At 46.1% G+C, this 67,939-nt stretch overlaps 10 protein-coding genes across 11 annotated transcripts; 5 read left to right on the top strand and 5 right to left on the bottom strand.

Annotated features, from left to right (window-relative positions):
• Nucleotides 1–10,048: 10,048 nt before the first annotated feature.
• On the top strand, nt 10,049–11,707 carry LOC117863188 (homeobox-leucine zipper protein HOX17). The gene is made up of 4 exons (XM_034746803.2): nt 10,049–10,507; nt 10,663–10,859; nt 11,009–11,088; nt 11,208–11,707. Exons 1-4 carry the CDS (start codon nt 10,405–10,407, stop codon nt 11,539–11,541), a joined length of 714 nt encoding a protein of 237 aa, XP_034602694.1. The 5' UTR covers nt 10,049–10,404; the 3' UTR covers nt 11,542–11,707.
• Nucleotides 11,708–14,009: 2,302 nt separating this feature from the next.
• LOC117864993 (adenylyltransferase and sulfurtransferase MOCS3) lies at nt 14,010–18,011 on the bottom strand. The gene is made up of 11 exons (XM_034749055.2): nt 17,544–18,011; nt 17,347–17,439; nt 17,155–17,210; nt 16,708–16,772; nt 16,537–16,611; nt 16,338–16,416; nt 16,075–16,113; nt 15,544–15,643; nt 15,193–15,311; nt 14,878–15,000; nt 14,010–14,524 (listed from the first exon to the last, which is right to left on the bottom strand). Exons 1-11 carry the CDS (start codon nt 17,968–17,970, stop codon nt 14,135–14,137), a joined length of 1,566 nt encoding a protein of 521 aa, XP_034604946.1. The 5' UTR covers nt 17,971–18,011; the 3' UTR covers nt 14,010–14,134.
• A 3,460-nt stretch (nt 18,012–21,471) lies between these two features.
• Nucleotides 21,472–23,394, top strand: LOC117863233 (uncharacterized). The gene has a single exon (XM_034746854.2). The coding sequence runs from the start codon at nt 21,882–21,884 to the stop codon at nt 23,172–23,174; it is 1,293 nt and encodes a 430-aa protein (XP_034602745.1). The 5' UTR covers nt 21,472–21,881; the 3' UTR covers nt 23,175–23,394.
• A 1,917-nt stretch (nt 23,395–25,311) lies between these two features.
• Nucleotides 25,312–28,087, top strand: LOC117865100 (putative kinase-like protein TMKL1). Its single transcript, XM_034749183.2, has 2 exons — nt 25,312–26,174; nt 27,235–28,087. The coding sequence occupies exons 1-2, from the start codon at nt 25,652–25,654 to the stop codon at nt 27,813–27,815; spliced, it is 1,104 nt and encodes a 367-aa protein (XP_034605074.1). The 5' UTR covers nt 25,312–25,651; the 3' UTR covers nt 27,816–28,087.
• Nucleotides 28,088–29,324: 1,237 nt separating this feature from the next.
• Nucleotides 29,325–43,734, bottom strand: LOC117865099 (uncharacterized protein At3g06530). Of its 2 annotated transcripts, none has more exons than XM_034749181.2 (39): nt 43,462–43,734; nt 42,850–43,063; nt 42,671–42,766; nt 42,460–42,577; nt 42,198–42,371; nt 41,875–42,045; nt 41,695–41,750; nt 41,502–41,591; nt 41,269–41,417; nt 41,011–41,093; nt 40,770–40,898; nt 40,490–40,564; nt 40,210–40,378; nt 39,635–39,774; nt 39,450–39,557; nt 38,978–39,158; nt 38,619–38,716; nt 38,392–38,541; nt 38,145–38,298; nt 36,582–36,739; nt 36,383–36,464; nt 36,130–36,307; nt 35,965–36,040; nt 35,634–35,801; nt 35,457–35,528; nt 35,279–35,383; nt 34,583–34,672; nt 34,076–34,281; nt 33,801–34,002; nt 33,528–33,707; nt 33,111–33,206; nt 32,954–33,021; nt 32,545–32,878; nt 32,224–32,433; nt 31,421–32,104; nt 30,917–31,320; nt 30,468–30,711; nt 30,020–30,190; nt 29,325–29,866 (listed from the first exon to the last, which is right to left on the bottom strand). In XM_034749181.2, the coding sequence occupies exons 1-39, from the start codon at nt 43,616–43,618 to the stop codon at nt 29,636–29,638; spliced, it is 6,471 nt and encodes a 2,156-aa protein (XP_034605072.1). In that variant the 5' UTR covers nt 43,619–43,734; the 3' UTR covers nt 29,325–29,635. The 2 variants fall into 2 exon arrangements, with proteins under 2 accessions (XP_034605072.1, XP_034605073.1); XM_034749182.2 differs by having other exon boundaries at nt 36,130–36,304.
• Nucleotides 43,735–51,373: 7,639 nt separating this feature from the next.
• LOC117863129 (disease resistance protein RPP13-like) lies at nt 51,374–54,683 on the top strand. Its single transcript, XM_072295011.1, has one exon. It carries the CDS (start codon nt 51,499–51,501, stop codon nt 52,120–52,122), a length of 624 nt encoding a protein of 207 aa, XP_072151112.1. The 5' UTR covers nt 51,374–51,498; the 3' UTR covers nt 52,123–54,683.
• LOC140223491 (disease resistance protein RPM1-like) lies at nt 52,264–54,225 on the top strand. The gene is made up of 4 exons (XM_072295330.1): nt 52,264–53,008; nt 53,447–53,673; nt 53,842–53,935; nt 54,074–54,225. The coding sequence occupies exons 1-4, from the start codon at nt 52,264–52,266 to the stop codon at nt 54,223–54,225; spliced, it is 1,218 nt and encodes a 405-aa protein (XP_072151431.1).
• Nucleotides 54,684–55,420: 737 nt separating the features above from the next.
• On the bottom strand, nt 55,421–58,072 carry LOC117863131 (deSI-like protein At4g17486). The gene is made up of 4 exons (XM_034746728.2): nt 57,656–58,072; nt 56,610–56,897; nt 56,442–56,522; nt 55,421–55,857 (listed from the first exon to the last, which is right to left on the bottom strand). Exons 1-4 carry the CDS (start codon nt 57,783–57,785, stop codon nt 55,727–55,729), a joined length of 630 nt encoding a protein of 209 aa, XP_034602619.1. The 5' UTR covers nt 57,786–58,072; the 3' UTR covers nt 55,421–55,726.
• Nucleotides 58,073–58,452: 380 nt separating this feature from the next.
• Nucleotides 58,453–61,641, bottom strand: LOC117863130 (tuliposide A-converting enzyme 1, chloroplastic). Its single transcript, XM_034746726.2, has one exon. It carries the CDS (start codon nt 61,466–61,468, stop codon nt 60,482–60,484), a length of 987 nt encoding a protein of 328 aa, XP_034602617.1. The 5' UTR covers nt 61,469–61,641; the 3' UTR covers nt 58,453–60,481.
• A 145-nt stretch (nt 61,642–61,786) lies between these two features.
• Nucleotides 61,787–64,592, bottom strand: LOC117863132 (ent-kaurenoic acid oxidase 1). The gene is made up of 7 exons (XM_034746729.2): nt 63,575–64,592; nt 63,362–63,511; nt 63,005–63,253; nt 62,800–62,883; nt 62,483–62,668; nt 62,255–62,373; nt 61,787–62,141 (listed from the first exon to the last, which is right to left on the bottom strand). The coding sequence occupies exons 1-7, from the start codon at nt 64,187–64,189 to the stop codon at nt 62,051–62,053; spliced, it is 1,494 nt and encodes a 497-aa protein (XP_034602620.1). The 5' UTR covers nt 64,190–64,592; the 3' UTR covers nt 61,787–62,050.
• Between the last annotated feature and the right edge of the window lie 3,347 nt (nt 64,593–67,939).

Below are 67,939 nucleotides of genomic sequence, written 5' to 3'. Positions count from 1 at the left end.
AGATAAATCCGTAAGAACACGAATATAATATTGTAGCATTTCACCCAGAAGTATTCAGGGTATCGTTATTTATATTTTCCCAAAGGATGGCAATGGTGTAATAGAGTTTACCAGATACAAATTCAGGTTAATATACTTAAGTTATAGATCACATTTCATACAGGGGTAAGTCATGATAAATGTAGTGAGGGTAATGTGACACACACAAGCCAATCTCAAGAATAAACGAATAAGCCTAAGATTAGTGGGAGCAAGGTATACAAGGGTCCTAGTGGTATCATTTAGATTAGCAAGGGTTATACAAGCACATGGTTAGGACTTAGTTCTAAGCACCGAGGCACACGGTGAGAATACCCATCCCAGGTACTGTTAGGGATGGATATTTTTCAGAACTCCGACACCGTACCCGAACGTGGGGACTATAAAGGACAGACGGGACTATCACCACCTGCCGCCTACCCCTACAACACCATGAGGCACAGTCGTATTTGATGGATCCCGTCATGCCTGAGCACTACGCTCGTGCATGAGGAAACTACTCTAATCCCCTGCGGTCTCCCACCCTTCGGATGGACAAATAAAGGACTAGGGTAAGCCCGAAAGCACACCAAACTTTGCGAGACGAATCTTTTGAGCCTAATTAGTCAATATTTGGACAATAATTCACAAAATACAAACGAAACGTTATAATGTTGCTACAGTAATTTGGGCACCCAAAGGCAACTAAACAAGACCCTAATTAACTGCCATTGGCGACAAGTCTCACCAAGCTATTTGGGCTGTGTCGCTTCAGGCGACATAAATTTCATAGGTAGCCTGAAGGCCCACTACACAAACCAGGCCCGATTCTGCATCTCGGCCCAGCCACCCAGCCATAAGGCTGCCTGCACACACACTGCTACCGCAACACGCTTACGCAATGCACGTGAAGAGCTCCTCTGCCCCTACCAGCCATGTCGGGGAGGGACAGTGACCTGTGACAGGGAAATGCTGCACATCCCATCGTTCAACGCTGCCATGATAAGCTCTTTCGAAAACGCGGCCATGATCGCTCCCTCAGGCCTCAGGAGACGGAGAGCTAAAATAGCCCCGCAACTGCAAGGCAGGGCTCCAACAGCATCATGCCAATGAAACTTCGGCGCGCGCCTCCACTTTCCGCGGCTCATCAGACTTCACGAGAGCCCCCCAGACAGACAGCACCTGCGCAGGGCAATCCGCCGCGGCGTGCGATCATCGCCGGAGACCCTGCTGGGCGCTGGCCTGGGTCATCCGATCAGCGCGCGCGCGGCACGATTTCCCCCGGCGTTGTCGCGGCGATGATGATCCCGCGCCACCGCCATGATGGGCAAGCTAGCGCGCATGATGGGGGCATGGGGCGCGGAGATGAGCTGCAGGCTCCAGCGGACCAGTGGCTGGTATAGGCACACATGTCAGGCCGTTAGGGCTCTCGCCTTCCTCTCCGCCCGTTTGGGATTATTGCCGTTGCCTGCCTGGTCACTCACTTATGGCGAGACAGGTGCTCGCTCGCCAAGCTACCTGCCTGCAGCTAGTCCGTATCAATCATCGTGTTCCTTGCAAATCAAGCTACTCCGCGTACTCAAACATTCGGATCCAGTGGTTTTCATCCAAAGTGATATTTATTAAGGGACAGAGGGAGTAGACGACCCTTCAAACTGAGATAGACCCTTCACTATCTACTCGACCAGTTCTGCCCTCTCAGTGCGTTCTTGACTGCAAAAGTTGCAGCATTCACTCGTTGCGTAGTCATGGAGCTGGCCATCTACCTGGCTCCGCCTGAATGGCTTGCGCGCCCACATGATTCAGACGGTGACGGGGGCATGGCCACGGCAATGCATGCGCGCATGATCCCCGGCCGCAGGCGTTTATTTCAGCATGGCTGCTTGCCAATAAGGGCTCTGCACGGTGTGTATGATAGATGATCCCTGCAGGCCGCGCGGGGTGGTCAGGTTTCTAGTGCAGCGAGCGACACATCATACGGCACAATCCAGCCTTTAAATTTTACTGTGCGTCCTGCGCCGGCCGTCGTCTTTGCTTCTACGGCACTGAATCTAGCGTGCGGCCGGCGGGGGCGGTAAACACCTCTCCTGCGGACAACAGCGCGCGCATTTACCTTTGTCCCTGTCACGCGGTGAAAGTGCGCGTGTCTGGTGGTAACTTTCCGCCATCGAGATAGATCGATCGAGCTTCCTTTCAGTGCTCGTTTCTGTCCAGGGCTTTGCTTGCCGGGAGCGCCTGCCAGTACTAGTAGCAACTGGCAAGCTAAGTCAACCCTCCTCTTCCCCGTCAGAACAAGATCGAAAATAGATATCCCTTTTCCCCTTTACGTTCAGAAGTTTCCTTCAGAGCCGTAGGTCTCAATCCGGGGGGGCTCAAAGGTACCGGATGCCTGAACGTGCCGACGTGACCGGGAGCCCAATGGATCGACGAGGCTAGGGTTTCGTTTCGATGGCATCCAGAAACTTCAACCCCCCCGCTGTCCCTTTCCGCATGCCGAAAGAATCCATCGCCGAAAATGCGGCCTCATCCGGAACACGTCCGGAACGACAGGCACAGAAATACCGACACAACACACAGTTGCCTCATCGAGCTAGGGACTCTGGATATAGACGAAGATATCTTGGAGATCGGGGCGGCGACAATGATTGGCGGCGGTGGGATGCCTGCCGAAGGCGACAGGACGACACGCGTGAGGGCGGCTTGTTTGCCCTGCCGCGGTGGTAGGCCCGCGGAGTCAGCACCCGCGGGGTGGTAGGCCCGCCGTCACCTGGGCTTCACCTCCTTTCTCGCTTTGGGGCTTTGGGCGCAGCAGCAGCAGGCGAGCGAGAGCCCCGCAGCGGACCGGCCTGGGTGTGTGGTGCTGCGGTGGGGGAGAGCCCGCCCACGTGCCGGCCCGCGCCCGTGTCGGACCGGGCCACGTGACGAGATCCCGCGGGATCGCCCGGCCCCCGTGATCTCCTATCGAGGGGGATCCACCACCACCCCCGTCGTCGCGGTCGCGGGTCGCCGTCGCGCCCTCGTGTCCGGCCGGCTCCTCCTTTTTCCTCCCCCCGCGCGTCGCTGTGCGCGCGCGCGCAGGAGAGTGGAGCTCGCATGATTGAGGCAGCGATCGATGCTATTTGCTATGCTGTGTGCAGGGCGCGAGAGAGAATCTCCGCCACAGGTAGTAGACGGATTGTCGGCTCAGATCGTACTTCGCAAACTGCGAAATCGCGACGCTTTAATCAGTTGGTTTACCTTTCTGGAAAGATGGTAACCTTGATTTTTCATCCGGGGTGAGCGGATGGAATGTCTGATTATGGCGTTGATTATGTGGGATCCAGACAAAAGGGTACCGGTAGATATTTGGAAAAAAACCATAATCATTCTAAGGTTAGACTGGGCGGGAGGCTGATCGATTGAGTAGGAGAGATCACTACTTAAGGAACTAATGGCCGCCCATTCATACTTAAGGACTATTTATGAGAACATGACAACGATTTTTGAAATCGTGTGGTCCCACAATTAGCAGAGTCGATCGACATTCAATCATGTGATATAGGAGTATTCACCTAGTATGGGAATATTTTAAGTTTTTTTCTTGATATTTATGACGACATATATTTCTTGACTCTTGAGGGATACACGTTGAATTACTCACCTCATGATTGGTATCGGCAACGAGATTTGCTCGGATGAACTCCAACATCATTTCAGTAACCTTTGTTTGAACTCAACCAAGGTTTAGATAGTGTTCGGGATTTTATGGCTCCCAATCGCAGAGGGATGCCTAAGGTGGTTACCAGCCCAAAGGCAAGTTGCAGGATGGAATGGTGAGACAGTGGGACGATGTTGTACGATGCAAGAGGTGGCTACGCGCAGGGGCGGTAGGCTTTTGTAGTGGTTAGCGAGGGAGAGTTAGCGAGCATGATCCAGCAGCTCGTTAGAGACAAATAAAGGTATAGGGTAGTATTAGAGCATCTTCTACAAAGTAAGAAGGATATAATCTATAATCTTAATACAATAGTGTTAAAAGAAGTCACCACGTTCTCCGAGAGGGTATAGAAATACCCACGTTAATATACACCGTTAGATTTTACGAAGATATAACGTTTCAGACTGTACGATGAAATGTTTATATTAAAAAAAGAATATCAAAGATTTATATTAAAAAAAGAGTATGTATGTTGTTTCTTAATTCGTATCCCCTCTCCACGTAAAAGAATACCCGGCCAAATTTCCTCCCAAAATAACTGTCCAATCTTTTGCGGGTAGTAGGTAAAATATTTGAATAAAAAAAGAAAATCCCTACCCATTGATACATACACGGCTGGCCTACCATCCCGCTATGGGATCTACATAAGTATGCAATAGCACGGTTGGTTCGCTAGAACATTGCAAAGCGTACAACATCTTCAAGGTACAAATACTGATGCTTGCCTCCAACATAGTGCAAGCAGAAAACAATTGCAACGGCGGTCAAGCTCGCAAGCTAAAAACAACTTTGCAAATAACATATATTTCCCTTACCATATATGCATAGAAAAAAAGCATGCCATGCGGAGCTGGTGCTTGCAAACCTGTTGCCGAGTATCATATCATCCATCGACCTCACATTACCATATATGCATAGTGTTAAAAGAAGCTACCATGTTCGTCGAGAGAGTCTAGAAATTTTCATATTAATTGGAAAAGAAAAGAAATATACACGGTTAAATTTTATGATGATCTAACAGTCTATATTAATCTAAAAATTCCATACAAAATCCAATTACTAAATAGCTGGAATTGGAATTTAAAAGAAATACCAACATGGCAGTAGGACTGTGGACCCCTATTGCCATGTTCGTTGGTTTTTTTAGTCTATTGGGATAACTATAAGGTTCACTATCACGTATCAAATATGTCAATTGGAGTAAATTCTAACATTTCTACAGGTGAAAGGAAATCTAAACTAAAAATATAAACTATTATAATAGATACGGTGACAAGGGAAGAAAATCAACGTTTGAACTAGAAAAAATCCCGTTTCGGTCCCCATAATTTTTCTTCAACGAGGCCGAGATAAAATAAGAGATTGAATTTTATCTAAAGATGCCACTAAGACATAATCAGCATGGTATTGCTCTAGTAAAGATTTGATCATCTTGGATAGGAAAATTGTTGTCAAAATCAACGCCCTCGCCATGGGGATTGAGCCCCTCACCACGAGCACAACAGGAGCACTAGTGGATGGTTTCGTCCATGAGGTCGACGGTAATGACGGATAATTTCGTGCAAGAGCTCGACGATGGTAGTAAGATAATCCAATTTTGCTCGACCTATATATTTATTAAGAGAGTGGATGAAAATCGATTCCATATTTATTCACTCTCATTGGCTGGCCAGTTGCTTGCTTTGCTTACAACATATAGGAGCAGCACAGGCGATATATAGGGAAAACGATTTCGAAATCCGACCAGCTTCGACTAAACAATTGAAATCAAGGAGCGAGAAAAGGGATGTTAAGGAAAAAAAGAATATACAATGTTAGAATTTATTATGATCTAATGGTCCAGACTAATTCGATCAAAGAGTCCGTATCAATACGATTAATAATTATGTAATGTTGGAATCTAAAACAAGAATTTTTTTAAAAAAATATCTATGGGATAGAAATAAAACATGCGGAATCTTTCATAAACAACATGTTGATAAGATATAGTATGGGATGCAAAAAAAGTGTTTGGAAATTGGTCTTTTCTCAATTAAATTATGTAAATTTTGTGATGTGATTAAACTCATGCATCGGAGATTGGTCTTTTCTCAATTAAATTATGTAACTTTTGTGATGTGATAAAAACCCATCCAATTTGAATTCGCATAGTTATTGTAACAAGACCAAACTTAGCATTTCGATGGACTTCAATTGCCATCCCAAGGCCACGAGACAGAACAGTAGTGAGATAGAAGACCAGAGATATATAAGTCATGTGCCAGAAAAGGAATAGTATGTAAATTGGACACCAAAAGTATGTAAATTGCACACCCAACAACGGAAGTGCAAATGCAGGCAAGAGCAGCTTGCATCATATACGCATGCCAACTTTGTGCAACTCCAACAGACACAAACCACTGCTTTGTGCGAGGCTCCAAAGCCATAGCGTAGGTGATAGATTAGAAAGAGAAAAAATATATGAAGGATCATGACAAAAAATCATCATTAAGGAGGGCCATGCCGGCACCAGAGATAGTGAAGCAGCCACCATAACCATTGGGATGTGGTCAGGAGGAGAACACTTGGGACAAATATGACTAGCTTCACTAAGTGGTTGCACGATGATGATGCCACCGTACTAGCCTCACATATTTCCATCCACTACTCCAGATCGGCCTATCACCACCAGCCCTAAATCCAATATCACCATCAGTTTGTCCTTCCGTTGGATTTGGATCGACGGTGATAGTGTCTCCATCACCGTCGGACCATGAAATAGTCGTGAAGCCTATTAAAAAAATAAAAAAGGCACGGCCAGAGTCCTACCATGCTGCCGGAGCTCGCCACCCACTCAAGTAGCTTGGAGCGGGGAGAGAGAAAGAGAGGAGGGTAGCGTACCATGGGAGGAGACAAAGCTCCCCGTCGTCGCCGCTGCATCCTGCGCCCACCATCGCAGCCTGGTGCTTGCGTCCATCATCGTCGCTGAATCTCACGCCCACGTCCACCACCACCGCCACCGCCACCTGTGCCCAGCGTCCCTTCCCACACCTTGTGTGTCGCCGCTGCTCCTTGCTACCAGTGAGGGGCGAGCAGAGGGAGGGAGGGGAGGGCAACAAATGGAGCGGGGGGAGGAGGGAGGGGAGGGTAGCAGATGGAGCGAGGGGGGAGGGGAGGGCAGGCCAAGATAGAAGGGAGGAGGGGGATGCTGGTGAGAGAAGGGGACAGATGTTGATAAGATACAGAAAGGATACAGTTAATATATGGGTATACCAAGAACCGGCAGTGAAAATCGATTCCAATTTTCACCACGGGCTCGTGGATGGAACCGGCGGTGATGTACATTTTTACCACAGGTTTAAACCTCCACTACGCCTAGCTATTCATGAACCGGCGGTGAAAATATATCGCCACCGGATCAAACCGCCATTGATGACCTATTTGTGATAACCCTTTTCTATATTAGTGATCAATGACCATCATCATTGGAGCCGGCTCCATTGACATGTGTCCACATTGAGAAATGATTACCTTGACCAGCACAACAATCACCCTTTGACGGGTTAAATTTTTTCATGTGCCACAAGAGAGCAAGAGAGGACAAACTATGTATGCAATAGTGTACTGTTGTCTACTGCTGACCTTTACTGCCACTGGCGAGTAGGGCTAAGCTAACAGCCGTAACTAGACTAATGAGGAAAAAATATACAACCAACCCGTCTATCCCCTAGCCCAATACTTACCCGTTCGTCGTAGTTGTTGCCTGCGATTGGGCGATAGGGTGTGGATTTGATAGAATAGTGGTTGTATCTAGCAGCATAGTGGACGATCTGGTGGAGTAACTTGAGGGTCACAAACACCAACCACAAGGTAGCAATTCTAAAATAATCGTATTATATAGTGAAGAAAATCGATGTTTGGCATGCGCACCATAGCATACTGCTTGTAATGTCCGACGACAGGGAACAACAGCCACAATCAAGGATGTGTCACAACGTAGCGGACAACGTTGCTTCAAAGCAGAAGCAAGAGAGAGAGGTGATGAGATCATGAGCACAAAGACTAAGGATATAGCTTGGTAGCCACAACAACCTATTTACTGACCCAAGGGCAGAGTTTAAAATGGAAAAAAGGTGTGACAACCATAAGATAAAATGGATCATGCATGTATGGGGCTGTAGCAACTAGTGATTGGACAACAAAGAAAGGAAAGGAGATTTGGATACAATAACAACTAAAAGGTCAAATTCAAATTAAATTCTAATTATTACTTGTGTAGTATACATTGAATATTCTACTAAAATATAAGAATTTATAAGGCTTTTTTGTAATTATAGCAAAAACTTACAAACAAAAAATGTGAAAATGTATAAATCTTTATGTTGTTTCAGTAAATACTAAATATGTTTATATCTAAGGTATTACCTTTTCTTTTTAATTCATGTTAAAAAAATACGCCATGAAAAATTACAATAAAATATATGATAATATATTGGTCCATCACCACGACATGACTAAATACAATTATTTATGTCTATTTATTTATCCAAATATTGATATAAAAAAGCTAGCTACCCGCGTTATTTACGCAGGCCATCTTGCTAGTTTATATGACAATAGAGTTGTGCATGGACGGAGGAGGCTGATGAGCACGGCTGGCAGGCTTCTTGGAGACAATAGCTAGGAGAAGACAAAGATTGGTATGGTAAAACCTTCCTTTCATGACTATAGGCAGCCATGCCCTAGCCTCTTGGGTAGTACCACTATAAGAAATCCAACCAGCTAATTTGCGCTTATTGCTCTTAGCTTCTTGTTCTATTGACCATTGTTGCTTCCCAACCTGCTCGTAACACATTGATTGTGGCGTGGTGCTGCCCCCTTCTTGATGCCTCTCATCACGTTGTGCATACTATACTAGATTACTAGTGCCTCCCTTGGTAGTACCTACCATCGGACCGGCACTCCCCTCCCTACTCTTAAACCTTAATCCACCTGGATGTAGTTTGGCGTGATGAGATTATTTTTCCAATAAATAGGGTCTCCAACACACACCTGCACGAGCCGTGGAGGTGAGGAATAACATATAAAGCGCTTTGGTGAAACAAACGAAACGGAGATGATCCAAAAAAAAAAGCAGGAGTATTTTGCACGCAACTCGTATGAACCGCTAGCTAGCTCCAGGTATCAAGTGTACGTATAGAGTAGACGACGGAGGACAGGCGCGTTGCCATGTCAAAAGGCTTTGATCGATGGGCGGCAGGCATGCAATGATGGGATGATGATGGGTGCGGAGATGGGAGATGAGCGCCCCCGCGCGAGGGTGGGGCCGCGCCGAGCGCGCGGTGGGGATAGGTGCGTGCCGGCGCAAAGCGGGACACGATGATTTGGGCCTGGAGGGGGAAAGGCCATGCGCCCGGGGGCTCGCATGAATGGCCACTTGAACTCGATCGATCACTCGCCTCGTCCCCGTCTTCCCCATCCATCCTGTGGTCGTCTCTCTCTGGTCTCTGCTGTGGTGGTGCCATGCCTGATGCCCTACCGTACCAATGCGAGGAGCACGCACTCTGCAATCATGGCGTCCATCCTCGAAACCGGCCGGGCCGGGGCAGCCTTAGCGTTTTTGGTTGGTACCAACTCGAAAAGCCAATCATTTCTTCATGCACTGCTCCTACGTGCCGCGATCATTGCTTGGCGTAGCCAGTTCTGGTCCCTGGCTAGCCCAAAGCTAGCAAGTACTATACTGCTAGCTAGCTAGATAAGATGTGCACATCATCGATCGATCGATCCCAGTCTAGCTAGTATAGCTAGGGCGACCTCGCCATTTATGTCCACTCTTGCGGTCAAAACATGGAAAAGTGACAGTCCAAAAAAGCTCCTGAATTAGTACCAATTCCTGAATAGAAACAGTTTGGTTTCCTGAATTAGTAGCAAAATTTTGCACAAAAAACCTCCAAATTAACTCGAGGGAGCCAAATAATGAAGAATTGAATAAAAAAGGCAATAACGACGACACAGACGGGGGAATTATTTGTAATTATATATATACAACACACTAAAATCTAATGAGCATTTGAAAGTATACATGTAACTATGTAAGTGGTCCAAGATCTGAGACTTTTACAGAAGGTACTATTTTACACGGCAGGCACAATAATCTACTTTGCACCACCACACGCAGGCAGCATATAGCATGCATGCTCACGAGCCATATATCAAAGGGACCATGCACTAGCGGCAGCAAGTTTTATATAAACTCTCCATATTCCGGTGGTCAGATTACAGAAGCGCTGGCTCGTCAACAAAGGGGAAAGAGATATAATGCCCGCCTTTCCGTCGAAAAGAAATCCTAGTCTGGGTGGAGAATAGCTGAAGTTAGCTAGGCCAGCAATATATTTTGAGCGGGGAGCCCTTTAGCTAGAGAGGAGGAGGTGGTGGGGAAGTTATGATTGCACCAATTAAGGAGCCCGCCCCACAAGTTAATGATTGCTGTCCCAGAAACTATGTGAAGTGAGATCCAACATTCCTCCCGCCCGGTCTGCCCTGTGCTCCGCCTCTTTAAAACCCTCGCTCTCCCCCACTTCTTTATCACTTCCAGCTCTTCCCAATCTCCACCGTGCCCCCAGTTCCAGCTCCACACAATACACATACACGCACGGCCGATCGATCTATCGATAGAGAAACAAGAAGAAGCTGGTATAAGGAAGAGACGATCAATGATGGAGAGGGCCGAGGACTTAGGGCTCAGCCTCAGCCTCAGCTCGTCGCTCGCCGCTCCTCGCACTCACCATGTCTCCGCCATGCTGCTCCGCTCTCCAGGTAAATGCACGCTGCTATATCTTGTGTTCTAGTAGCTGCTCCGATCAACTCCGGTCACACTACTGTAGAGCTAGTGTGTGAGTTGATGTATAACAGTATACGAGAGTAGTCGTCAGTAACTAATACCGTGTATGGCACTATTGGTCGATCATCAGAGAAGAGGTTCCTGGAGATGCCACTGCTACCGGCAAAGCGGAGCGAGGTCACGGCTGAGGAGGGCCTGCTGCGCGGCGGCAGCGACGAGGAGGACGGCAGCTGCGGCATCGACGGCTCCAGGAAGAAGCTCCGGCTTTCCAAGGACCAGTCGGCCGTGCTCGAGGACAGCTTCCGGGAGCACCCCACTCTGAACCCTGTAAGTTATACTATAACCTATATCCTGTTCTATATATCATCATCCTTTCCGGCCAAGGCTCCATCATCATGGATGAACAGCGCGCGGTTCGCAATCATTCGCTAGCTGGTTCTCCCTCGATCTAAACACAACTGTTCAATGGCGTGCAGCGTCAGAAGGCAGCCTTGGCGCAGCAGCTCGGCCTGCGGCCCCGGCAGGTGGAGGTGTGGTTCCAGAACAGACGCGCGAGGTACGTGTACTACGCACACATGCGATATATAATGTCGCCGCAGCTTTTATTTAATTTGTGTCTTCTCATTTTAATTTAATTCCCCACCGTATGTGTTGTACCTCGTCGCCGCCGTGCAGGACGAAGCTGAAGCAGACGGAGGTGGACTGCGAGTTCCTGAAGCGCTGCTGCGAGACACTGACGGAGGAGAACCGGCGGCTGCAGAAGGAGGTGCAGGAGCTCCGCGCGCTCAAGCTCGTCTCGCCGCACCTCTATATGCACATGTCCCCGCCCACCACCCTCACCATGTGCCCCTCCTGCGAGCGCGTCTCCTCCAGCGGCGCCAACTCCACCGGCGCCGCGGCGTCGTCAGACCGACGCGCCGGCGGCGCCATCATCAGCACGGCCGCCGCCGCCGCCGAAGGCGCCGCCATCTGCCACCGCCCGATCGCCGTCCGGCCGCAGCAGTCATGACGGCGAGAGCGACCGGTCGATAGAGAGCTAGCCACCAGTAGCTACTACTACTACTACTAGCATACTACACTAGCAGCTAGAGCTGTACACCGTACGTGTGTAAGCCAACACAACAGTCTGCGCATTTATTCGATAGTGCAAACTGTTTCTTGAGTTTCTCCTTAAATCTTCTTCTTCATTCTCTGTGCGTGTGTACTAGTGCTTGGCCCAGCAGAGTAGTAGTAGTATTGATTAGTCGAGTGGTTAGCAGCTAGCCATCTAGAACACGAACAGCCAATAGATTATGCTGTTGAGTTTTCCGGCCGGGAACTGGGCGTACGTGTAGGGAATTGAAGCAGGAATATGGAGCAGCTGGTCCTGGGAGAAAGCGGGTGGCTTGGATATGGTGGGATACGGGTGTAGGGAGGGTGGGGCGCAACGGGATGGCACGGTGGTTTGTCCTGTCGAGACTTGCGTCGCCCGCCGGTGATGATGACGGCCGGCGATGATGCACGACCGGTCGCCGTCGATCGGTTGGCTTAGCTTATATTAGCTTGCTGGGACAGCCGTGCCCGTGAAGCCTGATTTCTAGCGTTATTTAACACGGATAGCCATGTTCCGTCGTCTTTCTAATCTCAGCCGTACGTCTTGCCATGGGCTTTAATTATTTGCTGCTGGCTTAATTAATCCGATGGGCACTCGAAGGTTAATCTAATTAATCAATCTGTAGCCTGAGAAAGCACGCGGCTGGGGTTAAGATTTTTTAATTGTTGATCCGTGGCTGGATAAGCAATAATATAATTGCTGTTGGGCAGATGCATGGATATGGTTTTATTTGTTCCCCGGCCCGGTCGAGTCGAGTGAACTGCAACTGCCCATTCTGGAGATTGAAGGAACAGCTGGTAGCTGCCCCGTCAGTGGCGGGTTTCGTCCCGTCGATCGCGAGCCCTGGGAACCTAGGAACCGTATATATGCCATTCGTAGATCATAGCATTGCGGCATACTTATCATCATGGATATATCCAACAAACTGATGGATTAGCAGCACTTGTACCACACCAGGTGTTCGTCACCAATTCGTTAATCCTCTGCACCGCTCCCGGCATGATCAGGACGCGGCATAAAATCGCAGGCAGGAAGAGTGCACAGGAAGACGAATCAAAATAAGCACACGCATGACGCGTGGCACATCGTCGTCGATCCTTCCACAATAATTCCTTTCATCTTCTACTGGATAGCAGTCTATGTCGTCGTCGCCCCTCCGATTTGCTGCGTTTTAATTCGCCACTTTATTCGTCAGATCAGCGTCAGGCAGTGCTCCGACTCCGAAATGTGGGCAGAACCTGCAGATAGGAGTTAGTAGGTCCGTTACGCCTAGTCTGCCCCCAACGTGCATGAATATTCTGCGCGCAGTGCAAACAATGTGCGCGGCGGTTTTCTTGGTCACGCGGTACGTCGTCAGCTTCCACTTGATCGAGCGAGCTTAGTTTGTGTGCGTGACCAAGATGAACACAGCCAGGTAGCCTCTGCTAGGCTGAGCTTTTCTTCAGGCTTGCATATACTGGGGTTTGTAGTGCCTGGACAAGACATAGACAGATTCAGGCATCCGGGGGGGGGGGTGTTGGAGTGCTCACGCGGGAGCCCACCGTAACTTGTGGAGCAAAAGCTGGGGCTTCCCTGAGGTCTGAACTCCATCCATGCATGTTGAATGTTAAGTGCAGCAGAGTAGAGTAGTACCATATGAATATTAGTCCGTGCCGTGTGCTACTACTCATTGGAGCCCCGCCCCCGGCTTTTACGAGATTGGCTAGCACAATGATTCGCGGGAGCGAGCGTCCTCACATGGTTGGTCGTGGCACTGTCTCTGCACTGCTCTGCTGGAGCCCAAAGCAAAAGATCGACGGATGATCAAGAGTCAAAACTCTGTGCGTACCTGGGGCAGCAGATCATGGAGTTCTTCTGGACCGGGTCCAGTTTTATACAACTGTCGTACGGGAGATGCATATGGTACTTTTTAATAACTCATAAACGATCGCATACAAAAAAAATATATTGCCATGAGGTTTGTAAAACCGATGTCAAACCATGTTCTTTCTACTTATGAATTCTGATTTTACCACTGTTCACTTGCCACTGCGTATGGGCCAAATGATAGTAAGCCCAAGTCTGAAACTATACGGCCCAGGACTCGAAAGCAGGAGTGGCCTCAATCAGGAAACACAGGAAGTCTCCTTCAGTCCCTCCCATGCGAAGGATGTCAAACTTGGTCCTCTCGCTTCGCTGGTTCAGAACTTCAGACCCCTTGCCCTTTTCATGCAAAAATTAACAACGTTGGAGTAGTACGTAGATAGGCTTGTTTCAACCTAAACCCCCACCCTTTCTCATGCTCTCTACTCTAATGTAAAATTGAACTCGTTGTAGTTGGTCTCAGATGAATCAGGGGTGGCTGCTGGTCCCACAAGATTATATCGTAGGAACTACCAAAGTACTGGGACTAAACTTTGATACCTCAGTTATAATTTTGTGGTGCCTCTCAAGGACCACCTTCAAGTGGAGAAAACAAAACTGTGTGACAAAATTATATTAAAAAAAAAGTTGACATAGCTTGAGCATGTCACCAGTACACAGGAAAACCGGGATCAGCTTCTCGCGCCCACGACTCAAGGCCGCCGATTACATCACTGGCACACGGGAACCCGTTCTCCCGGAGGATGTGGACGGCCACCTGGGAGTCGTCGCCGCGCTGGCAGATGAAGTACAGGGGGCGGTGCCTGCCGTGCGACACGTCGGCCACCTCGCTCAGGGCGTCCCTGAGCCGGGGGAGCTTCTCCTTGAGCTCGTTCAATGGGATGTTCACGGAGTTGGCTATGGAGGCGATCTGGAAGTGGTGCACCGGCCGCACGTCCAGCAGAAGGTGAGGCCTGCCGCTGTCGAGCAGCCGCTTGTATTCTCTGCAGGTGATCCGGGCGTTCCGTGGGAGCGGGTTCAGGCTTTGCGCCGGCGGCTGCATTATACATAGCGACATAGGGTCGAGTGTCATGTTAAAAATACTATGTAAAAGTTGTATCAACATTTGCATTTCAAATATCTTTTAGTACAGATTGATTTTGTGGCAGTTGATGGCATATTATAAGAGTAACTACTGGTGAAACTGTACTGATATAAAGACTTTCCTAAATCCTAATATGCCTTCTAAGTAAAATGAAGCTGGGGGATATATAAGAATTGTAGGTATATTATATACTATATGTAGGTCTATGGATTTTCAAGGTATAAAATTTGTGTTCGATTTTTGCTTACCTTTAGATAAAAGGGATCAGGATGATAAACAAAATGCTTTAGAAATGTGTACTATACCTTACTAGAATTTGAAGACTGCGAGAAGCTGTCATAGCCGAACATCATAAAAGTGTCTTTTGTCAAATCAGGATGATCTCCACAAACCGTGCAAGATGACGACCTTTGGCGAATCTTGTTAACCTGCAGAAAATATTGTAGAACAATGTATTAGATCTATGAGTCAAACAATAGTTCTTATTAACAATTTCCTCTTGCAAGTATCAGGACGTGCACGCAAAAATAACTACTGGTCTACTGCCACCCACACATGTATAAGTGTAGCGATTAATTGTAGCGAAGCAACATATATATGGATAGAATGGAGTGACGTACAATCTTAAAACGGGAGGACAATGCATCAAAGTTTAGCATTCTTCCACAAAGCGGTTCTCCAACACGACTTGCGACCTTTATAACTTCAAGAGCTTGTAGGCAGCCAATCACTCCTGGAACTGACCAATGAAGGTGATTATTAGATCATGCATAAACGATATGGATGGAACAAAAATATTAACAAATCCACCGTACTATTGGGTATAGATGCATGGATATATTGCCAAATTGAAAACTACTAGCAAAATATTATAGTATTTTAAATTGTGTCCTAATTAACTCCTCAATTTGGTTTGTTGTAGTAATAATAAGATCTTGGAATCGTGTATTATAGAGAAATTTATTACTTACCAACCCCAAGAATTCCATCGTCAGAACTATTCTGGCATGCTGCTGGGTTTGGAAAAAGACACCGGTAACATGGACTTCCATTATGGTTACAAACCGCCAACTGTTACATGAGTTTGAAAAGTGTCACTAAAGTGAACATTATTAAGGTCCTATTTGTTTGAGCTTCCTGGTAGTTTCTCAGCGTGAAAAGCCAGAAGCTCAAACAAATAGCGATCTTCTTCTGTAGCTTCCGAAAGCCGGAAGTCCAAAAAAGCTGAGTTTATATGGAAAGCTGAAAAGCTCAGCTTTTTGAGCTCTTCGTAGCTTTTTGAGCTCGGAAAGCTAAACACATCTTTTAAAAACTAGTGTTGGCTTTTCAGAAGAAAAAACCCCTTTTTAGAAAAATCCAAAAGCTGCAACTCAAACAAACAAGCCCTAAAGCTGCAACTCAAACAAACAAGCCCTAAGTTGTAAAGTGAAATGCAAGCCATTCAAACAAACAAGCCCTAAGTTGTAAAGTGAAATGCAAGCCATTGCTGCAACAAGAATTACCTGTCCTTCTAGACCAATTGTTGAACCCGATATGAGAGGCTGCAATGAATCAGGACACAATCAATGGAAAAATTTGACAAAAAATTAGTATTATTGACATATAGAGATGCAGTCTTTTAGTATTTGCTCAAATAAACAGAATACGAGGTATGGAATTTGTCAAATGATAACTTAATAAATTTCCTTATGGGAAGATTGATTTCAAATTGAGTTATTATGTGTATTGCTCCAACTTCCAAAACATATGGTTGATAGTATATTACCTTATGGAGGAGGACACAGCAATCGCTAAGCATGTACCGGCTAGCAAGGTTGTTGGTCGCATCAACTACTATGTCATATCTGTGATTATTTAGTGTTGAAAACAAGTACTATAAATCTTCAAAAAAGAAAACAAGTACTATATGTATTCAACATAACCAAAGGGGAATATGTTAATTTTTTTCACATTCTCAAGGATACTGCCTCACAACATTCAAAGCATTTTTTGCCTTCAGTTTGAGATGATGGTCGAACACCTTGACAGAAGAATTAATTCTGATTCCAAGAAAAAAGGTATTTCAGTTAATTGATTCCACATAAAAGGTTTAAAATCTAGATGCAATAAACTATCAGAATAACAGTATATCTTACGCCCGGCAAGCAGCTGCTGCTGACTTCACTTTTGGTTGCCCAACATATGTTTCCATGTGCATGATCTGAAAAGGTAATCAGGCGAAGGATATATCTAAGCAATTTTTTTAAAAAAAAAGACGCATCATAACTACTGTAGTAAACTGAGAACTACTCATAACTTTCTTGGATGCAGTACATTAGCAATTGTTATCAAAGCCATGCGATTATAAAAAAAAATTAGGAAGTGCAAAACTAATTGAATATAACTGATTGGATTGACAAACAGTCGCTTAATTGTACAATGATGTGACTCAGGCATGCAATAAATTGTCTGACTTAGTCTGAGTTCCAGGAAATCGGTATTCAACGTGAGGTTGCATCTCAGGCAGTACATGACAACGACGGCAGAAGACTGTCCTAGTATGAACAGAGCATATATATGAAGTAAACCACAGTTTGCTATACCTGTCCATGGAGGTTGCTGAGTTCAACGTTTTCTCCATCAGCGATGCCTAACGAACCTACACAGATATAGTCAGCAAACTGAGTTATTATGAGGCCATAGTTTCTGGGCATGCAAGCGCACATCTATCTAATCACGCTTTGTAACATTGAACCTAACACGATAAATTGATGATCGATGGGAAATGTAATTACCAACGCCACTTGCAGCCAGATACAGTGCTACGGCCGAGCCCAATGCTCCGGCTCCGACCACCAGAACCGACGACCGGGAGAGCCTCCGTTGCCCTGCCATCATCCATTTTGTTCATCAGAAAATAGAAGTCGCACTGATCGATCGATCAGGATTCAGGAACGAGCAACTGATCATGGTATTAGCTGCGACAACCAACCGTGCACGCCGAAGTCGGGGAGGAGGAGCTGGCGGCTGTACCGCCGGACCATGTCGGGGCTCAGGCCCCCACCGGCGGCGGAGACGGCGTGCGCGCCCATGGCGTCCAGCTTGGTGGACAGGCTGGGAGGGAGCGTGGTCGGCGCAGCGCCGCCGCCGCCGATGCGGAGCTGGGACTCGAAGAAGCGGATGCGGCTGTCCAGCTCGTCCCTCTGCTCGCGCAGGCTCGCGATCTCGCGCATGATCGCCTCCGTCCTCCCGCTGCCCGCGCCCATTGCCGCACGCACGAAGCTCTGCGTCGCTAGCTGATGAGCTCGCCTCCCTGGCCAGGTGCGCGAACGCAAGTAGCAGGAGATCAGAATAGTAGTCGAGGTAGTTATAGAGTTCCCACACATCTGCCTGCGTGAAGAAGTCCTCAAGCGCGTCATTATCGAGCTGAAGCTTCTCTCCCGCGTTTCGGCGTTTGCTTGCGCCCTGCTTCGATTAATTTACTTCGTCTCCAAGGCTTTGCTATGCTATACTAGTAGTAGACTAGTAGTACCAGTACGTATATTCAACATCATCCACCACGTATCCTAGCAACTACAGTAGGGAAGAACGTTAATGAATCGTCACCTACCAGTCCAGAACAAGGAAACTGCCAAACTGGACTCTGTACGTGTTGTTGACTGCTTCATCAAGGAACAAAGCTTGCAAGTTCTACCGGTGAGGGCGTTAGCCGAACGAGCCGCCTGTTCATCGTCGGTTAGAAGACTCAGCGCCAGGAGGAACACCGGTTAGGTAGGTATGAAGGTATCTGCAGTTCTGCGGTTAGAAGAGTCATGTCGCTGCTGATATCCAGATGCTCATTTCATTTCATTATTGTTGTTGGCATTCTTAGTTGGTCCTGCTTCAATTAATTGTTGTTGCACTGCCGTATCGATATAATATTTATATACTATATTATTATTCTTATCTGCCGATGATTATAAATTTTTAGATAATAAAATATGATCCCTCCTTTCTTAAATATATAACGCTTGCGACATTCAAATAAACTTTTTTAAAAACATATTTTAACCTGTGCTAACCTTAATTATTGGGCATCCACTCACTCACTCATGGTCCTGCGTGGCGAGTCACACGTGCGGTTGGTGGGACTAAAACCGTGACTTTAGGCCTCAATCCCACCTCACACTTATACATGGTCGTTATGAAATAAACTATTCTTTTCATCCTTCTCTGCCGAATCTCCAAATGTAAAAAACACATTTTCAACTACAAAGTTGTAGGTCTTATAGGAAAATATTGTTTCACATAGAGTTTTATCAGACTTCATACATAGTACATTATGATTTCTACTTGAAATAAGGTTATTTAATTATATTTTCAGAGACATTTATTTATTTGTCATGTCTCTGAAAATAGGCCTATTTCTAGAGGTGATCCTCATTTTCTGGAAATGCATCTATAGAAGCGGTTTATGAGCTAAGACCCCATGGGGTACTATACATGTGGTTAGTGTTACGAACCACCTATGTGGTAAAAAGGGGCTCTAAAAATCATTTTTTTAGTAGCGTGGAAATTGTTTTTTAGTGTATGAGCATGTTGGATGTACAAGCTAATTTGTACCTGCTAAAAATTAGCCCTAGTTGACGTAAATGGTAGGGTTAATTAATAGGTAGACTAATCGTTACCCAAGCCACTCAACTAATTATTAGCCCATCAGGTCCCCAAACCTAGTTGATTTGGGCTAAACAGAGCTCATGGTTACAGAAAATCACTTTTACACTCCCACCTGCACTGTCTTCCACCCAACAAGGATGAAATAGACTTTTGTTAGGATTCCAGCTTACCCATTAGCCCATGTATCTAAACATTACGAGATTAATTTTAGCAAACTAATGGTTAGCCGGCTAACATTTAGTTCTAGTCAAATTAGCCCTAACTGATCCAACGAGACTCTATGACTATAGTTTCAAACGATCGATGAAGTGTGTGTGTCGTACGTCCTTAAGCTAATAACTTGGTAGTTGCCCGCTACCCCAGTTAACTAACTTGGTGGTTGCTCGCTACCCCAATTGACTAACTTGGTCCTGATTCTTGAAGATTTAGCTTGACCAAGTCTAAACAGCATCGTGCAGTATCTTATCTAGCTAACGATGACAGGAAACATTATATCAGAAACTATTTGTGTTGATACGTCGAAATTAGCGTGATGACGGGTGGAATTGGCACCCGCCAGCACAAAGGTGACCGAGGCCGCTGGGTTAGTGCCCGCCAGCACAAACAGCTCTGTGCTGGCGGGCGATTTAAGTGCCCACCAGCACAAATGGGATGCATCTGTACTGGCGGGTGATTGGTTGGCCCACCCCCACCAGCACAAATGCCCCCTACATCTTCCTTATCTATCTCTCCAGGAGCAGGCGGGGCGGGCATCAGGCCGTACCTCTCCCTTATCTCCTCTTTATCTTCGGGAGCAGGCACCAGCATGGGCGCTGGTGGGCGCGGAAGCGGCGGCCGGTGGGGCGGGCCCGCGAGCGGGCGGTAGGCGACCGAGCGTGGGCGGCGTCAGGTACTCTCTCTTCCTTATCTGTTCCTTTCTCTCATCCTCTCCCTCTACCTTAAATATGTTCCTTTCCTCTCAGGTGGGAGGGCGAGCTCTAGCAGCGCGGGCGCCAAGGCCGAACTCCGACGGCGCATCCAAGAGCTGGCATCGAGGGCGAGCTCTGGCGGCACGCCCAAGGGTGGGCGTCGAGGGCAACGACGGAGAAGCAGTGCGGGGTCGCGGGACGGTGGCGCGGCCATGGTTGCAGGAGGAGCGGATACAACCAGCTTCTTTTATATCCAAAAATATCTTTGCTGACGGGCTATCTAAGCACTCACTAGCGCAAATTAGAACTGTACTGGTGGGTGGACACCCTGCTGCTGCTGATAGTGAGTTGCTGGTGGGTGCGAAACCCATCAGCACAAACCAGTTTTGACCGCCAGCGAAAATATTTTCTGGCTCCTGGAAGAAACACGTACCATGGATGAACCCGCACCAGCCTATCCGCAGATCAAGTAAACTAGCGTTTAATACGGTTGACTTGCTGACTAATTAAGTTCATACTAAGCTGTGGCTTGGGTCGTCCTGCAGAGGTGGCTACTGGTGTAGTGGACTAGTGGTATCAGACGATCGGGCCGGTTGACCGCTTCAAGGGTCAAGCACTCAAGCTTCAAGAGTTACGTGTCTGCTTCGCGATAGTGTGTGTGATCACGCTACGTAGCAGTTGACATCCCCACGATTCGGCTTTTTCTTCGGCGGCGCCCGGCGAAATGGCGCAGCGCAACCGGGTGCCGTGGCGATGGGGATTCGGGCGCACAAACCCTGGAGCTACCTTTCCGTTCCTGAAATCTACACAACACCTCTTCAGAAAAAGCAGGCGTTCACATCTCAGGTGAGACGAAGACGAATCGCAGGAGCATCAGATCACATCGATCTACCGTTGGGATTTGAGAGTCCCCAACTGCCATACAGTAAGTACATCGAAGGATATTCTGCGCTAGTAGCAGAAGAAAAGTTGCCAAATTAAAGCTTCAGCCTTCAGCACGCGCTCTCGTGTAATCACCCCAAGCTTTTTGTGATTCTGGAGCTCGCTGGAAGTGAAACTAGCGGCTGAGTCAATGCCTCAATTGGGTCATGTCGTCTTGAAGCGCATAAGCATCTTCCCCGTTTCGGCACATCATCGAACCCTGCATGGTGCCTGGTCGCGGCCGTTACTAGAAACGTCTACGGGGTCGTCCCGTCAGAATCCTCCAAACATTACGATCCCCCAGGCAGGCAGGTGAGCCATGCATGGCCCATCCTCTGACCTTGCGGAAGCTGCCGTGTGTGCTCCGGCAGTGACCATGCAGCCGGCTCCACCATCCCGGGTGGCGAAGCTAGAGCGGCAGAGCCTGAGCCTGAGACCATAAGGTGTACATGCAGTTCTAGAGATTGCTATGCCACGCGACGTCCTTTTCCTCTAATTAATTTTTTGCCTTCTAACTAATCTAGCACGTTCGGGCGGTTTCGTCAGCAGTTAATCGCTCGGGAGCGCGAGAGTTTTGCTGTCAGATTTAAATTGACAGCGCCCGGGGTCCCTTGCCTCTTTGTTCTGCGTGCTCTGACGCGATCAAATTCTTTCCCTCCCTTTTGTTGCTTTCTTCCCGACCAAGTCTTGTGTGGCTTCCTCTCCTCGCCCGAAAGCCAAGGATCATTCGCCCAAGCTTTCCACCTCCATCGCATCAGCCGATCGAGCCCGCGAACACAAACAGCCTTGGGAAAACTCAAGAGAGCAGCGCGCGCGCGCAGACTACGTGCACGAACCTCGCGATAATGGCGGAGGCGGCCGGCACGGCCTTAGCGCAGGCGCAGCAGCAGCCTGCCAGAGTAGGTACGACAACGACGACGACCGGTAGCGATGTCTCGGCGAGGCTGCAGCAGGTGCTGGCGCTGCTGTTCCCGTCGAACCTGGCTGCGAAGGCGGCGCTGTTCGCGCTCGTGGTGGCGCTGGTGCCGCTGCTGCCGACGAGCCAAGCGTCCAGGATATGGGAGCTGCCGCACCTGCTCCTGCTCGGCATCATCATCTCCTACGGCGTCTTCGGCCAGAAGAACGCCGACGCCGAGGTGGCCGCCGCGGCCGCCGACGATTCCAGGCCCGTCGTCGACGACGAGGCGTCGGTGGAGGCCTACGTCTCGCAGATGATGCAGGGCTCGCCGGTGGTCTTCGATGACAACGACCCCGATGATGGCAGCGGCGCCAGCAAGGTCGGCGTCCAGGCGTGGAGCTCTCGGTACCTTCCGGACGACCCACTCGTGGTCGTTGCCGACGCCAACAACGGCGATGGCGGCGCGGGAGAGAAGCCGCTCCTCCTGCCGGTGAGGAAGCTGAAGCCGGCGGTCGAGGACTCGGCGACACTACCGGAAGATGTCAGCGACGGCATTGAGGAGCCGGAGGAGGAAGACGAAGACTTCCTTGCCCCCAAGGCAGGATACGACGGCTTTCGCGAGCGCGCCATCCCTTCGCCGTCCTCCGTCCTCGACGCCGATCTCACCCTGTCGCCGTCCTCGCCGTCTCTGCTCCCACCTCCCCCTCCGCCACCGCCGCCGCCGTTCCTCGGACGCGGATCACGCAGCCTCCGGAAGGCCAAAGCGAGAAGCTTCAACGGAGCGATCGGCGACAGGAGCACGAACGGAAGGCTGGGCCTGCATGGCGTCGACGGCAAGCAGTTCCGGTCCAAGTCGGCGATCCAGGCGACGAGGAGCGCCTTCGCCGGCTACGATCCCGTGGTACCACTCGACGACGACGACGACGACGACGACGCTGTGGATGCCGAGCTAGATGAGGCGGTCGCGGCGTCAGAAAGCTCGTTCGGCAGCGACATGGTTACCGACGGCGACGATGGCACGGAGGAAAACGTGTTCGAGGAGGATGAGGAGGCGGTGGGGGAGGAAGAGGACGGCAGCTCGTGCGACGAGGAGCTCTTCGAGCTGGCGACGAAGCCGGGGCCGGAGGTCGACGACGACGAGGAGGTGGAGGACGAGGTGGACAGGAAGGCCGACGAGTTCATAGCCAAGTTCAGGGAGCAGATCAGGAAGCAGAGGGTCGAGCCGGCCACCAGGAGGTGACCAGACAGGTTCGACGGTCTCCTTGCAACTACTCCTCGTCAGAAAGCTCGTAGCGAGGCTGGCCGTGGAGCTCCTCGCGTACCGAGAGAGGACGTGCTTTTTTTCTCGTTTCTTGTTTCGTTTTGGGTGTTCCGATGTAATTACAACCTGAACAACGGTGTACATTAAGAAAGTGGAGCCGGGGCTTATGGTTATCACATCAGGATTATCGTTATGCTAATCATCATTTGGCGAGTTTGACTTTCCGCATTGTCTGAGCATATCCTTTCATCCCGTGGGGCGAACGAACTAGAACTTTCTTTTGCAGAGCTGCTGCTTTTCGGTAAAAACCGAACCTTCTTCAAGGCTTTGCCTGAATTTGGCGGCCCATACACAACGAAAGGAAATTCTTGGCCCAAGTCTTTGACGGCATGATCCATGCACCCGGCCCAATACAACTTCCGGGCATCCAGGCGGCCCCATGGCCGCCGCGGCGCCGTCACGTGCAGGGCAGCCATCCCTCAAAAAAAAAAAACGTGCAGGGCAGCCCACCCCCGCGCGCGCGATGCGGGCGCCGCGGCACGCCGGGAACCGCGCACGCAGTTGCGTGCGGGACTGCGGGTCATACGGGTGAAGACCTTCCTTTCCCTTCCCTACCGGTAGCCGCCGCCGAAAGGAAAAGGTGCTGTGCTCTTGTTCCCTGCAAGGCTGCCGCCGCCGAGGCTGCGTCCACGGACGCCGAGGATCCGTTGATCGGTGCCGAGGATCGCTTGCGGGGTCTGTGTCTATGCGACACGGTCCCGCCGGATCAACGTCACGGACGCCGCACGTGCTTGCCGGTACGCCGACGCATCGTCGGCGCTATACGTATACGGTATACGTCTGCTGCCCGTCGGTTACCGTTGATGTATCACACCACTCGTTAGGTGCGGAGGGTATACATGTTTTTCTTTCAAAAAAAAAAAGGGAATCAAGCGAGTAGAGAAAACAAGGACCGGTCCTGGTTCTACGTACAGCGATATCAGAACAGCAGCAAAATCAAGTAGATTTGTCTTCTGCTCTGAGCACAGACTTCTTTATATTTTTGCGGGAAAAAGGAGGGGTTTTATTTCTGTCCTAACGCACAGGCACAGCTTAGCTTTTTCTGCAATCTGCGTAGCGTCATTTTGGTTTTCGAGAGCATGTCTTCGCGATTTTATTGGCAAAATGAAAGAATGGTGTGTAAAGTCAATGCCGGTTCCAATCACACGCCGACGCCGGCCTATGGGATCGTCGGATTGATTGATGAGAGGGCAAATGCGAGGGCCATATCATCTGATATCCTCATGGGTCATGGCATTTTCCCCGTTCCATGCGTTGAAGGAAGCAATCAACAAATGCTGTGGTGTTATGATCTTACTTCTTAGGAGGCCAAGGCAAGCGTTTAATGGGGATATATGGAGATAAGGTCCGTTTCGATCACATAAAGCCAATAGAAATGAACTGAAAAAGTATCCAGCTATCCATTTATAAAAATCTATAAGCTATATGCTCCTAGCTATGCAGCTTAAAAAAAAGTAAGAGAACCTTAAAATGGTTTAACGTGGTTCTCGAATTTCCTATCTACATCTTTATCACACTACGTTATCTTCGTTGCAATCCTAAGACAACAAACAAATCCCCACATCTTCCAAACATCTTCCAAACTTCGTAGCACTTAGAGGGTGTTTGGCTAGCAGTCACGGCCATCACGACACTGCCTAAGCTTCAACACCAAAACTCAACACCACAACCGCGATGTGCTTTTATACTGGAAAGGCGTGTGGTAACCATAGGTAAAAGCTGAACCAAACAACACCAAAGAACCGGTGGCCTGCCGCGCTTTAGGCGGTGGCGAAGCATGGCGGGAAGCAAACAACCTATAAAAATCATATGATATTTCAGCAACTGTTAGTATTCCAAATAGAACTACATAATGCACCCAGCATTTCAACTCAAACACCTCCATCGCTGAAAGTACAGCATGGCTCTCTAATGCAATAGAAGCATTGACGGTGTGAATTAAAATAAAGTCCAAACTACAAAACTCAAGCTAGCCAAACCAACCCCAACGTCAATAAAAGGTATTAAAAAAACCATTCATCCGCCCTACGTTCTCAACGTCTCCCTCATACCAATTCGCACTTTTCACACGTAAACTTTCCTCTCTCCCCCTCTCTAAAAAAAACTTTCACCGAAACGAAACGAATCTCAAGCTAGCCAGTGTAGGCTCTCCTCCATCCCAACGGCAAGAATAGCAGAGGCTGCGCAAAGCAGAGGAAAGCAGGAGCAGAGCAGCCCCAAACAAGCACGCACAAGCAAACATCTCCCTCCCGGTCTCCCCCAAACTCCAAACCCTACCACCGCGCTCCATTCCTGCCCACCCCCATTGCCCCTAAAGCAGCCAAGCACGCCGCCTTCCTTCCCCGCTTCCTCCGATCTAAAGCTTTGCCGGAGGCTGGATTGAATTGGACCGAGCAATGCGCAAGGCAGTCATCAACGCCGTCCTCTTCCCGGCCCTCGCCGTGGTCCTCGCCCTCGCTGTCTTCTACTTCGTCCGCCGCCGGCGCCGGCGCCGCGGGGGACGCTCGGTGCTGCCGTCCCACGTCGGCGGCGGCGGCGCGAGGGCGGACCGGCTCCAGGCGGCCGGCGGCTCCGGCGGGTACGTCGCCGGCGGGGAGGAGGCGCTAGTGCGGTTCCCCGGCGGCGAGGCGCTCACGGTGGCCGCGATCCTCGAGGCGCCCGGGGAGGTCGTGGCCAAGTCGGCGCACAGCACGCTGTACCGCGCCGGGCTCAGCGCCGGGGAGGCCGTCGCGCTGCTCCGGTTCGTGCGCCCCGCCTGCGCCGCGGGCGCCGAGGAGGCCGCGGCGGCCGCGCGGGTGCTCGGCGCCGCGCGCCACCCGAACCTCGTGCCGATCCGCGCGCTTTACATCGGCCCGCGCGGGGAGAAGCTGCTCGTGCACCCCTTCTACGCCGCCGGCTCGCTCCGCCGCTTCCTGCAAGGTCCGTTTCCCCTTCGCGTCATTGCTTTCGACCCAAGCTAGCTCCGTAGCTCTGAGCAAAGCTAATCGTGCGAAATGATTCCTTGATTGTTTACTCGAGTGTTGGTACTCCCATTGCTTGGATTTACTGCAGAATTTGAAGTTCACCTCAGATTTAGATGATTATTTACCTTTTTGTCATCCGATTCCTGCGGTAAAAGCGTCGCAGGCAATGATGCTTCGCGGATTAAGCAGACTGCTGTGGTGGGTACTCTGTTACAGCCTTGCAGGGTGGTTTTCGTTACTTTTAGCCATGTGTCTTCACTGTTACGCCTTGTGCCCTTGTCGTTAACTACACAAAGGGACAGTTCATAAAGTACTTGGTAAATTTTTCCTGGTTGGTTGTTAGCTCCAACACTTCACAGAGCATCTTGTTCTTGTTGCGTGAGACCGTGGGTTTACATGTGGCAACATCACTCCATTTCAATTTTCAATAGTATTACACTTTCAAGCTTTTAGTTGTTGCTTCAATAAAATGGGTGATGCAAGTCCTCTATGAAATCAAGGCTTTGGAGGAAAGTCGTTCTTTTCCAGGTGGACTTAATGGTTGTTTTATTATCAGACACAGAAATGCTTTTCTTTTGCAAGTGCTTTCATGACTTATTTCCAGGCATTATGCTGGTGGAATGGTGGCACTTCTGAACTGTTTGCGTTTTCCTGCATCTGTCATCTCTCGTTTTCAGGGAGTTGTTGGATCACATTCTTTGATTAAATATATAGTATATCGCTGAGCCATCAACTAATCACGTACAGAAAGACTTGCAGAATAATTCTAATTGCTTCCATGCACAAAACAGCTTGTTCAGTTTTGTTGCAATGAACTTTGGGTCATTTGTATTTCATGATATCAAGGGCTTGAAAAGGACAGTTTTTGGTTATAAACGAATTTTACGCATTACTTGTGCCAATCAATAACTAGCTAGTCTCTGTCAGTTCTTCACTCATGAAATATCTATATCTCTTCCCTGTTTTTTTTTTTCCGTTTGCGAGTTCTAATCTTTATCTGTTCTTCTGATCTGCAGAGGGAATCAATGATTCACAGAGATGGGAGATAATTTGCAAGCTGTCTATCGGCATTGTCAAAGGACTGGACCACCTTCACACAGCATCGCAGAAACCAATCATTCATGGCAATCTCAAAACAAACAACATTATGCTTGACGCCGATTTCCAACCCAGGATATCAGACTTTGGCCTCTACCTCCTCCTGAATCATGCTGCTGCACAAGAGATGCTCGAGACATCTGCAATGCAAGGGTACAAGGCTCCAGAGCTGATCAAGATGAGGGATGTCACAAGGGAGAGCGATATCTACAGCTTGGGAGTGATTATGCTCGAGATGCTTGCTCAGAAGGAGGTCGTAAATGATAAACCACCTAATGCCCGTGACATCCATTTGCCAGCCTCTTTCAAGGACCTTGTACTCGAGAGGAAGATATCTGAAGCTTTCAGTTCCGAGCTTATCAAACAAAGCAAGAATTCAGGGAAGGAGGAGAATCTAAATGCTTACTTTGAATTGGCAACAGCTTGCTGTAACCCGTCACCGTCGTTGAGACCGGATACGAAGAAAATACTCAAAAGGCTTGAAGACATAGCAAGATAACAGGTGGATGGGCGAGGCGAGGCTCCAATGCTATTTAGAAAGTGTGGTGTTGTAGCAGCAGAATAGCTTGGTTGTCTCTTGTATTGTCTGTCTTACTTCTTGCATACAACAGAGTTTGTATCAGGCATTTGGAGAATGATGGTAACCTAAGCTAGGAGCGACAAGCATGTATAGAAGAGTATACTTTCCACGCCACACTACATAGGAACTCATTAGGGCACATAATGTGGGTGCTTTCGACGTGGAAATTCTATAAGATTTCCTTTACTGCATTTGTCTTTCTTGAAGATTTTTGTTAATTGCATGTCTTGCCTGAAACTGAAAGTGACAATGTGATTTCAGTTTCCACGCATCAGACAGTATGCTGACAGCTGCTGAACTGGTCATGGAATTTTGTCCAAAGGCATGAACAAGAAACAGGCAGTGTACCCTACTGCAGTACAACTATTGCAAGTTAGCGACAGCTATGATGCATGCTCTCTCGTACTATAGCCAACTGATGAGGCAAGAGGACGATTGGTCAAAAGATGCCCAGGCCTCCATGCATAGGGTTTGTTGGTCCTTTGTTTCCTTTGTCATCAACAATCCTTCATCTTTCCACAAGAAACATGGGTGAGCAATGAAGTACGTCGGCTCTTTTGGAGGCACCGGCTAGTGACCTCCTGTCAACGTCTGTTTCCTGTTGGCCTCGAAACTTCATAGCCTTGCGGTCCCGGGCATGTCGACATCACTAACACGGCTATATGTACAGATTTATTTAACCCTATCTTTCCAAGTTGCTCAAGCCTTCCGATTTTGTTACTTGGGAAGATGTAAAGAATGCACCGTAATTCCAACAACGTTCACTGCACCTCTGCGAAAACTTTTGGAGAGTTTACCCTACTGGTTATTGCACTTTTGACCTAACAGCAAGCCAAATCTCGACGGTACGTGCTCACTAAAGTGGGTGGGCATCACCATCAGGACGGTAAGTAAGGTTTTCACTTCCAGATCTCAATTTTTCAACCTCGTAGCTTGTGGCCAAATCGGGGCTCCAAATTCAGTGTGAAAGTGATCTGTCACTCTTTTGTCAGGGCCGAAGAGACCGAGGCTCCCTGCCTCCCTCTTGCTACTACAACCATGTGGCCTTACGTAATCAAATTTCCTGTGACGGTCAGAATTCAGAAACCAATCCAATCTGTCATCATATGTAATGATACAAACAATTCCGGCAATCATGCCGAGCAAAGAAAAACAACCACTCAGTATATCACGGGGCTTTGATTTACACCCAAGAAACAATAAAAAAAAGGGTCAAGGATATCAGAAGCTTTAACTGCTCCATGTGCTGTTGTTCCTGGCACGTGCTTACATGGTGCCCTGGTGCGGAGGGTGCGGTGCGGATCACCCAAAAGTCACCCATGCACACCCAACCAATCTTGACAGCACATTTACAAATTACAACAGTTTAAAGATGTCCATCACTTGCCACACGTGATTTATCATAGGACAAGTAAGCAAGTCGGAACGTAATTCCCAATAAAAGAACTCAATAGATCAGGTCAAAACATGATTCAGGTCCAAACTAGTACTAGTACAGATTTGAAACTGTATTTTTTAAATTTTTATTAGTGCAACTTACAAAAGATTTGATGCATATGACCGATGCCATCTACAGGTAATGAACATGGTTGATGTTCTACAGTTCAGCGCAAGGGAGTAGATTGTGACTGAGCATATTAGATGCATATGATCGATGTGATATACAGGTAATGAGCATGGCTGATGCTCTACAGTTCAGCCCGAGGGAGTAGATTGTGGCTGACAGCAGACAGTCAGCCTCACAGGTACTGCCGGAGGCTTTCGCCACTGAGGGTTTCCATCTCTTTCAAGATCTCCTGCGACAGTGTCTTGACAGGAAGCTCCACATCCTCGAGTAATTCGCCTAGGAACGGGATGGTTTCTGGGAGAAGACCGACGTATTCCTCCTTCAGGTGTTGGACCATGTACCTGACAACCTTCAGGCCCAGCAATTTGGGGCGAACTTTATCGCTCCTTGTCTGCATCAGCACCTGCAGTTTTATGACAAATCTGTAAGACACAGGGAGGGCGTACAATGATAAAGGACTGAACCAGGCATCAGGGTTTTGGATGAACTTTTTTTTTATATCATGTTTAGTGCATCTCTAGTTTATGAAATACTGGGTGTGTTGTTAGGTTCTCACCTCATGGTTAAGAGGCTTCCAAAGAACATCCGAGCGTGCCGTGACTGCCATTTGCCCCAAGCACAAAACAATAGCTTCATCTACTTCTTCAACCGATGGAGCATCCACAGCTGATTCAATAGATTCTGGTGGTTCCACAACAAACTGGGAAACAATCGGCTTTAAGAGAACCTGCAAACATCAAACATATAAAAACTATAACATATAACGGCATTCACATAAAGTTGCATGGAAGAAACAAAGGCAGAACATATGGTTCAATTGAACAATATTTGCATATTGGCCAAGTAAGCTTCATTCAGGAACAGTGACATTGCCCTATTCTAATCCAATTTGTAAAAAATTACTACAGAACATGAAAGGTCAGTTGTCCTGCACTTTTACCAGGTGTCCTGTGAACAGTGGTAAGGAAGCACTTGCTTGTACTATGAAGTATGAACCAACTAACCTGGAAATTAGAGGAATCTAGGACCTTCTGCTCATTATCATAAAGGAAACACTTGTGTAAGGACTTCAAAATCAGAGCTCTAAGATTCCACAGTTTTAGTCCCCATAAATTATCCTTCTGTTCAACTTGAACATCAAGTTTGGCCTTCTTTTTCTTCTTTTGCTTGCAACCGGCCAAAGCATCTTCTAACAGATATTGTACAGATCCCTCAAGTAGGTACTTGAAGTAAGGTGTAAACAAGGACCTTCACACACAAATTAAATAATTAATCAATTGGTAAAGAAACATAAGGCAGCATGTAGTTGAAAATAGCATGCTTTGGTTGACTACAATAGATCAATAGCTGGATATTGACAAGTAAAAAAAAAAGGTAGAATGAAGCTTGAAGCGGCTGTCATCTCTAGTGAGTATGCTCTGAGAATAACTTCCAGATACAGAAATGGAGATACCTGTGTTGTTCAGCAAGTTTGTTGATCAATTTGTAAAAAGAAATTGCACGGTCCAAACTTTTCTTCGATGACGATTGATCAACTTCAGACTCGGCCCATTCCAAAGTGCGAAGAAATAGTGGCCTAAAAGTGCCCTCTGTAAGCTTCATTGTGAGAGTGATTATGGCATGAATAATACTTTGCTCCACAATATTGATATTCTTCAAAGAGTCAGGATGTTGGCGACGGATATCAAGAGCGGCTAAACAATGTTCATATATTTTCACATGGTAAGTTCCTACAGCCAGCCTGTCCATTGTACTAACAAGACTAGCAAGCATTTGGAATGCCAATGAAAGGCTAGCTTCCCCACAATTAGGAGCAACAGAGTACAGATCCAGTAAAGGAGGAAGAATAAGCCGGACCTGCACTGACAACAACTTGATTAAATCTTAGGAAAAATAGAAGCAATCATTGTTCATCATAGGACCCATAAATAAATTGAATAATTTAGATGAAACATACTGGAACTTTCTCAGTCAGTAGCTTCCGAACATCAGCTGCTTTTGCATCTAATCTGGTATCCATATGAGAACTACATTCAGGATGCAATACCACCAGATCAAGTATTTCCTTCAAATATGGATTAACAAATTCACCCAGCTTTTCCACAACCACCTCAATCGTTGTCAGTGAAGATAGCAGCATAGCTGTATCTTGGTTCGAAAGCCTGGTGGTTGCTTTAGTAGAACCATGGGCATAACTTCCACTTGGGCAACATGAAACCTGATGTGCTATTAGCATTATATTTTTCACGACTAATGGGAGTTGTGGTAAAGCTTTTGATCCAAGCACATCTATCAGAGAGCCAGCAGTATGAATTAACCCGGAAGACATAGCTGCATCAGCAGAGCCAATGTGATTAATGATTGTTGAGAGGCACTTGCTGTAAACTGGATCATCAGAGGGGTATTCTTTTGCTAGCGTTTCAAGCGAAGAAATAGCAGCAATTTTCACTGAAGTATCCGAACCAACCACTCTGTCAATCAATTCAAGAATCTTTAAGCACAAGTTGCTGAAATATGGACCAGATATCTTGTCCACTTTGATCGCAGTAATAACAGAGCTATGCTTCAGTTTTCGTGCTTTGCTTTGCTTGTTCTGAACCAAGCTGTTTCCTCTTGCAGTTTCGGACAATATCCCAAGTGCCTGTAGAGAAGTACAGATCGATTATCATATGGAATCAATGGTTTTAGTTTCCAAAGAGCTCAATTAGTTAAAAAGTACTGCACAACCAGAAGAAAAAAAATCATCTACCCAAAATGTACCTTTCTTTTCACAAGACTGTCTGAATGATCCAGCAACTGAGTAATTCCTCTGAAATATGTCGAAGCACTCATCCATCCTGTAATCGTCTTGAGTATTGTGTTTGCAGAATCTCTGAGTTCTTTTATAATATCACCAGAAATATCTCTCTTTTTATCTTTGGTATACACAGTACACAGGACAACTTCCTCCATAAGTGCTCCAAGAGAACCCTATAACAGTGAAATGAATATGACAACAAATCTATATTAACTAGGCTCCTAGAATGAAACACAGCATAGATAAACACATCAAAAGATAAACAGTTTGGACAAATGAGCAACCTGGATAAAATTAGCAGCATCGTCAGCTTCAAGCTCAAAAATCAACTCTGTGTCTTGCAACTTAGACAGAACAAGCCTCATTGCCAAATGTAGCATAAGATGTACACCTTGCTTCTCATGCACCCTGATTTCTTTTAGTAGCTTACTCAAACATGGAAACCATAATTTATAGGAATATTGGTCAGTAACATTGGCAGCCAATCCATATTCCCACTCCTGTGACAAAGCACTCAAGCTTCCATGATGCTCAGAAAGAGGGTGTGAAATCCGCTCAACCAACGAGTGCAGCAGATGCATGATCACAGTACTTAAATTACTTTCCTTTCCTAAGGTCCTGAAGACAGTATAATGAATTTAGATGGCTTACCATTAAATATGAGGATGTTAAAGAATTTAAGATAGAAAATACCTCAAGATGTAAACCATGAGCGTCAACCGCCTATGTTCAGGAATATCTGCTAAAGCTTTAATAAATATCTGCAACATCAGTACACAGTCTATTAACTGACTGACCTATGGTCAAGAAAATGTAAAGAAGAAAGGAGCTTCAAGGAAAACTATTGAACCTGAAGAAGCTTTTCTATACTTGAGGTCCTTGATAACCAACATGGAACTAAGACAGATAGTAAATCCTCTAAAACACGTTGAGAATGGCTATCATCCTGCAAATTAAGAAGAAGAAAAAAGCAAAAGAAAAATGTTACAGGAAAAAACTAAAATAACCTGGGTAGCATTAATTTCACAAAGTGATAAAAAATAGAACTAGCTTGAGAAAGACACTTAAAAAACTAGATCTATTTTTAAAATAAAACAAACACAGGCAACAATTATGAGTGTGAATTGGTTGGCCACACTTTAGAACAAAGTCCCTTATAGTAAAAGAAAAATTAAGAAATAACTCAAGAGGAACTCCAAGCTGTAGTGAAGGTCTATCAACAACAAAATGCATAAAGGTTAGCTGTCCCCAAGGATATTATGCAAACCTGTTTTATAGCATCCCCAATAGCAACAAATAAATCAACAATACTCTCTGACACCACTTGTGGGCAAGCCTTTCCCAAAGAAGCTATCAAGGAAAACCCATGATTCCGAGTTCCTACATCCTTGACGGACCGTATGTACTCAATAAGAAGATCAACATCTGAGCTGCTGAACATTGCACCCTGCAGACATATGTAATCCATGAATACAAACAAAGAAAGCAGCTTTCAAAATATAACAGGAGTAAGCAGTTGAAAATCAGCATAGCAAAGTACTTCGTGGCTCGAATGCAGTGTATCCGTAATATCTTTGAGGACCAGCAGTATCAAGTGCTGAGATTCTTTCACGGAGCTGGATAAATCAGGGGTTTCAGATGAGGTATCATGTTGGTTGGTATGCTGACAAACAATCCCTGAAACCCATAGGTCGGAACGGAGCTTTGATAGAATTTGGAAAAGCGGCTGTAATAGACATGGCCTGCATGATGATGAAACGTAAGACATATGCAGCATAGGGTACTTAGAAACAAATTAGTTCTGTAGTACCAGACCTTTGGTTCACATCTTTCTTAAGAAACAAAATATCTAGAAGAGAGACAAGAATAGAAGCTATAGGTCTTTCTCCAAATAACTCTTCAAAACTGCTAGATGCATCACGACTCAGACCATCCTTTCTCTTTGTTCTTTTTGACTGTCCTCTTGCACCACCAAGCGCAACAATTAATTCAATAAATTTCACCACAATGGAAGCATGAACCTGCCACGAGCAGAAGGTAAGCATTGCAGTGTGGGATATGTACAGTAAACATCAACAGTAGGGTAGTGGCAATGCCTAGTAAATTAATGATACTGTAGCTAAGGCACTCAAAACAACTTGCAGAGGACAACTTTGCATGAATGCCAAATATCAATGAAAGAAAAACAAAGAAAAATAATAGGAAGGATGTAAACCAAATAGCTTGCTAATGATTTCAGCGTAGGAGATCAATATCAAGACATAAAACAAAGACTTAAGCAAAAAGAAAGAAAGAAAGAAAGAGAGGGATATCGATACAAACATTAATTCGCAGTAGAGCATCCCGTGTGGCATTTCGAATTTCGATGTTCTCAGTTCGAAACAAAGAAATAAGGCGCCCAAAAACTTTTTCCTGCAAAAGCACATCACCTAAATAAGCAATAGTACTCATGATGTTGCGCAATCTACTAATTTCTGAAGAAAGAAACCCATAGGTGGCAGAAATGATAATCTCAACAGATGTCAAAGTAACATAATTTAAGAACAAACAGACGTAAGAAATTGGAATCAAACATGATGACAAGGAGGTGAGACCCAGCAAGTTATACAGCAATGCTGTAGAGTGCATAAATAAGGAGCTACATATTCAGAAAAAAAAAAGGGATCAATTATCTATTAGCTTATGCATTCATATTTCATAGGCTCATGGTAGAATTGGTGGCACCTGCTAGCAATATCATCTTTAGCAACACCTAAAACATATAGTACATGAGGCTTTTGCCGGTGTGCTTGTACACAATGCTTAGCTTACAAGAGTTAAGTAAACTATGCAATGGAAAATCACTCTTTGCATAATAATTCAGCAGAAGATAAAAGAAATCCCCAAAAGGTTTAGACTGGGACATTATGTATTCCCTAGATTCTCCAATTAAGATGTGCAAATAATTGAAATAGCACCGAACAAGTTCTTTAATAAAGAATTCAATGCAACATGGGATAATATAATGTAACTTGTAACCTTAGTGTCAGCCTTCAAATTATCAAAGAACACTGGTTGAAGAGTCCGCAGGGCAGTAAGACATGGCATTACAACAACAGGATCATCAGGAGCCAGAGCATCAACCTGAAGTTTTATACAGTCAGTTGAATCCACAAGATAATTTTCAAATGTGTAGATAATAGAAGGTTTTGATCACCTTTAATGCTCTCAACAGAGGTTCGGACATGTTAAAACCAATATTTGCATGATCTGCTACCGACAACAAAACCTACAAAATACTAGTGAGTTAACCATATGGGCAGCAAATGGCTATTATATTTAACTCTATAAGAGCAAGAATGGATATATAGGCAAAACATGATGTGACATGTACCTCCAAAAGCAAGCATAAGATTTGCATTTCATGGGTGGATAAGTTCTTAGAATCATGCTGATTCTGATATTGATCACGACAGTCCAGAAGATCAAAGAACAAAGACTTCACATCCTCTGCCTGAAGTAAGATGCCTCCTACTCCTTTCAGGACTGACAAAAGCATGAACTGCAACATGTTTCAAAATCAACAAGCATCCAAAACAGGTAGTCTATGCATATGCATCTGCCTTAATTTTCTGTGATAGTGACTTGGGTGAAGTGAGTGCTGGTAATGTGCAGGTGTCAATGGGATAAGCTGATTCGACTCGAGATTGCGCAGGTCAACTGACCTTTCCATAAGGAGTGAGCTTTAAAGCGGAGTGCAAGATGAAATGAAGGAGAGCATCTTTTGTTGGCTGGTCAAATCTGATACAGAAACAAAAGTTAGATTTAGACCTCACTAAAAATAAGTATACAAGAAAAATGTATTTGTAGAAGAAAGAAAGGAAGACAACCTTTCATGAAGGTTCTCGGGAACTGTCACGTCTTTGCGTGGGCTTAGCATTGATGAGATATATGCAGGAAGAAATTTTGCATCCGAGGATATCATGGTTTTTTGGTTAACCAATGACTCAAGGAAAATACCAAATGTTGGAGATGACATGCATTGAGGCAATTTGATGGTGTTACCTGCTGATATGTAAGATCATCAGATAATAAACAAATTTGCCCAAGTTGAAAATAAATGTGAAACGAGTTCTAACAGACCATTTCTTGGTAGAGAAGTGCTCAAGCGCTGCCACACCAAAGATAACCCCTCAATACACTTAACAGCAGATGACCTTATATCCTACAATGTAAGAAAAATAAACATGTATTATATTAAATAGACAAGCCGAAGCCAGCAGAAATGAAGCGCCGTTCACAGATTGCTAACCATAAGGTATAAACAGAGATATATTCATACCCTGTTCTCATGAGCAAGTGGGAGAATAACAGAAGGAAAGCCGAGTAGAAGCTTCATGCATATGCTTTCATCCAAGATACTACTTTCAGACGAAGCACACTTAGAACAAATAGAAGCAAGCAAACGGAGACTCTCCACTTGAACTCTATCTGACAAATCTACATCAAACCAGAATTTTCATCAATAATTTGCAAAAGGATGAAGATGAAGGTATATGGATAAATGAGTTGAACAAAATGATAGAAGAGCAATCAAACAATGACTTAGCTACTCATGGTCCTCAATGAACTTGGTTACAATAATGAAAAACTCGGCATGGCAGCATGGTGTAATGCTTGCCACAGTGAATCTCAACTATAGAGAAAACAATGGGGATCAAGGTGCAATGTGGGCTCCTATGGATCTTGGTCTCTTGGATGAGCACCACAGGCCACAGCACAGCTACAGGTGTGGTGCACTAAATTCAGAGTCAAACAGTGGAACTGTGGAACATGTTGGGCAATGTGTTTTTTATATAAATAAAGATTTCATAATGATAGCGCAGGCATTCTATAAGAAAAATAGAGTGATTTCGGTGCCCCAGGCGTCCATCTTCCCGTTGCAAAAGGAACATGGTACGCCGCATAAAAGAAAAAAAACATGGTCATCCTACATGTAACAGAAGTTCAATTCAGCATCCTTCATTATTACTTAAAGCAAAAGAAGACCACATGGAGGAAATGGCGGCGGCAATGTAGGGGCAGAGCGCCCTCTGGTTATAGGCCACACCCGCGCAACTTGAGGTTCTTATAAATGCCAGATTGGTTGGCCTGCCCTTTTGAATATTATAACAATTGATTGATTACTAAACAAGATAGCTACTACTAGGTAACAATGACATAGGGCTGTATTGGAAGTGTTAGATAAGCTAAGACAGAGATATATTAAGCTAGGAATATGGTATATTTCTCAGCTGGTTAAGACAGCCGAGACTGAGTCCACTAGGATCCAACATCACGACTGCTTTTCCTTTTCTTCGTTGCATATTTAATGGATAGGGACAAGATCCATACAGTACAACAATTGCAGATTTTTGGTATTTTTCTCAACAACTTATCATGCACTACTCTTTTTTCCAAAGGAACTCATGCACTAATTGCAGTTAGGGAGGTCCAATCCATTGGCCTAACTAAGGACCTGTTTGGATCCCACCAACTAAACTTTATCTGAGAACCTGTTTGGATCCCTAGCTAAAGTTTAGCTAGTGTCTTACCTACCAGCCAGCTGAAGTTTAGTTTTAGCTGGTTGGCCCCAGCTAAAGCAGCTAAACTTTAGCTGGGTGAATCCAACCAGGGCCTAATTTTCCAAAGAAGGAAATCTCAACCTGACAGAACATTAAGGATATACAGAAATAGGCTGATTGTGAAACAAAATAAAAAGTTAGGCCTGTAAAAAACAAAGCCAAAGAATAATTCCAAGGTTAGATAAAAGCGCTACACCAAGAAACAATGACAGTTGCTCTTCATCAGGCACAGGTTAGTAACAGAATAATCTTAGCTTAAGCAGTGACCAAACGTAGCAAACCTTCATCCAGAAAGTACTTCGAAATAAATTGAAAAGGTGCTCCAGTGCAATTAATGATGAGATACTGTAAGTGCTTCTGAAAGATATTTTTGCCAGGTGACGTAACAAAGAAGAGAAACAAATCATCGAGCATTGCATTTCCACCACTGCCAATCTGCAAATAACATAAATACAGCATAGAGCATGACATTCTCATAAGTGAAGCGAGAACAATAGGTGATGTTGCTATTGCTTAACAGTTACATACCATCGAGTTCTGCTTAATATAGGAGGACTGCACCTTTAGAAGACCCCAAAATATACAGACAATGATTCTAGCATTCAATGCCTCTGTGTCACTGTTGAAAATATGCTTTACCAATTCTATACTGCACTTCTCCAGCTTGTCAATGCTTATCTGTAAAGTAAAAGTGAGAGTTCAAGACCAAAGAATATCGGCAAATCATTTAATGTTCAATGGTAAATTGTAAACACCTCATCACCAACACCATTATCTTCAGGCTGTACGTGATGCCATTCATCCTTCAGGAATGGCAAACAAGCTTCACAGAGACTCACTTGCTTGTCCAAAGCTGAAAAGAAACAAGAAAAGACAGTCATCCTATGTGGGGGGACTTATCATATACCAGATGCTATTAAGTCACCAGGAGAAACAAATCACAATATAAGAACTTTAAAGAGTAAATAAGCATTTTTCTGGATGTTTCAATAATAATAGTCAGCAAACAATTCTCAGTAACAGAAGATAGTAGTATAGCACAGATTTGTTGTTGCAACTATCATAACTGCTGCCACAATGGTATATCAAAGCATAACAGCAAATATGACCATACCTTCTGAGGGAACTAGTGCTTGCAATACCACGAGTAGAAACACAGTTCTAGAAAATCTAGTTCCTCTTCCAGAGTTAGCCAACCACTCCACGTGCTTATTTGGGTTAGCCAGGAAAGTTTCAGCAAAAGCTACGATATTCTTCATGTTAATGGAAGCGATGGAGTCTGCACTCATGTTCTCCTGCAACATAATGAATACAAGAATTAAATAAAAGTAAACAGAACATAATCATATCATCTACATTGATATTTCAAGAGACATTTCGACCATAAACACTATGTCCTAACTCCTAACATATCGAGACCTACATGTGTAAGGGGTTCAAGATGTGTATGTTGGCATACCTAACAAAATATGTGCAACAATGTGCTAATTGTGAAAAAGAAATGAATCACCTCCATCCAATATGATTACACTAAAGGTCAACGCATCAGAGACAAGATGAGCTGTCTGGCAATTAAGAAACCTCACCTTCATTTTCTGAACAGTGACCTCATCATATACAAGAGAACTACTTGTGTAGAATTCCCATTGTATTTTCTTAGCTAGCTCCAAGGCCTTTAAGTTCACTCTAAGAGTCTGTTACATTTCAACATTGAGAGTAAGAATAAATGCAAGAAAAAAAGGGAGATCTTGAAATAAGTCAAAAAAATAACCTTTGGGTGAACAATAAGAAGACGAAAAACTACTGCAGCTATGTCCTTGGCATGTTCCATGTGATGAAATTGATATTCCATAACCATCTTTTCCAAGCAAGAAACAGCGACATCAGACGCCTTTGACGCTTTTGAACCACCTGCAGGAACATAAAACAAATTCCTTTAGTTGGGATGAACATTTTCCATGGGGTGTATCGTCGTATCAGGATCACAAAAGGATAAATATAGGAAGACAGACCAACAACTCTTAGGTAAAATGGATATAAAGTGGTGTAGAACCGTGTTTGTCTGGTTTGGCTGTCCAGACTACAAGACGTTACTTGTTGCATTTTGTGTCAATCTCTATCTCTATTTTTTTAACATCTTACATGAATAGGTTAGTTAGTATCAACTTTATGGCTACATGCTCAAATTGCACGCACTAGCTATGATGTCTTGTAAGTAGATGATGCACACTGTAAGAAGCTAAACCATATAAATGATTCTGCACTCCCATCTTTCACAGAAGTAACAAAATAAAATCACCCTATTGGACCACTAGCAAAGAAGTAAATATTAGAAACATTACGCACCTTTGTTAATGATTTTGATGCACTTGGTGAGCACATCATCATATGCTTTTAGTAGGCTTTCAGGACTGGCAACAGCAGCTAGTCCTTCTATGGACAAGGCAGCTTGGACAACACTTAGATTATCATCATACAAACTGCGTAATATTGCATCTTGTATATTGACAAGTTTCTGCAGAAACTCAGAAATAACAATACAAGATCATCACTTGAGGAAATCTTTAAACGAACAACAAACATATAAATAATAAACACATCTCCACACAACAATATAGATGATTACCTGTGGATTTAGAGTACTGTTGGTGAAGATGCCAGATGTAGCAATTTTTGAGAGAGCAGACTGGCGAACCATAGCCTGCATCATGGATGAAATTGTACTCCATTAGAGGCTAGAAACGATAACAACACAAACTAATCCGGGGAAAAGGGCTATTGTAGCAAAGTACTCAACAACAAAATATAATATGAACAAGGGCCAGTAATTCTTCTAGAGTTTAGAGGCAGTGATAAATTCACCAAAATTTAGAAGTAAATTCACATGAAGCTCCATCAACATGTACCTTTGGATGGTCCAGACTGAACCAAATGTTTGAATCAGATATTTCAGTTGGCATTTTCTTGCTGTCATCAAACACTAAGCCGAACATTTCAGATATAGAATCCCCTCCCGTTGAGTTAATTTCAGATTTCTGATAAATAAAAATATCAGAATTCCAAAAATGGAAGGTTAACAAGAATAGAGAGAACAAGAGCCAAGTGCAGCAATAAGAACTGATAAGCTTCATGTCTATCATCTTGTACCTCAAGAAATTTACGAATAGCATCATGTAGCTCCAATGGATATTTTATTTCGATCGCACTCAAGATTTTCTTAGCCCAAATGCCTGAAGAATAATAAAATATCAGTTAAGGTGAAATGGTCATGTCATAGATGATACAATATATATGAAACTACTGATTGTAGAGAACACAATCATATTTTTCAAATAAATGAATGCACAAAGAACAAAAAATTATTCGATTAGTTTAAAACAGATTTGAAAAGGGTGTTACAGTTACCTGCACGATCCATATCTCGGTTTCCAGTGGCCCGAGATACCTTGCTACAGCTGCCAAGAACCTTGCTCACAATTCTTTCAACAGATTTCTCCATTGGTAGAGTCTCAATAGTCTCCATGAGGTGTGTGTGACAGGAATCATCAGAAGTGCTGTTAACGTGTTAAGGGTCAAACATTCATAAACACCAGGAAGGGAAGCTATGCACAAATAATCACATTTCATAACCAATTTACCTGTAGTCAACCAATGATTCAACGTAAAGCCTAATGAATCTCTCGATATTGTACTCACTGGATAATACAGAAAGTACACCAGAAAAATCCCTGAAAAAAGTTTACCACAAGAATACAATGCTTGACGGCAGAAGAGAGAAACAGAAAAGAAGAAATATATACTGCGATGCTATGACTAAAACAAAAGGTAAACCTGATGTCCTTCAAAATCACAAGTGCCTTCTTAGGGAAGTCATGGACCGATTGTGACTGCAAAATTAACAGACAGTTACCAATACTTCTATCCTGGCATCACCTGTATTGGGATCAATATTTACATAGTACGGCAGCCTTTCTTAAGGATATGTACGGGAAATAAGTTAAAAGTCCATACCTGAACAAGACTTATAATAGCCATCACCGTGACACGAAGCCATGGTAAGTCAACTGACTCAAATGCATCATGTTGTGCAGTCCTTGCAACAAAGAAAATCAAATTTTGCACAAGTTTTGGTGCTAGAGTTGCCCGCGTTGCAAGTACTCCAACAATCATCAGAGCACCAGCCTGGTCATAAAGATCCATCACGACAGCACAGCAAGCAAGATGTCAATAGTCAGTCAAGAATTGCAAAAATAACAGGAAAGAAAGAAAATAAAAGAACATTAAGAAGTCAATCTTGAAAAAGGTGCCACATAAAGTTGCAAATTCAAGCTGACCTTATAATCCTGATCTCCCGTTATTTCCGGATTAAGAGAGTCAAACACAAATCCCAATACCCTCTGCACTATATCTGTGTCAAGCTTCTGGACAGCACCCAAGCACTCCACAATCACAGCAGTGCAAAAGCAGACGACTGTCCTTGAGTGACTGAATTCCTTTGTTGGTGTGGCCTGGAAGTAAAGAGAACCATCGATTAGAAAGCTCCAAAAGCATGGCAGAAGCCTACCATGAAAAAGGTGAAATAACTTTTGGACTTACGTAGTTACAGAGGGTCTCCAGCACAGCCTTATCCCTGATGCACTGCTGCACTAGAACACTCCTGGGTGGCGGTGCACCTGAGGACTTCACGCCATCAAGAAATGCCCACTTACTATTCCTGAAAACACATCATCAAGCAGGTAATAAGTTAGCAATGCAGACAAAAGGGGGCAAATAAGTGTCAATGTCAATCCACAACCAGCACACTCACCCTAAGTTGAGCAACTGCACAATCCGAACAAATGCATGTGTATCATGGTACGGCAGTGCGCTCAGCAGCAACTCATCCAAATTGTATACATGCACCCTACATGAACGTTCCACCATCAAAAGGAGAATAAGCTTAGACCTCACAGGATCATCATAAAAGCAGCTGAGCTTAGTTCATACAGGTATCGGCGGATAAGGTATTCAAGTGTCTTCAGGGCAGATGGAAGATGCAAATAGCCAGCTAGAAGGCGAAGGTAGGTGGAGATGGACTTGTTGAGTTTGTCATTCTCCTTGGGTGTTAGCTGTTCGCGGTTCACCTCTAGGCTAGTCTCCCTGAACAGAGTGTTGCTGTACCTAGCAAACCTCTCGTCCACACTGGCAAGGTGCTCCAACCCTACAAAGCAATTTGAATCAAATACTGTAACGGAAGGGAAGCTTTTGATTGAAGTACTTCATATGGCAAACTAGCTTGTTTGATTCGAGATATTAGCGGTACAGAACTTAGTTTGATTTGAGATATTAGTGAAGTTTAGAAAATCACAGGAACGACTGCAGAAGCATGTAATTAGGTGTACTGGGATCAACCAGCAAATAGCCCACCAAGGAAATTGATTGAAGTAATAGGGGAGCTCGAATAAGAGCCGAATGAGACAAACATGATTTTTAGCACGCTCGGGTTAGCGAAACAAAACTCCTCACTGCTGTTCAAATGTTGGATGGTCTAAAAAAAGGCAAAGTAAACAAAGCAACATCATCCTAGAATCGATCGGGTCGGTGATTAGTGGTAGGCACCAGAGAGGGCGATGGGCAGGATGGCGCGGAGGTCGATGTCGGCGGCCTCCTTCGCATCGAAGAGCACCGACGGCCGGGTGATGGGCCGTCGCGCCGGCTCGGGCGCAGCGCCAAGCGCCGACTTGATGGCCTGCAGCTGCGACGCGATCGACGCCATCGCCGGCAACTTGTCTCGTTAGCGTTGGCGTTGGCTTCGGGTGGTGGGAGCTGGTGCCGCCGCCGCTGAACCCTAAACCCTGCGCGGCGGTAGGCGAAGAGAAGCGGCGGCGCGAGGGGTCGGGACAGAAATAATGGAAGTGGTCGGATTTTGTGGTGGTGTTAAGTCTGTTAGAAAGTAATGGGCCAGGTGGAGCTCACATGGCCCAGTTGCCCGGCCCGCTATTTCACTGGGCCTACAAACTAGAAATGAGGAATTTTTTATATTTTTTATTTTAGTATTTTGCAAAAATATATATCCTAATAAAAAAATTAGGAATCTATAGCTATACCGTCGTTTGAAACGGTTATAGCCAAACCTTACCGCTGGTTGAACTGGCGGAATATCCTCTGAGTAGTACATTTTCAAAAAATTATAACTATATGAACTTGGATGGAAATAAACTTTATATGAAAATTGTAGATCTCGATAACTTTATATAAAAATTGTAGATCTTGATAACTTTATAGTTCAAACTTTTTTAATTTAGTGTCATCCTGGTGCTCAAATAATCCACACCAGTTTCAAATCTAAAATTCAAATTTTAGATTGAAATTGGGCAGCACACTTTCAAAAAATCATAACTAATTCATATGAACTTGGATAGAGATACGTTTTATATGAAAATTGTAGCTCTCGACAAGATTTACAACTTTGTAGTTCAAAGTGTTTTTCATTTGGAGTCATCTTGATCCTCAAATAATCAACACAATTTTCAGATCTAAAACTGAATTTTAGATCTGAAACTTTTATTAATTATTTGAGAATTAAGATGGATTAAAATGAAAAATGTTTGAACTAAAAAGTTTTAGATCTTGTTGAGATCTACAATTTTTATATAAAGTTTATCTCCATTCAAGTTTATATGAATTAGTTATAATTTTTTGAAAATATGCTGGGATTCCACCATTTCATTTAGCTATAGCCGTTATAGATTTGTAATTTTTTTATTAGGACATATATTTTTACAAAATACTAAAATAAAAAATAAAAAATTCAGAAATGAGGCTGGTGGAGGAAAAGGAAAAAAAACTCTAGTTTGGTTCATTTTCGACCTTCAGCATAAACCTGCTAGTCCATAGTCTTGTAATTTCGGACACTCTTTGATTTATGTTTGGGAGCACTCCACTCCAAATTTTTGAGTTTCACTCCACCAACTCCACCACATTGCAGCTCCACTCCACCGACTCCAAAAAAAATACCAGAGCTGTCCACATGTTTGGCAAAATGCATAGATCCAGTTCCGGAAATAGAAGATCTTGCTGTGTAAAGTCCATTATACCCATGCGAATGGGTCCCACTTATCACTGTCCTTTACTTCTCCCCTTCTTCTCCTTTGCTGGTTGGGATCGATTTTCTTCATTCGAGCAGGCAGGCCGCGCAGGACCGGCAGGCAGGCGGGCGGCGCGCGGCAGGCCGCGGCGGCGCGGCGGGCAGGGGCGGGCGGGCGGCGCGGGCCGCGGCGGGTGAGGGCGGGGGGCGGGCGGCGGGCGGCGCAGGACGTGGGGCACGGCGGGCGGCGCGCGGCGGGCAGGGGCGGGCGACGCGCGGCGGCGGGCGGCGCGGGGTGCGGCGGGTGAGGAGCGGCGGCGGGCGGCGGCGCCGGGCAGCGCAGGGCGCGACGGGCGGGAGCGGCGCGGCAGGCATGGCCGGCCGGCGTGATGGGAGCCTTTTTTATTACGCGAACCGTTACGTTGTGTAACGAGTGGCAGTGGTGGGTAAATACCCACCAACTCCACGAGGAGGTCTGTAAAGGGGATTTTTGGAGCATCTCTTGAGGTACTCAAAAAAATGTGGATCTACCCCCTGCTCCACCTTTTTTCCTAGAGCCGGAGTTGCTGGAGCTAGACATGTTTGGCTGCGAAATTTTTGGAGTTGGTGGAGTGGAGCAATTTTTCGTGAAGTGGAGTGCTCCCAAACACCCCTCATCCACAACTTTTTTTTCCTTCTCTGCTCTGGGCCTCGCAAAATGGTCACATTCCGCAAGCGGCAAGCCATCCCAAGCCTGCATGTCGTGGGAGCCATCATAAATTGACGTATTGCCACCACTAGATTTGACCGTTAATCTGCCATCTCCATCAGCCCCTATTTAGTTCACCCCCAACTCCCAACTTTGACACTATGCAAAAAGAAGATTCCCAATCACATCAAACTTGCGGTACATGCATGGAGTACTAAATGTAGACGAAATTAAAAACTAATTGCACAGTTTTGTTGTACTTTGCGAGACGAATCTTTTGAGCCTAATTAGTCAATTGGACAATAATTCACAAATACAAACGAAACGCTACAGTGTGCTACAGTACTGTAACAGTAATTTGGCACCTTCAAACTTTGGCAACTGAACAAGACCTCACTAGGTTTGCGCCGCCACCAAAGATGGAGGACTTCCATCCTAAGCAAACAGGTACCATCTAGGAATGATCCAATGTCCGGAGGGACATATGACTGAGCAACGCGATTGCCGATTGGAACAGCAGCGACCCACCCTGACCTTCATATCATAGGAGACCCACTCGACATGCCCCACGACAACTCCTAAGCTAGAGCAAAGGAAGGTTGTGGATTTTCTTCGGCCAATGAACGTCAATCTACTGTGACGGCACACAATTGAAGAGGGTTTTTTTTTATACCGGAAACGAAGAGGTGATTGTCCACTGGGGAAGCAAGCTCCGTCATGGATTTGGTAGAAAAGTAGAAACTTTACTCTTTGCTTTTTATGTGTTGTAGTTGAAATAATCTATTTGAGATGGCATCTTTACACTTTGTTTTAATGCAACTTTACTCAAATGGTTTGCGGCCTTTTTGTGTTTGGTTTGTCACACCCATATGGTCACACGGAGATGAATATATTTTCTAGATCTAAATTTTGGATGTTGCGGTCATAAATTTTAAATGTCCAAATATCACGTTTTGACCATTGTAGCTCTCTTCTCTTGCTAAACCAAGATAATGGATGGATGTTGTGTGGGAATTTTATCCTAGAATCCGATTGCAACGAGGCAAGTTAGTAAAGAAACATTCTAGTGCATTTCTTTATTTGCATGTATTATTTCCTCATGTCGCATATGCTTTTTCCTTATTGAAATGGCGGATGGTTTCATCGGACACCCAGGCGCTAATAAGTCCGAATTTCAAATCATTTAAAGCATCTCGATTTTCGACTTCCACAACTCATATTGGTTTCGCTGTCATGCACTTGAATGGACGTTATTTTCAATAGATTTGAATTCCTCATCATCAAGTTAGCCATCCAAGATTTATGAAAAAAAAAGTAAAAACAACAATTAAAATATAGAAATAGGTGCTGCACTAGTATCTCAAATCATCTTGCCATGTTACCGAAAACATGGTTAGTTCGAAAGGTTTCGAGAGTTCTAAGATTGCAGTAAGCGCTTTTTATTTATCTTGAAAGTAGTAGAACTTTTTTTTAAGTGAAAAAAAGGTTGTCCGGAATAGAAATTTGCCTCATTTTCTTTCTTTTGAAAAATCCAACTTTCTCAGTTTGAATCTCTACTCTCTATCTCTTCTCTCTACTTAAAAAAACCAAGAGGCGAAAAAACTTCGTACGTCCGGGGACCCTCCGCTCCGTCGTCCCGCGCTCCAGGGTGTGCGCACCGTCCGTCTTCCATCCGACTGTCGCTCCTCTGCCTCCCTGCAGATCGCGCGCCTCCACGCCGATCCCCTCCCTCCCTTTGTCTTTCAACGGTAAAAACGGAACGCCGCCATCTCCGCCCTCCGCGTCTGCTCCAAAACCTGTCCGCTCCCTCCTCATCGCGCAAAAGCCGCCCTCCTCCACTCCCTCCTCGATGACACATCAGCTGTCCACGCCGCCGCCGCGTCGTGGTCGCAGCGCGGGAGGACTGGGGACGGCTGCACGTCTCCAAGTGGGCGCACTTCACGCCGGCGCACCACCACTCGACGTCCGCGGTGGCGGCGCTGTGCCCGCCGCACCTCCTCACGGTGGCGTCCCCGACATCCTCCTGGTGGAGCAGATTGTGCGCTCCAAGATCTACCAGAGCACCTACTGGAAGGAGCAGTGCTTCGGCCTCACCGCCGAGATGCTGGTCGACTAGGCCATGGAGCTCCACAAGGCCAAGCACGAGAAGAGCCTGTAGAAAAGGAGCCCTCACCTAATCGGCTGCCCTCGCTATCCCTGATGTGCAGCCGCCGCCGGTGATGCCAGGAAAGGGCCTACTGTTAATCGGCCGCTGCATCACTGCGTCATCCTCCAGCCTGAAGAATTGCATCGCCTGGTGAGTTTGCCACAGCATCACTCAGTTGTCCTGCAGCACCTTTAGTCTGAGTTTGGCTGCTGTTCGCCTCCACACGTGTCTGATCTTATCTCCCTGACCTGATTCTTCTTGGGACTGCAGATCAAGACGACTATGAGAGCACCATCACCGTGCAGGTCAGGTGTAGGTGATGTTGTTTCCTCTTGTGCAATAGCCAGATATATGTCATCATGTCAACTATACAAGCATTTTCTGAAACATTAGCTATGTGGTAGTACAATTAGATCCGAGAATAGAATGATGCTCATTTTATGATTTACGGATGGATTTCATGATGAATTTAGCCATTATACTTTGTTCCTGTTTAATTTTGTCATTCACGATGACATGTTGTTCAGGTAGCTTGATGCTGGAGACGAACCACAAGCCACTAAAAAGTGATGTGTTCTTGAATCTTGACTGACCAGTGACCACATTGATCTACACAGCTGAATTACCGTATCTCTACTGATGGTGAGATCATTATTGCAATTCTTTATGGTGTTTCATGCTTGCCACATCAGTTCTTGTCCCCTAACTGCCGATGGATGGTGCAGATTTGGATCTTCGGCCATTTGACCCATTGTGCATAGAAGGAGCTCGATGAAATATCTAATAGACTGCAGTTTTGCATGAACTATCTGATGCCAAGGTACACCGACGGGTATTATTGGTCTCCATTGTTTATTTTCAAAGATGCTAGCTTCCTATCTACGTCGACATATTTGGTACTTGGCTGCTGCTGCTCGTCACTGTGTTGATCGGTGATGGTGTGCTTGGTGCTGGTCAGTGGTCACAGCATCAACGTTCTCATGATGCAGCTGGTGGTGGAGCAAAATGATTCTAGCAAGTGTGCAAAGGTGCCGGCTTTCTCTGCATCCAATCTCTTTCGTTTCTATGCTTTGTTTTCAACCAGTTTTATTTTTTTAATGTAGCTCAAAATAGCATGTTGATAAGATCATATTGATTGTTGCGTAATATATTTGTTAATTAGGATTTGCATGAGACTAACTTATGAATTAATCATATGTCCTTATCTGGATTTGTCTGGATTGTCAGATGCTGCATGTACTTCCATAGGTATTTGTATAGCTAGAACATAATTTCAGAGATCATAGAAAAAGAAGCACAATTTTTTCATTGCCATTGTTGTTTTTCCCTCTTAAATCACCATCGTATATCAAACTGCACAATTTCATTTCTTATATTTGGTGTACCTGCAGAGAATATACATTTGTGTTCCCCAGCCATACCTGGCGACCGATCTATGCATTCCTCCTATCATAGTCCTCTTCTTGCCTGCTATCATACAAGTATCAAATCCAACATTTCTAATGTTTTGAATACTCACTGCGCTAAGAAATCGTTTCCTGGATTGAAGTGCTAACAAAAGTGCTAAAGAACTGATTGATGCATGACATGGACAGTGCTTGAGCTGAAAGAGATCATCCTGGGGTCTAACTGAACTTTCCGTGTAAGGTTGTTTGGTCAGCATCAAGGACACTGCAATTCGTGATAATGAGAATGGTAAATGCTGGTGGGTACAGAAATGATGTTTGGTTCCCCGTTTGTATCATCTAATAATGTGCAGGCCTTTTCCTGAATTAAGGATTGTTCTGCAATAATTACCTTGTGTAGGAGGAAATTTGATATCTATTCCTAGGAAAATGGTGTCATCTATGATCTGCACCCCATAGACGGTCAGTCATCTACTCTTCTGATTGTTTTGCATATTGCTAAGTAACAACAGTACTTGTTCGTGCAAATTTGATGTGATCTGCATCCCAAATATGGTCATCAATCCTCTACTTTCGTGATGTTTTTAAATATTGCTAACATAAACTACTTTGAGAGCCCTTTTAAAATCATGATTTTTGGGTTGCGGGTTTCTGACCAATCATTAGCAGCCTGATGAATTGGAAGCACAAGTCATTATCTCTAGGTTGCGAGTTTCTGATCAATCATTAGCACCTTAGGATGCTGCAATTCTCAGTTTTGTTGGACAATATCCAGAACTCTAAAACTATAGCTGGCTAATTGAAATACAATATCTGTTGCTCATTAGCTGCTTCCATTCTGCTATCCATCCTACGCCGACTACCGTGTTTCTGCCAATCTTGATATATGAACAATATTGCAGTTGGCATGTAAGAGCAAAAATATGTGTACATATGTTTTAATAAGAATAAGCCAACTCGAGATGTATGGATGGTGATGACTCTAGCTAAAATAGCCTTATCTTGATCTCCAGCTGTGATCATAACTTAATGTATTTTGAGAATTTTACACCTGCAAAAACACATCTAGAATCACGTTTCAGGCTTGTGCATCAGCCAAGAGACGGTGTTCGTTTTACAGTGTGCTATCCCCCTCATGAAAAAATGCTCAGATTATTTTAAGTTGCTTACTGAAATTATTTTCTCTCTAACTGCGAATGGAAGTCACAAAGAGGGAACATTTGTGAGGCCATTATATCAAAAATGCAATGGGGATGCTTTTCTTTTCTTCCATTTTGCTTGTTAAACTATACTCTACAAGTGTAGTAGGGACATTCTCTTTCTAGAAGATTTACATGATTTAGGCTAAACTTGAGGTTGGACTCTAACATGTCTTAATAATCTGATATGTGCCATGATTCCTGAATTGCAGTTTACTCTTGAGGTTCTGTACTTATTTATCTGTTACTTTATTATGTTCGTGTTCCTCTGGTACATATGCATCCTGGAAAAATGGATTGATGTGTGTCTGTTCTTTCTTGAGATGTGCAGATAACCAGTCCCTTTCTTGTAATGAAAAAAAATTCAGATCAATCTGTTATAATGCATTCTTTGACATGGCAGGTTAATGCACAACATGGTTGTATCACTCATGGTGAATGCAGGAATATGATGGAGAAAAACGGGCTGCTGGATTTAGCCCCCTATAATCCCACTCCTATGCCAAGGTTCATGGCGTTTGTGCCATCGGAGGTAACTGAGGATAGGATAGCATAGCTATCTAGCTTTTGTGTTTGAATGTGATTATTTTAATCACTGATTATGCAGGTTTCTTGCTGTTTAGCTTCAAGATCCCTACTGGTGGTAGGATAATAGGCGATAGATATTAGGTTTAGCGGGGTTTGTTCTAAAACCATTTCTGGACAGTAGCTTTTCTCCTATCCATCTACTGACTGTCCTTTTTATATAACTTAATGGATGACTTTCCATGATGCTTGATTTGTGTTGCACCAGTAATACGAATGAATATAAGAGGTTCCGTATGCTTGTTTAATAAAGTTGGATGTATTGCATTTATGTTAGTTGTTTGCCGCTAAGATTAGAATAATATCCGTCTATGATTTGTGTTGCCCGTAGTACGCACGGGCATCAAAAAAGGAGATACCCTTTTTGTTTCGTTCTTTTTTGAGAAATAAAAAGAGCACAGGTCAAAGTTTGGTCGGCTGAGTGTCTCTGTCAGACAGCTCGCTTCAGTCAGTTGCATTGACCATTGGGGCACTTGGCTTTCACCAAAAGAAGAGGGGACTTGCAGAGATATTTTCTGCCCGCTAGACTTCTTCTCCTAGACTCCATGGCGGTGGCGGAGATGATCGCCGTATCCGTCTCAGCGAAGGTCGCCGCGTCCTTGTCCTCCCCGGCGGCCCTAGAGCTCTCCTCTCTCTTCGCCATCCGCTCGGGGGTCGACGTCGCGGCGCGCGAGCTCGAGCTCCTCCGCGCCTTCCTCCGCTTCGCCGACTCCCGCCGCGGCACCGACGCGCTCGCCGCCGCCTGGATCAACCAGGTCCGCGACGCTGCGTTCGAGCTCGAGGACGTCGCGGACGAGTACTCCTACCTATCCGGTTTGGGTTTCGTCCGTGGCTGTGCCAATTTGGGCGCCTGGTTCGCGCTGTCGAGGCGACTGCGGAGAGCGCGGGAGAGGCTTCGCAAGCTGTCGGTCGCCAAGGAGGAATACGGCATCTTGCCAGCAGTTTCCTCCACGGCGAGATCGTCTGCAGTTGGCGGCAGCGCGACCCTCCTCACCCGGAAGGTAGCAGATACGGCTCACTTTCTGGGAGAAGAGGAGATCGTTGGCTTTGCGGCGCACAGAAGCTTACTGATGGAATGGCTAACCGAAGACCTGGAGCCCCGGCCGACGCTGGTCGCGGTCTGGGGGATGGGCGGTGTTGGCAAGACCACTCTAGTGACTAATGTCTAAAAGGAAGTCGCTGCAAGCTTCTTCGATTGCGCCGCATGGGTGTCCGTCTCCAAGAACTTCACGACTGAAGACCTTTTGAGGAGAGTCTTAAAAGAAATTCAACGTGACGTTCGCATAGGCGCGCCAAAGGATGTGGAAGAGATGAACTACCGATCGTTGGTCGAGGCTTTGCAAGGGATTCTGTCCAAGAAGAGGTACTTGGTGTTGCTGGATGATGTCTGGGATGCCGAAGCATGGTTTGACATCCGCAGTGCATTTATTGACAATGGAACCAGGAGTCGGATAATCATCACGACGCGCAGTCAAGACGTGGCTAATCTGGCAAAATCAAGGATTATCCTGTTGAAGCCACTCCCTGAGAAGGAAGCATGGTGCTTATTTTGTAATACAACTTTCAGGGAGGATGCTGATGGAGAGTGCCCGCGGCATTTAGAGCACTGGGCTTTGAAGATACTAGACAAATGTGGTGGTCTGCCATTGGCTATTGTATCGGTTGGCAATCTTCTTGCACTGAAGGAGAAAAGTGAATTTGCTTGGAAGAACATACATGACAGTCTTGTGTGGGTTGAAAGCACCGATCATGGAATGGGGCAAGTGTCAAGCATACTGAATTTGAGTATTGATGATCTGCCATACCACCTGAAGAGGTGTTTCCTTTATTGCAGTATATACCCTGAGGATTTCTTTGTCAAAAGGAAGATTCTGATTAGGATGTGGATTGCTGAAGGCTTTGTTGAAGAAAAAAATCATGCTACAATGGAGGATGTCGCTGATGATTACCTGAACGAGCTAGTGCAGCGAAGCCTGCTGCAGGTCGTGATGAAAAATGAGTTTGGACGTGCCAAGCGGTTCCAAATCCATGATTTGATCAGAGAGTTGATTCTGAGTAGGTCGGCAAAGGAGGGACACTTTGTATTCTCGAAATGCACACCAACATTTGAGTCGAACAGTAATTTCCGTCATCTTATAATTGATCGATGCGCAAGGAGTGACCTCCCGGCTCCAAAGATGTTATCGCTTCGATCCCTCCATGGATTTAAAACAGATTTGGATGCTTCACTGCTGTCTCGCTTCAGATTATTAACTGTTCTAAGCGTATGGTTCATTCCAATAACTAAGCTGCCTAGTTCAGTGACAAATCTCCTCAATCTGCGCTATCTTGGCATCCGTTCCACTCTAATCAAAGAGCTTCCTCATGAGTTGGGACGGTTACATAAGTTGCAAACTTTAGATGCCAAGTGGTCCATGGTCCAGAGGTTGCCAGGTAGCATAACAAAACTCAAAGGTCTGCGTCACCTGATATTGTTTAGGCGTGTTGCTGCAGATTTTAGGTTTCTGTATCCTGGTAAAGCAGTTGTGCTTCCAATTGGAATGGAAAATCTGACCTGCCTGCAGACTCTGAAATACATTGAGGCTGATGAGAAGACGGTTGAATCCTTAAGAAGCTTGAAACAGATGAGGAGCTTAGAATTATTTGGTGTCCACGAGGGAAATATTATTCATTTGCCATCATCCATCTCCAAAATGAGCCACCTTCTATGCCTGGGAATTGTAAGTCGGGATGCTGATGTACAACTGGACCTCGAACCTTTTTCACAACCACCGCTGAATCTACAAAAGTTCACCCTGACAGGGAGGTTAATGGGGGGTAAGCTACCTTCATGGTTTGGCCACCTTAGTAGCCTGATGCAGTTGCAGTTGCATTCTTCTGAACTCAAGGGAGACTCAATTGGATTGCTGTCGTCGCTTCCTAGGTTGATTGATCTTAGCCTTGTGGATGCATATGAAGAGAAGAGCTTGACATTTGCAGCAGGTGATTTCCCTGTACTTAGAAAACTAAGATTAGAGGACTTAGCTTACCTTGCTCACCTAGAGTTTCAAAAGGGGAGCCTTCTAGATCTAGAGGAGTTGATGCTTTGCCGTTGTTTTGAGCTAATTAAAATACCCCAAGGCATTGAGAACCTTATGCATCTCAAGAACCTGGAGCTTTCTGATATGCCAATTGAGCTTACAGAAAAGGTACAGGAGAGGCAAGAATCATCAGAGGGGAAACATCAAGATGCTCGGCACGCTACAATTGTCAAGGTCATCCGTAATGGGTGAAGGTTGGAGAAAAAATTTAACACCAACTTATGCACTTTACAAGGATAGCACATTCAAAGATGGATCCAGTGGCGTTTGAAATGTCCTAGATCTGAATTTGGTGATGATCATGGGTCAACAATGTAAATCTATTCCATGCAGGTATATAATATGATAGCTCATGGTGTACATCATATCATCTTATGGTCAACCAACTGACCTAGATGGTCAGACATATTATCGTCAGCCTACACCAGATATCTTCAGTTGTTAGCTAGTGTGTTCTGAACCTGACAGACATATTGAAAGTAATCCTGAGTGACCCTGCAGGTGATCGAGTGCACACATACACACAGAATGAATTGGGAGCTACTCTATTGAGTAACTAGATTTGTCTTTGCATACTCACTGTAAATGCCCGTCGATCGATTTATATTGCTTTCGAAGCAATGGCCCATTGTCCATGGGCCACTGACTCACTTCCACGCAACATAACTATATGCCGAGAGATTATTGGGCTGAACTATGAACATAATAGCAAATCTGATAGCTAGTCATCTCACAATTAAAATATGAAATACTTATTAACTCTTTACATGACGGCTGATGACTGAACACTCAGAGGGCACAGACCACGGTCCTTTCTCCTTTCTACCAAATATGTAATGGAATGAACCATCTTGCATGCTTTTGTGTTAATTGTCAGAATTTGGAGGTGGGAATTAATGCGGCAAGAGTTTAGGGACAATTCAGCTGGACCGGCAGCGACGCGGTTTGCCTGTGGGCTATGAAGTTTGCTTCTGAACTGGAAGGCTAACGTTGTACTGCATTTGGGGTGTGCTTCATGGGTAGAAATTTAAATCTATAGATCATTTCTGCACCCACACGGGACACAGTTATAAAGAAAAGTTGTTACATGGAGGATTGTTAGGGTGAAGAACGTACAAACATTACAAACAGAAGTTTCTGTACCTCAATGGTGCTACCCCTGTTCTTAAATGTATGACGTTTAGGATAAACTAATTAGTTGAAAGATGAACTAATTTGCTCATCCTAAACATCATATATATCTAAGAATGAAGGGAGTTTGCATATTTAACAATGGAGGGGGTGTGTAGTGTGTTTCGGAAGATGGTGAGTATGGCCGCGCGCGCACACATATGGTTTCAGTATCACTCCCAAGTCTCCAACTCTATCAGTGTCCACAGCCAACTACTAACTGCTAAGTACATCAGGCTAGTTCGATTGTGCCACAAATAATGACAGTATTCATCACGATCATACAGCATCATCCAAACACAAGATACCAACGGTCAAGATCATAAAAGGCAAAGAATTAGAAAGCATGTCGTTGCTGTCGAGTGGTATATGTGCGTGTAAACAGCAAACTCAGTGGCAAAGAATCAATACAATCAGCAGGATTAGTCTACACTCCTGCATCAACCTGGAGAATCACTTCGTGGATGCCAGCTGCTGCAGTTGAAGTTATACTGCTATATGGAATCCAAAAGGGTGGAGTAGTTCAGAGAAGATCTTTGGCTAGCTTTGGCGATACATCTATAGAATGGACGTCTGATGGCAGCAGGTGTTGGTCCAACTCTTCCAAGTCACTGTCCCCGACAACTGATGAAGATATCGAATCCATATCATCATCTATGAAAGGGAAACAAATTAAGAACAGATAAATGTCAATACAAAAGACAACATCCAATTAAACAAAATGACACAGCAGGTATAAACTAGCCGTTGCTGTTTTCAATCTCAGAAACCAAAGTGGCTAATAGAACGTTACAAGATATTGAACTGAGGAAACTGATTCACAGACAGCAATGGTCTGCAGTGTTCTTGATTCAACCCTATCTAAGTCGTTATGTAGACATGATCACTGTCAGTTTACCAGCTGCTATGAAGCAAACACATCACCCACAAAATTCTGACTGATGTGCAGCACACCAAAGCCAAAAGGGAAAAGAAAAGGAAGCAGTGTGATTGGGTTGACCGGTTGATGGTCATTTTGCACATAATCAAGATGTCCCAAAGTCTACCCAGTTATTTGCTAGTAGATTGTTATGGCCAATCATTCAAAATATACACCAAGCAATCCAGTCAAACAGCTGTTTAAAATTGATGCATACAAGACACAAAAATGTGAAAATCTAGAAGTAGGTGTAGCTAAAATTGGATGTGGTTAGACTACAGAACCCATCATCATAGGTGAAATTCAGGCATCAACTCACCAGAAAATGCAGGATGAGTAGGGACATGTCTGACTGTAGAAACTTGGATGCTTTCTGGTAGGAGGCAGTTGAAAAATGAACCTAAGAATGCCAGGACATAAAAAACAATCAGCTACCTAAAGTTTAAATCAAGTTAGGACAAAGGCAGATTAATGTGATGATACCAACCTACTCTTGCTAGCCGATTCACCCAACCAGGGATTGACTTTCTGGTCAAATTCTTACAGACATCATCTGTAAAATGGTTGCAATTCTTTGAAATCAAATGATACATGTTGCCATTGTACTTTCCTGCAAGATTTTCAATGAACGAGCGGAACTCTGTCCTAGACATGTTAGTTGTGCCCATCCACACAGACCTTCTATAGACGAAGCCAGGGCAGCTTTTTGGTTCCACCTCAAATACCCCACTTGTTGGGAACTCATGTGCTCCAAATCCGTACTCCATGCCATGAACTGTTTATTTGAGCAGACAGTACAACAATCTTTGAGTTTAAGCCTGTATAAATCAGTTGGATAGAACAATGCAAGCTACCAAATGCAGGTAAGACCTAAAGAGCAAGTGAAAACTGAATCGTACAAGTACAACCCTACCAGCAAATAGGGCAGTGCTCAAGACAAGTAAAGTACTCGTACTAGTGTACTGCAGATAAGTGACATTACAGTTTCTTTAGCTTGACAACAGCAAATACTCCCTAAATCAAGGTTTTAGTTCTTCTACTGGGGGACCGCACTACAACCAAAACTGACGAGCAATTCTGTTCCAACAATTGCCAGCGCATACCTCATACACCTATCAGGCAACAAAATTAGGCCGCTTTTCTCCAAATTTTTTTAATTATGTCGGCCTTCACATAGTTTACCTGGATCTGTTGAGCATATCATTGCCCTAGAGACTTCAAAAGCTACGTAATCGTCTATCAATTAGAGACCAAATTGACCCCGAGATAGCGATTTTTTCTCTCGTGGTAAAGAAGACGGTATCTCTTAACCCACTGAAAAGTACCAGCTGGTAACATACAGAAAATTCACAAACAAACCTAGCACGAAATTCCATTCCCTTCTCTTCTACCTAACCTTTTGAATTTCCTTGCAATAACTCGAAACGATTACCGCACGAGAATCTACACAGCATAAAAGGCACACAGCACACACTAACAAACTCGAATTCCGGCAACCCAAGGCAAAAAAGGAAGTCCAAACGTACTAAGCACCTTCGATCCCGGAGTGGAAGATGCCGAGGCCGAACCAGTAGAGGTAGTTGTTCATGGGCGTCAGGTCGTAGACGTTGAGCACCACCGGCGCCCCGCCGCCGCCGCCGCCGCCGCCGTTCTGCGCCTCCATGCCCGCCGCGCCGCCGGTGAAGCCCCGTGGCGCTACAGATCCCGCGACTCGCGCTGCATTAGCTTCCCGATCAGTGCCCTCGCGGTTGAACTGAATCGAAGGGGAAGGGATGCGTGGGGATCTTTCGCTTCGCCGCTCCGAATTTGATTTTGTTCGAAGCGAGGAAGGGAAAGAGCACTGTTGCCAACCTTGACCCTCTGAAGATATTTTCTGTTAGGCGCTGGCGGTGGCGCTGTGCCTGTTCAAGTCATACGTAAGGGTTGCGCGATTGGTGTGGGGAACTTTGAGGTGGCAATTAGCAGGAGGGCTGCTGATTGATTGATTTTAGTGGGGCGCCACAAAGTAGGCGCGCGAGCCCGTAGAGGTGCCCGGCGTTGGACCGGTACTGACTTGCGGGCCCGCGTGAGAAGAGGCACGATCAGTCTTTGACTTTTCTCGTCAGCGTCGGAGACTCCGTATAGACTGTAGGAAGCTTTGCCTTCTGGCTGCGGGGAGCCTGGGATGCTGGTCGTCAACTGGATACGGTCAAAATCGAGTCCGTAATGTGACCCGTGAATTGCAGAATTGCGGGTGCGCACTTGGGGTAAGTATTTGACGAGCAGATGAACAAGATGGCGTATTCACTAGTCGAAGAAGAATAACACGTATTATTGGGTTGGTCACAGTGTACAGTACAATGAATTGATTCAAGTCACAACCGTTCACATACACCAATAAGACCTTCTCAAAGCAACCAGTGATCACAATGTATCAACACATGACAACACGATCTCGCAACATTTCAGCCGAACAGATCCAAACGCAAATCACACAGCGCATACACGGCATGCATGCGAGCGGAAACCCCACAATGACACGGCCTAAAATTTTTAATTTCAAGGTGTGATTAAAAAATAATTAAATAATAATTTTTCTCATAATTTTAAAATTTTTCCAACATTTATCTTCTTGACAGGAAACTTAGTATAGGAATAAATAATTGGTTATTTTTCTGAATTAAATAAAATAGTTCTTTGCGTGTGTTGCATTTATGCCAATGCATTTTAATGTTTCATGAGTGCAAAGGTTTTAAAATGCGTTTATACAACGATTAGGTTCTTTTGAGAATTTTATAGATTTTTCTGGATTTATTCTCATTTTTTTAGAGCTAAATACAATTTTTGGAAGGCTCTAGAATCCTTTTCATGAACTCTATATATTTTATTTGGATTCCTCGTGTTCTGAACTATCTCTCCTAAATTTTTTTGAGATTTTTAGAGTATTTTTTTGGTTTAAATTATTTATCTAGACTTTTCTAGATTTATCTTTACACATAAAATATTTTTTTAAAAAAGAAAATCTATCCTATTCCTATCAGGCTGAGCCCTAAGGCTCGACCCGCTCTGGCTGGCCCAGCCGCAACGGCCCATCTGAGCCCAATAGCCGTAGCTGCTGCCGGGCATGGCAGCACCGCCTTTCCTAGACGTGCATGCCACACAAATCGAGCCCATGCTCCTATAAAGCTCAAGGGCGAGCCCCCATGTGTGCATGCCGTCCACGCACCGTCGCCTCACCGTCCACGCACAAGCACCACTGTCGCCGCATCCGAAGGAGCGGAGCGATGCCAGTCGCCGCATCCGAAGGAGCAGAGCGCCGCCGCTCGCCCTTTCGATTCGTCGCGGCCGCCCTTCCTCGGAGCAAGCCAACACCACCACGAGATCCGTGGTGTCAAGCCGCAGCTCCGCCAACGTCTCCGCCCTCGTAACGCCACCGGAGCACCACCAATCACGCCAAGCGAGACGTCGAAGCCGAGCCCGCCGCCGGTCCTCATCGCCAATTCACCATGACTAGAGCACCGCCAGGACAATCCACCACGGCCACGAGCTTCCCCTCGTCAAGACGAAGCTCCGCCGCCTGGTCTCGAAGCCCCTCCGACGTCGGAGCCCCACCAGCCACGCGAAGCTCGAGCCGGCTACCGTCCCCTTCGCCACTAGGCCAAATTCCAGCCGTTGCAGTCGTCCTTCGTCGCCGGTGAGCACCTCTCTGAGCTCCTCATGACCTCCTCTCCATAATGCGCAGAACCTCCGCAGCCTAGGAGCCCGAAGCGCCTGTCATGGCTGATCTGAAGATAACCTCTTGAAAACCCTTGGAAACTTGCAACAAGATCCAACCATGATCTTTAACAGAACTAACCATGTCCGTTGGTCTTTTCACAAGCACCGTTCCATGTGTGTTGTGAATCTTTTTCAACTGGCCCCTATAGTCTATAGTTATTTTCTATCTAGGTCCTTAAATCCTTGTTGGGTCTAAAGTTCTTCTGAACTTTTTACGCGACTTGTGGTGAAAGTGTACGACCTCTGCAGAGTGTCTAAAACTGATATATCAGCCGTGCTCATGGTCAAGAGTGGCCTCGACCCTCACATGACTAATAAACTTGAAAATGGACTTAAATCATTGTTCTGGTTATTTTGCTGAGTACCAACCATAAGTGTACTCACCCTTACTAATTGCTGCTCAGAATAAGTTGCTATGGAGTTTGGTGAAGATGATTAGGCGTACACGACTCCAGTCGATTGCCTGTGAAGTTTGGAACCTCCATTTTCAGAACTAAGCTGTATATCTCTGACAGACTTTATATTTTTTTACATGATACTGTGACTTTTATTCACTGATATTCACTGATAATGTTACAGTATGTATGAAATTTGATACTAGCTTTAGAACCGGATGTGACACCGATTCACAAACCTGGCGATGGCCTCGTCCTGCCACACGGCGTCGCCGGACGTGAAGTCGGACAGGTGGAAGCAGTGGTCCTGCCCGGCCGCCTGGACGACCTCCAGCTCCCCCGCCCACCCGCTCGCCGCGAGACCCTCGCAGTACGCGCGGCCGCGGTCGCGGAGCACGTCCTGCTCCGCGAGGCACACGAGCACGCGCCCGCACGCCAGCGCGCGCAGCGCCGGCGCGCCGTCCGCGAGCGGGTTGATCCACGGGTCGTCGAGGCCGGTGGTGGCCGGGGCCACGACGCGCCACATCCTCACCATGTTGGCCGCCATGGCGGGGTTGCTCTCCTCGGAGGCCACCCTGGCGTCGCTCAGGAAGTAGGGGTGGACCAGGACGACGCCGCTGATTCTGGCGCTCCCCGGGAGCCCCTCGGCCCTTGCGCGCATGGCCATGTGGTGCGCGATGTTGGCCCCCGCGCTTTCGCCGGCGAGGCACAGGCGGGAGAAGTCCGCGTGGTCGGCGAGCCAGGGCTCCTCGCCGGCGCCGCCGGAGGCGTGGGAGGCGACCCAGCCGAGCGCCCGCCACGAGTCCTCGTACGCGGCGGGAATGGGGTGCTCGGGCGCGAGGCGGTACTCGACGGAGACCACGACGGCCCGGGCGCGCGCCGCGAGGGAGGTTAGGTACCCGTGGATGATGGCGTTGAAGGCGCTGAGGAGGCAGAAGCCACCGCCGTGGAAGTAGACCAGGACGGGAAGCCTGCTGCTTCCGTCGTCCTTGGCTGCTTCCGGTGGGAGGTAGAGGCGGACGGCGACGTCGGGTGAGATGGCGTGGTCTTTGGACGCGACGCCGGTGCCGGCGTCGGTTGAGGCCGGGGTGGGGTCGGAGCCGCAGTAGCGCTCGACGCGCCCGCTCTTGAAAATGCGGATGCGGTGCGCGGCCTTGAAGACGACCTCGTTGTCCGAGGCACCGGAGCCGGCCATGGACGCCTCGGGGTGAGGTCCCGCCGGTCGCGTGTCCTGCGCCTGCGGTGGGTGCGGTGTGGTAATCGGGGAAGGGCGAAGGCGTCGAGTCGTCGACGGATGAGCGATTTTGATTTGCTTTACGTTTTCTGTGAGGGAGCAGTTTGGTTTTGTTTGGTTGGCGCGTAGCCCGCGTGAGTGCGGACATCACTATATTTATTGATTTAGATGGGAAACGTGGGTTTCTTTTTCAAATGTACTGAAAGAATTTATTCATTAACAAGTTTGTGCTGATATATAGTGCATCAACGGAGTTGGTGGATTCAGCAGGCACACGCATCAAACAACTTCCATGTCATAGCTACTGTTTTTATGATGAGCGGAGCAGTCAGAATTTCTGATCTGATCATACATTCCAGCCAAAGGCAGCCGGGGACAGTGAAGGACTGGTGGTGCTTCATATGTGCAGAGCGGTATGAAATTTTCATGTGCAGTGGACTGTTGTTTTTCCAATCCATGCCCGGCAAGCCGGCACACATGCATAGTAGCTCAAACATCTGATTCGATGCTTTGAATTGAAGTAATGGAACCTCCTGCTACCACTCACAGTTCACTGATGGCAATGACAGCCCCATCGGAAGGATATGAGTGTGGAATGTATATGATTTCCGCATCTGGATTAACCAAGTCCCATCTGAAAAAGCAAGTCCAACCAAAATATTTAGCTGACGCAGAAACAGCTGACTAAATTTTTGTAAATAAATACTCCAGGTGTACAACGATTTGAAGACAGGTAACGGGAGTTACTTGTAGCCAACGGATAGATGATGCAGCAGGATAGTGAGCTGCAGCCTTGCGAGCATGTTCCCCGCGCACATCCTGTATCCCCCTCCGAACACCTGGTATGTGCCTGGCTTTGCCAGTTTCTAAGCAATGGGCAATGTTTTCAACCATGACAAATTTCAGTATTACTGTATTAGGTAACTAGCTCTGTGTGCTATGTTCTGTATGAAGTAAAGGAGACGCTGGGCTTACTCCCCATCTGTCGGGGTTGAATCTCAGCGGATCGTCGTAGTAATTGGGGTCCATATGCAGTGACCGCAGCCAGACCACAACCCTCCACCCTTGAGGTATGGTATAACCAGCGTACTCGACATCTTTGAGCGCTACACGATGAACCATTGCAGCGATGTTGGCTACTCGAAGTGTTTCTTCGACTACCTGAGACGGCAAGATCAATACTGATTTTATGATCATGACACTCGACTAGGTAAATGATGAAGGGAGTTCCGAGTAGTAAATATCTGTGCAACACTGGAGTAGGAAGTAGTATTGCTCGTCGTCAGTGCTACCTTGGCAGTGTACTTCATCTTTGAGATGTCGTCAGGGGTGATGAACTCCCCATTCTTGTCTCTACCGATCGCCGCATTCTCCTCCTGAAATACAGTACAACTATCTTAAATCCAATACCGGTTTTCTCGAAATGAATCCTTAGAGCTCACATGGAGCTCTGACTGATGAACAGCTAAAGACAAGGTGAATGAGCAGGTGGCTTACTCTGAGCTTGGCAAGGGCATGTGGCGCCTTGGCGAGGTGGTAGACAGCCCACATGAGAGCAGAGGCAGTGGACTGGTAGCCCGCTAGCACGAGCGACACGATGTTGTCCACCACCTCCTCGTCGCTGAGCAGCCTCCCTCCCTCGTCCTCCGTCCGCATCAGCGCGCCCATCAGGTCCTCGCCGCCGTCCGCCACGTCCTTCCTCCTCCGCAGCTCATCCCTGAACACCGCGCTCAGCTTGTGGCGGCACTGCAGCCACACCATTCCATGTCAGGATTCAGAAACCAAGTACTAGCTTATAGCTAGAAGTACCTGACAGATTGATCGATCTCTCAATTAACGAGACTGTAGGAGTACCCGGAGAGCTCGACGGAATGCAGTTCCAGGGAGGTCGAGCGGGAACGCCCTGAGGCCGCCCAGCAAGCCGGCGAACCACGCATCCATCTCCTCTGTCAACGGCGACGGATCCATGCCCACGAACATCTTGCAGATGTTCTCGAACGTGACCTGCACAGCGAGCGTTCATCACTGAATAGTGAATAGGCGATGCACCGGGATAATAATTGAAACGAAATTGGTCTCGACGGCGGCGGTGACGGTGCTCCTGCGCGCCCACGCCCGCAGCGCCGAGGCCATGCGCGGCTGGACGGCGCGCGCGATGCTCCGCAGCGAGCTGGGCCGGTTCACGGCCTCGATGACGCAGGCGCGGAGCCTGGCGTGGCGAGCGCCGTCGGCGTTGAGGCTGGAGGAGGCGCCGACGAGGTCCGGCGCGGGCCAGCACACGCCGAAGCTGTCGGGGGACTGCAGCACGAGCTTGTTGGCCGCGGGCGAGCAGGCGAGCACCGCGGGGGAGCCGAATAGGTGCGTCCGGTACAGCCCCCCCGTGGCGTCGCCGTACCTGCGCTTCTTGTCGTGGACGAAGCCATCGGGGCGGCGCGCGCGTCGGAAGTAGCGCTTGAGGGCGGGGTTCTCGCCGACGAAGGGCAGGCCCATGTGGCCCGGCGGGAGCTTCGCGCGGGGGCGGCCGTGGCGCCAGCGCCTAAACGCGAACGCGGCGCAGTGGTATGCGTCGTTGCCGTGGCAGATGGCGAGCGCGAGGAGCAGCGGGAGCAGGGCGAGGGCCAGCCACCAGCATCCCCACGGCCACGCCGCCTGCTGATCATGGGCAGCCACCATCGTCTCCATCGATGGAAATCGGTGGTAGGCTCTCAATAGGCTAGTCAGTAGTCACTGGTAATCACCAGTTGCTGCGAATGAAGTGATCACCACCACCACATGCTGTCGCTAGTCACTACTACTAGACTACTAGTAGTACCAAGGATGGAGGCATGGAGCAGTGAGCTCCTTGTGTTGCTCGAGACCAGAGTGCTAGATTTGCTCATGGTCGTAATCTTTGTTTTCGTTCACACCAAAATTTGGAAATATACTTTGAAAAGGAAGGAATCGGCTGATGATGCAAAAAAATAAATAACGAAATATCCTAAATAAGGCTATTGCAAGCTGGCCGCAGAAATCAGAAACGTATGCATGAAGAAAGAGAAAGCAAGAAGCTAGAAGATTAAAAGAAGTAAATCAACGCACACATGTACACGGCAGGAGTTCCAATTTATTTGGCATCCAAGGGAAGCGCACGTACGGAAGGTTGCGTTATAGAATAAAATATTCTGGAGATAGAGTTGGTTAGGGATAAGCTTGATTAGAGATAAAGTTGGATTAGTTAGAGATAGAATTTTGATTAGAAAAGATTATGTACGTGACTTGCCTTGTACGGGAGATTGTGTTATAGAATAAAATATTCTGGAGATAGAGTTAGTTAGGGATAAGCTTGATTAGAGATAAAGTTTTGTTAGAGATAGAATTTTGATTAGAAAAGATTGTGTACGTGACTTGCCTTGTACGTGATTAGAGTCTTGTTGTGTAACGTCGAAGGCCATCCGCCTATAAATATAAAGGGTCGTGGCCATCGTAAAGGATATCTAACGATCAATACAACATATTTACTTTTACGCATCTACTTTTCGGCTTCACGCCATTGCTCTAGGAGTAGGAGTAATGTAGTTTCTCGACGAGTTACTTCTAGCAAGCTGGGCTGCATCGACCTCGATCTTCGACAAGCTGCAAGTTCCCGTCATCATGTGTACTAGAATTCAACTTCTGGGTGCATCGCTATCGTTGGGTCTGGTTTCATCTACCAGTTATCAAGTTAATGATAAAAAAAATATACGCATGAAGATAATTTACTCTTAACCTCCGCGTGAGCCAATGCTTGCTCTTATCCTAAGACTAGGCAGGGATGTGATTTTTTCATCTTAGCATTTAAGCACCTTTTGGTTGGTGGTGACGAACAAAGATTCTTTCTTTCTTTGTCGTTTGCTTTGTCATTTGCACGAATAGGTATACCAATGTCACTTTCACATTCGTTTCTAAAAAGTCACTGTAAGATTAACTTCAGGTTTCCTCCGGATCTTTTACAGCATACAACACTTGATATTTAAAATGTCCACCACTGGTAATGCAGGCTACAAGTCTGGAGCAACAACACAAGGGGAGAACCAAATGGAATCCTCAGAATCCTGCTATGATCCTCTATGCGTAGCCTTGAAAGGGAGGAGGCTGTCCAGTCTCTTCAAGAAGTCAACTGCCGGACGGAATGGCTAGCACGACTCCGACGATCGGCTGTGAATCAGCGTACGCTCAGCATCCCACACGCGCGTCGCGCCACGGCCGCCGCCTCCAGTGCACTAACGCGCGATGCCTTCTCTCGCGGAGCACGGACACGGCCGCGCGGTCTCTTACGACGCACCGCGATCCCTCCGGCAGGTCGGGATGGGCTCGGCCGCCCATCACGACAACGGCGCTCGCCGGGAGTCCTGTGTGGGATCTACCGGATGGGATCTACCGGAGGCCTCAGTGCAGCGGTACGAGACGGTTCGATGCATGGAGCAATTCCTATCTTTGTAATTCGCAAGCAGCAATTACTAGCGGCAGAGACATGGTACCGCTATTTGTGTTCATGAACAACTTAGCTGCTATAGCTTCTGCTATTAACTATTTTAGAGTGCTGCCGCTTAACCCCTTAGCCCTCTATTTAAAACATTAATCTCTACATAATATTAAAGTGCGGTTGTTTCTTCCAACCGTCATGGTTGTTTTGCAAAAAAGTTTCTCAACCTTTTTTAATCAACCCGCAGTCCTTGGAATATGTCTTGATAATTTTGCAAAAAGGTCTCCAAACTTTACTGCAATTGTGCAGGTGGAGCCGCCTGTGCCGTCCAGCCTTGACGCCGAGGTCGAGGCCACCCGCACCAGGGTCGAACGCCCCGCGCCGGCTGGCCTCGCCTGAGCTGTACCGTCTGTTGCCGCCGTGGAGCTGGAATCGGTCGGCCACCCGTGCCACTGGTGGCCACGCTGGCTGCCTCCGTTGCCGGGGCCGGGGCCGAGGCCGGGGTTGTCGCCGGCGTCAGACCGAGGTGGCCGCACAGGCCGCCGGGGCTCCTCTGCGAGGGCACGCCGGAGAGGTGGGAGAGAAGAGAGAGAGGGAGGAGATAAGATTGGCTGATTGAGAGGAAAGGGTAGGAGGAGAGTTGGCCAACAGGAACACTCGGTTTCAGAGTTGTGGATCAATGACGTGGCAAATGTGTTTCTTCTCTGAAACACATTTTTGGACTACTAAACGATCTTGAATGAAAGAGTTGTCAACTACAAAGTTTAAAATCTCATCGAGCTCTATAATTTTGATATAAAGTTTGCATTCATCCAATGGTATGCAAAAGTTTGTATTAAAAATACAGCCTTTAAACTTAATCATTCCCATTCTTAGCTTTGTTTCTATTTACGGAGCCCAACAACGGTTGCACCGTAATCGTCGTCATACATCTTGACACTGCTCCCATCGTAGGTCACCTTCTACCGCGGCAATAGGACTTCGATTGGCGGTACGCCACTCAGAGCTGCGCTCGCCCCCGCTTCCGAAACGCACGAGTTCCATATGTGGGTCCCATGTAATAAACAGATGGCATCAAACTACCCACAACTTGCAAAGAGAGGACTACTAGGGATAACGTACCAATATATTGTGAAACGAAGTTAACATATTAGGAACAAGCGAATAATAATGTAAGAGTAAGTAAGAACCCGTAGCAACGTACGGGTATTTTTGCTAGTATTTAAAAAACTTGGTAGCTGTTTCCTTTCAATCCAAGGCATTTTTTATCTAAGAGGCTGCCTTTGTCTTTAAAATGTGGCAGCAAGACCCTTACCTCAATCCTGCCAGATATCCCTAGTCCACTCTTGAACGCCACAGGAAATATCGGCATGAGATACAGCCATCACGCGTGTGGGCTCCCGCTTCGCCTCGCCGTATGCAGTATGCTCCTCGCCGTCTCCTGCCACCGCACTTCCGTCGCGCTGCCGCGGCAGCATCTATGAAGGAGTTGGGATCGAGAGCGGCGCGCGCAGGGAGACGTCGCTCCGTCTAGCCAGTGAATTTCGAATCTGGATCGCCGGGATGCATGGGGATGAGGTTAGCGGAGGTCACCGGCGGCAGCACAGGAACGAAGCAGCCACCGTTGAATATTTGCGTAACACTGCTTATTTAATCGCGATTAATAGTCAAGATCCAAATTAGGTGCTTCAATAAAATACTTAGATCAAATATTTATAAAAAGTCCCATATTTTGAATCACGATTAATTAGGGGTGCTTCTGTAAAATACCAGATTAGATATTTATAAAAAGGGAAAAGTTCGATTTTCACCCAATACTGTAGAAGTTTATTTTCAACCCACAACTATAAAACCGGATAGGAAGAGCCATCCAACTATCAAAATCGGGCAAATTTGGCCCTTTGGGTGGTTTCAAGGGTGGTTTTGCATTTTCTAGAAATTTAAAATGTTCAGGTTTAATTAAAAATGTAACTAATTCATTTCAAATCAAT

This window comes from Setaria viridis, chromosome 7 (genome assembly GCF_005286985.2).
Source record: "Setaria viridis chromosome 7, Setaria_viridis_v4.0, whole genome shotgun sequence".
Lineage (NCBI taxonomy): Eukaryota > Viridiplantae > Streptophyta > Magnoliopsida > Poales > Poaceae > Setaria > Setaria viridis.
Note: the sequence above shows the minus strand (reverse complement) of the source record. Positions and strands in the feature narration are given on the sequence as shown.

Excerpts from the sequence above, each read along its gene's own strand:
- LOC117863130 (XM_034746726.2), bottom strand. The coding sequence starts at position 61,468 with ATGGCCGGCTCCGGTGCCTCGGACAACGAGGTCGTCTTCAAGGCCGCG.
- LOC140223491 (XM_072295330.1), top strand. The coding sequence starts at position 52,264 with ATGAACTACCGATCGTTGGTCGAGGCTTTGCAAGGGATTCTGTCCAAG. Across the intron at positions 53,009-53,446 it reads GATCAGAGAGTTGATTCTGA|ATTTTAGGTTTCTGTATCCT; the intron begins GTAGGTCGGCAA and ends GTGTTGCTGCAG. Across the intron at positions 53,674-53,841 it reads ACCTTCTATGCCTGGGAATT|GGAGACTCAATTGGATTGCT; the intron begins GTAAGTCGGGAT and ends TCTGAACTCAAG.
- LOC117863233 (XM_034746854.2), top strand. The coding sequence starts at position 21,882 with ATGGCGGAGGCGGCCGGCACGGCCTTAGCGCAGGCGCAGCAGCAGCCT.
- LOC117863188 (XM_034746803.2), top strand. The coding sequence starts at position 10,405 with ATGATGGAGAGGGCCGAGGACTTAGGGCTCAGCCTCAGCCTCAGCTCG. Across the intron at positions 10,860-11,008 it reads AGCACCCCACTCTGAACCCT|CGTCAGAAGGCAGCCTTGGC; the intron begins GTAAGTTATACT and ends AATGGCGTGCAG. Across the intron at positions 11,089-11,207 it reads TTCCAGAACAGACGCGCGAG|GACGAAGCTGAAGCAGACGG; the intron begins GTACGTGTACTA and ends GCCGCCGTGCAG.
- LOC117865100 (XM_034749183.2), top strand. The coding sequence starts at position 25,652 with ATGCGCAAGGCAGTCATCAACGCCGTCCTCTTCCCGGCCCTCGCCGTG. Across the intron at positions 26,175-27,234 it reads GCTCCGCCGCTTCCTGCAAG|AGGGAATCAATGATTCACAG; the intron begins GTCCGTTTCCCC and ends TCTGATCTGCAG.
- LOC117863129 (XM_072295011.1), top strand. The coding sequence starts at position 51,499 with ATGGCGGTGGCGGAGATGATCGCCGTATCCGTCTCAGCGAAGGTCGCC.
- LOC117865099 (XM_034749181.2), bottom strand. The coding sequence starts at position 43,618 with ATGGCGTCGATCGCGTCGCAGCTGCAGGCCATCAAGTCGGCGCTTGGC. Across the intron at positions 42,046-42,197 it reads CGGGAGATCAGGATTATAAG|GCTGGTGCTCTGATGATTGT; the intron begins GTCAGCTTGAAT and ends CTTTATGACCAG. Across the intron at positions 34,003-34,075 it reads AAGAAAGATGTGAACCAAAG|GCCATGTCTATTACAGCCGC; the intron begins GTCTGGTACTAC and ends ATCATCATGCAG.
- LOC117863132 (XM_034746729.2), bottom strand. The coding sequence starts at position 64,189 with ATGGAGACGATGGTGGCTGCCCATGATCAGCAGGCGGCGTGGCCGTGG. Across the intron at positions 62,884-63,004 it reads ATGCCCTTGCCAAGCTCAGA|GAGGAGAATGCGGCGATCGG; the intron begins GTAAGCCACCTG and ends ACTGTATTTCAG. Across the intron at positions 62,669-62,799 it reads AGATGAAGTACACTGCCAAG|GTAGTCGAAGAAACACTTCG; the intron begins GTAGCACTGACG and ends TTGCCGTCTCAG.
- LOC117863131 (XM_034746728.2), bottom strand. The coding sequence starts at position 57,785 with ATGGAGGCGCAGAACGGCGGCGGCGGCGGCGGCGGCGGGGCGCCGGTG. Across the intron at positions 56,898-57,655 it reads CTTCCACTCCGGGATCGAAG|TTCATGGCATGGAGTACGGA; the intron begins GTGCTTAGTACG and ends TCAAATAAACAG. Across the intron at positions 56,523-56,609 it reads GAATCGGCTAGCAAGAGTAG|GTTCATTTTTCAACTGCCTC; the intron begins GTTGGTATCATC and ends TGGCATTCTTAG.
- LOC117864993 (XM_034749055.2), bottom strand. The coding sequence starts at position 17,970 with ATGACGCGCTTGAGGACTTCTTCACGCAGGCAGATGTGTGGGAACTCT. Across the intron at positions 17,440-17,543 it reads CCCCGACTTCGGCGTGCACG|GGCAACGGAGGCTCTCCCGG; the intron begins GTTGGTTGTCGC and ends GGATGATGGCAG. Across the intron at positions 15,644-16,074 it reads CAATTGGTCTAGAAGGACAG|TTGGCGGTTTGTAACCATAA; the intron begins GTAATTCTTGTT and ends CTCATGTAACAG.